Here is a 72089-nt window from a genome sequence, read left to right as displayed (position 1 = left end):
GGGAGTCCGGGGAAAAAGTCTGGAGCTGCTGAAGAGGCAAGAGACTTTTTCTTCCCTTTGTTTCCTGGTGCGCGAGGAGAGGGCATTAAGAGCGCTGCTTAAAGAAGCTCCAGAGACGGGCGCGAGCCGCGGTTAAAGGCGCGGACCCCGGAGACGGGCGTGGGACGCTGGGGCTGCTGCTGCCGCCGCCACAAGGCCTGTGTGCGAGCGCAGGTCACTGTCCACCCCGTCTTCCGGGGAGCCTGTGCAGCCCGCCACTGCCGGGGTCCCGGGACCCAGGGACGGCTTCCCTGGGAAAGCACACGGAGCGCCTCGAGCTGGTGCAACGTCACACCGGCCTCTGCCACCGCAGGCCCGCCCCGCACTGCGCGCCCCTCCCTCCCCTCTGCCTGAGTGAGCCAGAGCCCCCGAATCAGCGGCTCCTTTAAACCCGTCCTGTCTAAGCGAAGAACGGACGCCCTCCGGCGACCTACGCGCAGAGGCGGGGCCAGGTCCAAGGCTGAGACCCAGGAGCTGTGAGAGCAGAGAAGAGACAGGGAAATCTCTCTGTGCAGCCTCAGAGGCAGCGGATTAAAGCTCCACGGTCCAGTTGATGGGCCCTGCGTCTGTGGAGTGCATGAATGGACAGCGAATCATCCCAAATTGAGGAGGTGGACTTTGAGGACAAGATTTAAGACTTTTTCCCCTTTTCCTCTTTTTACAACGAATTATCCCAAATTAAGGAGGTGGACTTTGAGAGCAAGATTTCAGACTTTTCCCCCTTTTCCTCTTTTTGCAACGAATTATCCCAAATTGAGGAGGTGGACTTTGAGAGCAAGATTTTCGATTTTTCCCCCTGCTCTCTTTTTGTGAATGTGTATGTGTATGCTTCTGTGTGAGATTTTCTCTGTATAGCTTTGCTTCCACCATAGGGTTCTATCTGTCCGTTTCTGTTTTCAATAATTACTTTTTAATTTTAATAACGCTACTATATTTTATACTTTATTCTATTTTACTTTACCTGCTCTTTCTTTTTTTCCTACCTTCCCTTCCTCCCTCCCTCCCTCCGCCCCTCCTTTCTTTCTCTTTCTTTCCTTCCTCCCTCCCTCTCTCCCTTCTTCCTTTCACTCTTTCTTTTTCTTTCCTTCCTCCCTCCCTCCCTTCCTTTCTTTCCATCCTTCCTCCCTCCCTCCCTCCTTTCTTTTTTCTTCCTTCCTTCCTTCCTTTCCTTCTTCCTTTCTTTCTCTCTCTCATTCTTTCTTCTACTAATTCTTTCTTTCTACTTTTTCTCCCTTTTATTCTGAGCCGGGTAGATGAAAGGCTCTTGGTGCTGCAGCCAGGAGCCAGTGCTGTGCCTCTGAAGTGGGAGAGCCAACTTCAGGACACGGGTCCACAAGAGACCTCCCACCTCCACATAATATCAAGCAGCGAAAATCTCCCAGAGATCTCCATCTCAACACCAGCACCCAGCTTCAGTCAACGACCAGCAAGCTACAGTGCTGGTCAACCTATGCCAAGCAACTAGCAAGGCAGGAACACAGCCCCAACCATTAGCAGAGAGGCTGCCTAAAAACATAATAAGGCCACAGGCACCCCAAAACACACCACCAGACATGGACCTGTCCACCAGAAAGACAAGATCGAGCCTCAACCACCAGAACACAGGCACTAGTCCCCCCCACCAGGAAGCCTACACAACCTACTGAAACAACCTTAGCCACTAGGGACAGACACCAAAAACAATGGGAACTACGAACTTGCAGCCTGCAAAAAGGAGACCCCAAACACAGGAAGATAAGCAAAATGAGAAGACAGAAAAACACACAGCAGGTGAAGGAGCAAGATAAAAACCTACCAGACCTAACAAATGAAGAGGTAATAGGCAGTCTACCTGAAAAAGGATTCAGAATAATGATAGTAAAGATGATCCAAGATTCTATTTCCAAGATCCAAAATCTTGGAAATAGAATAGACAAAATGCAAGAAACAGTTAACAAGGACCTAGAAGAACTAAAGATGAATCAAGCATCGATTAAAAACACAATACATGAAATAAAAAATACTCTAGATGGGATCAATAGCAGAATAACTGAGGCAGAAGAACGGATAAGTGAGGTGGAAGATAAAATAGTGGAAATAACTGATGCAGAGCAAAATAAAGAAAAAAGAATGAAAAGAACAGAGGACAGTCTCAGAGACCTCTGGGACAACATTAAACGCACCAACATTCGAATTATAGGGGTTCCATAAGAAGAAGAGAAAAAGAAAGGGACTGAGAAAATATTTGAAGAGATTATAGTTGAAAACTTCCCTAATATGGGAAAGGAAATAGTTAATCAAGTCCAGGAGGCACAGAGAGTCCCATACAGAATAAATCCAAGGAGAAATACGCCAAGACACATATTAATCAAACTGTCAAAAATTAAACACAAAGAAATCATATTAAAAGCAGCAAGGGAAAAACAACAAATAACACACAAGGGAATCCCCATCAGGTTAACAGCTGATCTCTCAGCAGAAACTCTACAAGCCAGAAGGGAGTGGCAGGACATAATTAAAGTGATGAAGGAGAGAAACCTGCAACCAAGATTACTCTACCCAGCAAGGATCTCATTCAGATTTGATGGAGAAATTAAAACGTTTACAGACAAGCAAAAGCTGAGAGAGTTCAGCACCACCAAACCAGCTTTACAACAAATGCTAAAGGAACTTCTCTAGGCAAGAAGCACAACAGAAGGAATATACCTACAATAACGAACCCAAAGCAATTAAGGAAATGGGAATAGGAACATACATATCAATAATTACCTTAAATGTAAATGGACTAAACGCTCCCACCAAAAGACACAGAGTGGCTGAATGGATACAAAAACAAGACCCATATATATGCTGTCTACAAGAGACCCACTTCAGACCTAGAGACACATACAGATTGAAAGTAAGGGGATGGAAAAAGATATTCCATGCAAATGGAAATCAAAAGAAAGCTGGAGTAGCAATTCTTATATCAGACAAAATAGACTTTAAAATAAAGACTATTAGAAGAGACAAAGAAGGACACTACATAATGATAAAGGGATCGATCCAAGAAGAAGATATAACAATTGTAAATATTTATGCACCCAACATAGGAGCACCTCAATACATAAGGCAAATACTAACAGCCATAAAAGGGGAAATCGACAGTAACACAATCATAGTAGGGGACGTTAACACCCCACTTTCACTAATGGACAGATCATCCAAAATGAAAATAAATAAGGAAACACAAGCTTTAAATGATACATTAAAAAAGATGGGCTTAATTGATATTTATAGGACATTCCATACAAAAACAACAGAATACACATTTTTCTCAAGTGCTCATGGAACATTCTCCAGGACAGATCATATCTTGGGTCACAAATCAAGCCTTGGTAAATTTAAGAAAATTGAAATTGTATCAAGTATCTTTTCCGACCACAATGCTATGAGACTAGACATCAATTACAGGAAAAGATCTGTAAAAAATACAAACACATGGAGGCTAAACTATACACTACTCAATAATGAAGTGATCACTGAAGAAATCAAAGAGGAAATTTAAAAATACCTAGAAACAAATGACAATGGAGACACGACGACCCAAAACCTATGGGACACAGCAATAGCAGTTCTAAGGGGGAAGTTTATAGCAATACAATCCCACCTTAAGAAACAGGAAACATCTCGAGTAAACAACCTGACCCTGCACCTAAAGCAATTAGAGAAAGAAGAACAAAAAACCCCCAAAGTTAGCAGAAGGAAAGAAATCATAAAGATCAGATCAGAAATAAATGAAAAAGAAATGAAGGAAACGATAGCAAAGATCAATAAAACTAAAATCTGGTTCTTTGAGCAGATAAACAAAATTTACAAACCATTAGCCAGACTCATCAAGCAAAAAAGGGAGAAGACTCAAATCAATAGAATTAGAAATGAAAAAGGAGAAGTAACAACTGACACTGCAGAAATACAAAAGATCATGAGAGATTACTACAAGAAACTCTATGCCAATACAATGGACAATCTGGAAGAAATGGACAAATTCTTAGAAATACACAACCTGCCAAGACTGAATCAAGAAGAAATAGAAAATATGAATAGACCAATCACAAGCACTGAAATTGAAACTGTGATTAAAAATCTTCCAACAAACAAAAGCCCAGGACCAGATCGCTTCACAGGCGAATTCTATCAAACATTTAGAGAAGAGCTAACACCTACCATTCTCAAACTCTTCCAAAATATAGCAGAGGGAGGAGCACTCCCAAACTCATTCTACGAGGCCACCATCACCTTGATACCAAAACCAGGCAAGGATGTCACAAAGAAAGAAAACTACAGGCCAATATCACTGATGAACATAGCTGCAAAAATCCTCAACAAAATACTAGCAAACGGAATTCAACAGCACATTAAAAGGATCATACACCATGATCAAGTGGGGTTTATTCCAGCAATGCAAGGATTCTTCAATATACGCAAATCAATCAATGTGATACACCATATTAACAAATTGAAGGAGAAAAACCATATGATCATCTCAATAGATGCAGAGAAAGCTTTCGACAAAATTCAACACCCATTTATGATAAAAACCCTGCAGAAAGTAGGCATAGAGGGAACTTTCCTCAACATAATAAAGGCCATATATGACAAACCCACAGCCAACATTGTCCTCAATGGTGAAAAACTGAAACCATTTCCACTAAGATCAGGAACAAGACAAGGCTGTCCACTCTCACCACTCTTATTCAACATAGTTTTGGAAGTTTTAGCCACAGCAATCAGAGAAGAAAAGGAAATAAAAGGAATCCAAATTGGAAAAGAAGAACTAAAGCTGTCACTGTTTGCAGATGACATGATACTATACATAGAGAATCCTAAAGATGCTACCAGAAAACTACTATAGCTAATCAATGAATTTGGTAAAGTAGCAGGATACAAAATTAATGCACAGAAATCTCTGGCATTCCTGTACACTAATGATGAAAAATCTGAAAGTGAAATCAAGAAAACACTCCCATTTACCATTGCAACAAAATGAATAAAATATCTAGGAATAAACCTACCTAAGGAGACAAAAGACCTGTATGCAGAAAACTATAAGATACTGATGAAAGAAATTAAAGATGATACAAATAGATGGAGAGATATACCATGCTCTTGGATTGGAAGAATCAACATTGTGAAAATGACTCTACTACCCAAAGCAATCTACAGATTCAATGCAATCCCTATCAAACTACCACTGGCATTTTTCACAGAACTAGAACAAAAAATTTCAAAATTTGTTTGGAAAAACAAAAGACCCCGAATAGCCAAAGCAATCTTGAGAACGAAAAACGGAGCTGGAGGAATCAGGCTCCCTGACTTCAGACTATACTACAAAGCTACAGTAATCAAGACAGTGTGGTACTGGCACAAAAACAGAAAGATAGATCAATGGAACAGGATAGAAAGCCCAGAGATAAACCCACGCACATATGGTCAACTTATCTTTGATAAATGAGGCGGGAATGTACAGTGGAGAAAGGACAGCCTCTTCAATAAGTGGTGCTGGGAAAACTGGACAGGGACATGTAAAAGTATGAGATTAGATCATTCCCTAACACCATACACAAAAATAAGCTCAAAATGGATTAAAGACCTAAATGTAAGGCCAGACACTATCAAACTCTTAGAGGAAAACATAGGCAGAACACTCTATGACATAAATCACAGCAAGATCCTTTTGGACCCACCTCCTAGAGAAATGGAAATAAAGACAAAAATAAACACATGGGACCTAATGAAACTTAAAAGCTTTTGCACAGCAAAGGAAACCATAAACAAGACCAAAAGACAACCCTCAGAATGGGAGAAAATATTTGCAAATGAAACAACTGACAAAGGATTAATCTCCAAAATTTATAAGCAGCTCATGCAGCTCAATAACAGAAAAACAAACAACCCAATCCAAAAATGGGCAGAAGACCTAAATAGACATTTCTCCACAGAAGATATACAGACTGCCAACAAACACATGAAAGGATGCTCAACATCTTTACTCATTAGAGAAATGCAAATCAAAACTACAATGAGATATCATCTCACACCAGTGAGAATGGCCAGCATCAAAAAATCTAGAAACGATAAATGCTGGAGAGGGTGTGGAAAAAAGGGAACACTCTTGCACTGCTGGTGGGAATGTGAATTGGTACAGCCACTATGGAGAACAGTATGGAGGTTCCTTAAAAAACTACAAATAGAACTACCATATGACCCAGCAATCCCACTACTGGGCATATACCCTTAGAAAACCATAATTCAAAAAGAGTCATGTACCAAAATGTTAATTGCAGCTCTATTTACAATAGCCCGGAGATGGAAACAACCTAATTGTCCATCATCGGATGAATGGATAAAGAAGATGTGGCACATATATACAATGGAATATTACTCAGCCATAAAAAGAAACGAAATTGAGCTATTTGTAATGACATGGATGGACCTAGAGTCTGTCACACAGAGTGAAGTAAGTCAGAAAGAGAAAGACAAATACTGTATGCTGAAACATATATATGGAATTTAAGAAAAAATGTCATGAAGAACATAGGAGTAAGACAGGAATAAAGACACAGACCTACTAGAGAATGGACTTGAGGATATGGGGAGGGGGAAGGGTAAACTGTGACAAAGCGAAAGAGCGGCATGGACATATATACACTACGAAACGTAAGGTAGATAGCTAGTGGGAAGCAGCCGCATAGCACAGGGAGATCAGCTCGGTGCTCTGTGACCACCTGGAGGGGTGGGATAGGGAGGGTGGGAGGGAGACGCTAAAGGGAGGGGATATGGGAACATATGTATATGTATAACTGATTAAATTTGTAAAAAAAAAAAAAAGAAATCTAGAAACAATAAATGCTGGAGAGGGTGTGGAGAAAAGGGAGCACTCTTGCACTGCTGGTGGGCATGTGAATTGGTACAGCCACTATGGAGAACAGTATGGAGGTTCCTTAAAAAACTACAAATAGAACTACCATATGACCCAGCAATCCCACTACTAGGCATATACCCTGAGAAAACCATAATTCAAAAAGAGTCATGTACCAAAATGTTCATTGCAGCTCTATTCACAATAGTCCAGAGATGGAAACAACCTAAGTGTCCATCATCGGATGAATGGATAAAGAAGATGTGGCACATATATACAATGGAATATTACTCAGCCATAAAAAGAAACGAAACTGAGCTATTTGTAATGAGGTGGATGGACCTAGAGTCTATCATACAGAGTGAAGTAAGTCAGAAAGAGAAAGACAAATACCGTATGCTAACACATATATATGGAATTTAAAAAAAATGTCATGAAGAACCTAGGGGTAAAACAGGAATAAAGACACAGACCTACTTGAGAATGGACTTGAGGATATGGGGAGGGGGAAGGGTAAGCTGTGACAAAGCGAAAGAGAGGCATGTACATATATACACTACCAAACGTAAGGTAGATAGATAGTGGGAAGCAGCCGCAGAGCACAGGGAGATCAGCTCGGTGCTTTGTGACCGCCTGGAGGGGTGGGATGGGGAGGGTGGAAGGGAGGGAGATGCATGAGGGAAGGGATGTGGGAACAGATGTATATGTATGACTGATTCACTTTGTTATAAAGCAGAAACTAATAAAAAAAATAAAAAATAAAAAATAAAAACAAAAGTCTCAGGACTAAAATTATATTTTAATTGGCAAATCCAGAAAGAAGTTATTTCTAAGGATAATCTGGAATCCGATAATAAAGATGTAGTTTAGCAAATCAGTGACACTAAGTACTTCAGGAACTAGTTTCTTGAAAGCTAAATGTGGCAGACATTGTCTTTTCTTATTAACTATACTTTCTCCTGACAAGGTGAGGTTCATTCGGCACTTGTCTGTTTAAATTTTTTTAATATTTTTTCCTTTTGAGGCTATAATCATTCTGTAGAGCTTTGACTAATTGGTTTATAAGGCAATTGACCATGGGCTAGATCAAAGTATTAAGAGTAAATTGTATTAAAAATGTTGTTCATGTAAATAACATAAAACAAAATGGTTTCATCTTACTTCTGAGATGAAACCTGAAATGAAATGTTAAATAGTTACCATCCATTCCATGGATAATTCAGGTTTTTAAAACATTTCTTTCCACAACTGGATATCTTAAAGATGCAGTTGGCTCAAATTAATTAACATTCCTTGCCTTATGTAGCAATTGAAAACAACATTATAGTAACTATTTAGATTTTAACAAAGCTTTCATCTTCTTTACAGTAGACATTTTCTTTTTTAAAAAAAAAATTTTTATTTATTTATTTATTTGGCTGTGCCGGGTAGTAGTTGTGGCACGCGGGATCTTCTTTGCCTCCTGCAGGATCTTTGGTGTGAAATGCAGGATTTTTCTCTTTTTTTAAATTAACATCTTTATTGTAGTATAATTGCTTTACAATGGTGTGTTAGTTTCTGCTGTATAACAAAGTGAATCAGCTATACATATACATATATCCCCGTATGTCCTACCTCTTGCGTCTCCCTCCCACCCTCCCTATCCCACCCCTCTAGGTGGTCACAAAGCACCAAGCTGATCTCCCTGTGCTATGCGGCTGCTTCCCACTCGCTATCTGTTTTACATTTGGTAGTGTATATATGTCCAAGTCACTCTCTCACTTTGTCCCAGCTTACCCTTCCCCCTCCCTGTGTCCTCAATTCCATTCTCTACATCTGTGTCTTTATTCCTGCCCTGCCCCTGGGTTCTTCAGAACATTTTTTTTAATTCCATATATATGTGTTAGCATACGGTATTTGTTTTTCTCTTTCTGACTTACTTCACTCTGTACAACAGACTCTAGGTCCATCCACCTCACTACAAATAACTCAATTTTGTTTCTTTTTATGGCTGAGTAATATTCCATCATACATATGTGCCACATCTTCTTTATCCATTCACCTGTCGATGTACATTTAGGTTATTTCCATGTCCTGGCTATTGTAAATAGAGGCATGCATGATCTTTAGTTGCAGCATGTGGGATCTAGTTCCCTGACCAGAGATCGAACCCGGGCCCCCTGCATTGGAAGCACAGAGTCTTAGCCACTGGACCACCAGGGAAGTCCCTAGAGTAGCCATTTTCATACTGACTTCCCTGGAGTTTTTCTTTAATAAAAATGTCGACTGTAACAGGCTTCTTCTGATAGTGTCTGCTCTGTTCAATTAGATCCCAGTGAACATGACAAGAGGAGTTATAAAGTAAAATTAATGTTATATTCAGTTATTTCCAAAGATTTTAAGAACAGACCTCATAAACATCTCCAAAATCCTAATTCATAACTCAGGAAAACAAACTTGTAGACTTTGTTCCCAGTTCCATATTCTACCTCAGGAATAGCATAAACTCAGGTGGCTCAGTGGCATCTCAGTTCCAACTCTACCACCTCTAGCCCACCTCACAAATATCCACCAATCTCTTTCCCTCCTAATTTTCCTGCAGTGAATTAACTATTCACATATTTATACTGCAATCAGGTCTGATAAACAGCCTGATGGTATGAGGAGATGGTAGATTTTAGAAAGCTAATGCTTTTCATTGTGTACAGTCTTTTACAGTGCTTTTAGTCACAATGGAATAAGAGGGAAAACCAACTGCAATCAACTAGGAAGCATACACCGGGAGACTGACTTGACATATCTTAGCAATTGATAAACTGAATTCAACAGCTCTTGGGTCTGGAATTATAAATATCATCTGAATAAGGATTTTTGCAATATGGAAGCATAATTTTCTGTAAGCCCTTGCCTTGCCCTTGTTCTCCTAGGTCCCCAGAGGTTTCATTCATTTCTAGACACCTGATTGCCACTGCTAAATGCATTCAGTTCTCATCTGCCCCCTGTTCAACTTCTTTGGTTACCTGGATGAAACTCCTAGATTCTAGCCTGTGCCTGTATTTCTATATTTTGATTTATTCTAATTTTTAACCGGATTTCAACCTAAAGATTTTCCTTGTATCTGTGTTTATCTACTTTCATTCAGTGCATTTGTGCTTCTGGCTTCTATTCCCAGAAATATCCCTGCTCTGGTGGCCTCTTGACTAAAATATAACTAGTATTAAAATGTGTTTGCCTTTCTTGAGTACACAACTGATGGCAACAGGAATAATATAGGGAAGAAATCAGCCTTCAATTAAACGTTCTCTGTACAGAGTCTAGAATGATACAAACACAGCTAGACCATCAACAGTTGGTTATATAGAGGGGTTAACTATAAAAAACTATTCAGTTTTTGACTACCTAAGATATTTCCATTTCTCTGCTTTTTGTAATATGTACCTTTTTACTGTTTCACTAAATCAAAATTTTAATTTTTCTTAAACCGTTTAAAATAAGACAGAATTTGTGAATTTCAGTGATTTGCACACCATTGTCAAATCAAGAATCAATATTCTCTGAAGAAAAAATTTAAATGTAGATAGTTTGAAATTATTTAATATCTTGTCATTATAAAACTGAGGTTTTCAGGGGTGGAGGGAGAAGAATATGTATAGTCAACTTTTTCTGAAGAGTACTGGGGGGTCAATTTATTGATGCCAGTAGCTAAAACACTTCTTTAAATTAGTGTGATTTCCTTTTCAGTAATTTGTACATTACATTATCCACTCACCCAAATTTACCTATTACAGTTTCTGGATGTTATTACATGAAATATCTGCTTCAGTGACTACTTAAAATTCAGTGGAATAATAATCAAAAACAATTTCATCCTTCAATATTTTAGCATTTCACTGCACTGACAAGAATATACAGCATTGAAAAAAATGAGAATATCATTTATACTTATGCTTTAATCTTACATCTTAATCTATTCTTTTATCTTAAATCAGTTCTTTCTTATAGTTTAAGCTATCTGAGTATGACTGCTTTGTTAGGCAGGATTTTTTCCAAGCTTCCTCTTTCAGTTGCTTTCCAAAGGTGCAAAAATAATCCTGTCACAACAGAGAAGAAGAGCTTATAAAGATACTTTAAAAACCTTATCACCAGGAAACAGTGCACAGTGTATTGTATAATATAGTGTCTTAAAATACATCTGCTTACCTCCTCATTGATGCTGCTACAATATTTACATAACACTGCTAACTAATTCTTCATTATGTAGGTTATTCATCCTTTCTCTTAGAGACCGTCTTCCCAGCACATTTAATATTATCGAATTGAGGCACTGTTTTTATTTCTACCTAGTGTTTAGCTGCAGTGTATCTCTTCTCAGTTCTGGGGCTGCCCTGGTGGGTCAGGATTCATGTTTACTGCTCCTTGGGGTAAGAAATGAAAGCGTTAGAAGAGATCTGCAGCAGGACAGAGTCTGGGCTAGCCATCAAGGCAAGTTGTTTATGTCTTCAGGATGGGTTATTTCAGCACCAGAAAAAAAAAAAAGGAAAAAATAACATAAAGGAGATGTTTGGTTCAAAGGAATAGTTGTTCTGGGAGCAAAAAGTAAAAGTGGAAACTAATATTTTAGAAAATGCTTCAGCAGAAAGACATTTTAGTACAAGATATCTCAAAGGCTAGGGAAAATTATTTGAAGAATCAAGTATTTTCAAGACTTTCTGTGTTGAATACATTTTTAAACCCTAGGCTAGGTGTTTTTGTTAACATTTCATGTTCAAGTGTTCAAATCAGAAAAAAAAATCCCATTTCCGTGTGACCAAGGAGCACTCTAAGGTAAATAGAATGTAGTGCACTTGGCTCTACCTGCTTTCAACCTGAAGGTCAATCCAGATGGACAAGGTCTTTGAGTTCCCTCTTTAACACTTCACTCTGTTAAGCGTGGTTTCCCATTAATCTTCTTGCACATGTCTACCATTATAGCACAGTGCCTCGGGCTGAGATCACCTAGCTTCCAACACAGTTGCTGGTCCCACTCCACAAATAAGTCACCTCATCAAGCAGCAACCAACAATGTCTTGGCTCATACCCACATCCTAATCTCCTGGAGCTTAAATACGCTGCTTCCCAAATGCATTCCTCTTCCAGCAGCTAGGGGAATGAAACATGGAAGTACCTTCAAGCTAGATTTTTCCATGTGATTGCTACCAATTCCCCAAGCAACCCCAAAGGTAGATATTTACAGTTATAGAGTTGCTGAACTGCCTTAGATTTGCTAAAAAGAAAAAAAAATCCATGTTAACATTTTTTTTCTCAGCTGAAACAATAAACATCTAAAATTTTAGAGCTTCTATAAACCTGTAGGTTTTTTCCTTTATGTACTAAACCTGGCTGTGTATATATAAAGTGGCCATACACATTTTTTCTCACCAAATACAACAATAAAATCAGTATCATTGTGTCAACTAAATGCAGCAGTCTGTCCAAAACTAAACTCATATTGTCATTTAATGAGAAAATTAGACCTCTTAATGTTAAATTGCTAAATATTAAACAGCTAAATAGTAAAGTTATGTGATAATTAAGGCTTTGAATACATCTTATTAGAGAATAAAACCCTCCCTGTTTCTTATAAAAATAAAAAATAAATATTTATTGACTAACTAGAAGAAACTTGACACTGAACTGTGTGCTTCTGCAAAGTTGCCTCGCAGTGATGCTATGAGTTGGATTTTATCATCCCCTAGACTGAGGAGAAAAACAGCTTCATAGACAGCAAGTGACTTCCCAAGGTTACTCAACCCATAAATGAGCTCGGATTCAGTTCTCCTAACTCCAGCTCCAGTGCTATTTCCACTGCTTGATGCTGCAACTCTTCATTTGAAAATTTAATCATCAAGAATACTACATCATTAATCTACAGACATATTTTCGTCTGCCCTGTAAAACTTGCTGAGTACAAAATGCTGGCCTCTGTTAAACTGCATAACCTTGAGCAGGGCTAGGGTAAGTTTTGATCTGTTGAAACAGATCTGATTAAAAACCTAAATCAAAATATAGGACTAAGAATTTGAAAAGCAAAAGTACATTTTCAAACTCATGTTAAGTTCTGTTTTCAGCAAGAATGTTTTTAGATGATTTAAAATGGGGATTTTTCAAATTACAATAAAAATACTTGGTTGTACTTAGTAACTGTACATAAGCATATTTAAAACCATTTTGAGAGGATGAACATGACTTAAAACTCTTTATACTAATTTCTGCGTGATGTAGAGGACTTAACAACAGATGCATTATGGAGATTTAATGAACTTCAGAAGGATAAAACTTACAGCAGAGCACTTTCTTTAATGCTGAATTTTAACTCTCACACAACACTAGTTTAAGAGTACATTAATGAGCTTTTAAAAAACTAAGTAGATTTAATGTATTTGGGGTTTGATTTTTGTCTACCCATAGTGCAGAAGAGTATGTTGTCTCATGAAATTTTGTTGAACTGTAGATAAGATTTCATTTTTATGATCCTGCAAAAAGCAGTACATATTATACTAAGTGTGTTTAGTAAGTGTTAAATAATAATTTTGACTTAGTTCCACAATCTACATCTAATACATTAATTTAACTTCTGGACCAAAGAATGGTATGCCAAAAGTGCTATTTGACAATGGGACATAACTGAATGACTACTATTTTATTAAAAATGAAATTAATGAGAGCTAATATTTCAGGGGTGCAGCCATTTCATGTGCAGTGTATTCACCTCTGGAGCTTTAGATTCTTATGCTATTTAAGTCATAATATAAATAAAATACATTTTATCCTTTCTCAATGATCCCCAGTGGACATTTGTTGGCATTTTCTCTATGCTAAGCAACTTACCACTGTTTACAAAGGAATATCAAGGCAGGATAAAGAAAGAGAGAAAGGGGAAAAAAAGGCAAACTACCGACAGTTGTTTTTTTTTTAAACATTGGGTTAATCATTTTCCATGTCTATCAATTACTCTAATCAGCAGGTAAATTATTTAATCATCCCCCCCTCTTTATTTTTTCATCCTCATAACATGCTTTATCACTACCTCAGCCAATACAAGTTTCAGGCTTTCTGAACACATTGGTTTTCCACTATTATAAGTTTAAAAATACTTTTCAGCATTTCTGTATGCTAGCAACTTGGTTCAGGTAGAGACTATACTCCCTGGATAATCCAATACAAATAGCTTATGTGTGTTTAAAGTGATTTATAAATCACAATAGTCTTACCAATACATTTTATACTCCAAGTCCAGAAAAATATTTGGAAAGTTTATGTGACTTTCATAAGTGCCATTCACTTTACCACAGTCCTGATTCTAGAACTCTTATCTTCCAATGGGAAGAACGCTGGTAAAAGCATATACAGTGATATCTAGAGAAAAATTAATAAGTAGACTAAATCCTTGGGAACTGTGGGAAGACAAAAAGGAACAAATGTGGGCCTCCCTGGTGGCGCAGTGGTTGAGAGTCCACCTGCCGATGCAGGGGACACAGGTTCGTGCCCCGGTCCGGGAATATCCCACATGCCGCGGAGCGGCTGGGCCCGTGAGCCATGGCAGCTGAGCCTGTGTGTCCGGGGCCTGTGCTCTGCAACGGGAGAGGCCACAACAGTGAGAGGCCCGCATACCGCAAAAAAAAAAAAAAAAATGTGGAAATGACTCGGAATTAAGAAATGTTCCCAAGGCTGGCTGGCAATTTCCAGGAAACAAATTCCTGAAGAGTTTAAAGGCTACCCTACTCTCATGGAAAATTAGTGTCTAAACTTTCTCATCCTTGACTTCTTACCCATAAAATGGAAATAGCAGATGTATGTCTCAATCCTCTTCATTGTGCCTCCATTTTTCTCCCTCCAGACCTTCCTGAGCAACATGGAATTCTATGAAGTTTTTCGATTTCATTACTATCATATAAATATTGTCTCCACACCATCTGTAACTTAATAATTTCATTTAATTGGGTAACAAACCATATCCAGTTCAATCTTAGAACTATAATCAAAATCTGCATTATTAAAAAAATACATAAAATATGAAAAAATACAAAAACTTTCTGATCATTTTAATATGGCAAAAGAAATCTAAGGTTATTTCCATAGAGAATACAATTTTTTAATGAAGGAAAATTAGGATGAAGATAGACATTCAGAAATAAATTGAAATTATATATTTTGATGACAAAAATATCTCTCTGTGTCTCTTATTTTTCCATAATAATCCAGAAGCATACAATTGATGATCATAATTCATGGCCACAATAATCACTGGACTGTGAGAGGGACAAAAGGTAGCTGAATTCATCTACAAAAGAGAACATGAACAAAAGAGAGAAGAATAGAGCATAACAAATAAAAAGTATTTAAGAGTGGCTAAAAAGTATAAGAATGATTTTTAAAAGGCCAATAATCAGAATGAAATGAGGCTTGTCAAAAATGCTAAAGATACAAAAAATAGGGTTTTGAAGTTATGTTCAGAAAAAATGAACATGTTGTTGCAAAGTAACATTTTTATAACACATGACAAAGAAAAAGCCATACCACTCAACTTTTATTTTATTTCCATCTTCTCTGTCAAGGATAGCAAAAATAATGTTGGTAAGAGGAAATTGAAGCCCAAGAAATGTGAGATTGTAAGAAAGCAATTCTTTTCCTAAATGACTTTACATCTTTGTCCCAAATAAATTATATCCCAAGTTATAAAAGGAACTTTTAAATAAAATTTCTATACCATTGAACTATTTCTTGAGGCATTGTGAATAATCAGAAAGATTAAACAAAATACTAGATAAGGGAAAAAAATTATAATTCCTTTTTAAATTAAAAGTCAAAGGATTCTATAATATATTGAAGAATTTGAAATTAATTCCATAGAAAGTTTTAGAAATTATTATTAAAATATGGTTTGTGAACAACTGAAAACAAATGATCAGTAGGAATTAACATGGGTTCACTAAGCATAAATAATGCATATCTTATTTCATTTCTCTATTGACAAATTTAGCCCATTTATGTACCAGGTGATTTCTAGACACATATTCTAATTTAGACAAATTATCCACTGGATACAATCTTGGATGATATATTCATGGACAAGAAAAAGAAATTATTCAATTCCACTATAATTTGCTAATGGTTTGAATGGTGGCACTAAAAATATATTGTTCACAACAATCTGGAAGGACATTTTTAATGGAACAGGATTTTGTCCTAGGCTCTGTTCTCATCAAATGTATCTAAGAAAAATATTGCATAAGACTTGACTGAGCAGAGAAAAGCAGTGGTAGCTGCAGGCCATGAGAATGTACCTCAAAGACCAACTACAGGGAGCATAACTGACCAAAGGCTCCAGCTTCTGTACTGAAATTCATCTGTGCTTGTGCTGAGTCTATTTCTCCCAAGGGCTGCTCCCAATCAACCACTGAGTCTGGCAGGGATACTAAAGCAAGCCTGTTCCTGGAAGATGTGGGATTCCTCTGATAGGCGACTTTAGCTCAAGGGATCCCTGATGGCTTTGCTGAACCTTCCTTCTAATCCAGAATTAGATTGCCAATCAGATCTGAGGGAAAACCTACTCAGTTTGGCACCTAGGGCATTCACGTGGATCACTGGACTTCATCTTGGCTGCAAGAAAAGTCAGGTTTAGAACTCTAGATTATGAGTATGACAGTTTGATGCAATTCCAAGCTCTGTTCAATGGAAATAAAAATAACAACGTAACTGTAACTTCCACAGAATTGAAGGGCATCAGTAAATCTAAATGGGAAAGACCAAAGTGAAGCAAATGAGGGAGATTTTAATATCTTTGAAACTGTGTCCATCTAAAAGTAGTTCATGTTTCTCCAAAGGACACAAATTTGTAAGTAAAACAGGGTCACAGAAACAAAGTAAAAATACAGGTACTGCTTAAAGAAAAACACTTGCCTCCACACCTACACACACCACTGAATTAAGAAAACAAATCTTCCTTTCTTCTATCAGAAAATCTCAAGATTCCCTTCCCTTCCTCTCCTGTGCTGGGTGTAGTGGATGGCTCCATTTTTTGCAGGCTGCCCTTCTGATCTGTATTAGTGTGGCTTACTACCTAGGCTGTAGAGGTCTTTATCTTCTTGTTTTTTTAACCAACCTGGTGGAGTTTGACTTTCTGTTATCTGTGTCTTTAGGAAAGACCAAAAGTTGCTTTATTTTATCATTCACAGATATCCCTAGTGGGCGTGACCTGCCAGTTCTCCAAATATATATGGATAGCTGTGAATGCAGTTTAAGCTCTCAGACTGGGATCAAGAAAACATAGAGAGATACTGAAAGAAGAACTGCTCAGCAGGTATTTGAAAATACTAGATTTGAATTCAGGAGAAACTATGTGTACAGATAAAGACTTAAGAATCATCTGCTTTAAAGTACTAACTGGGGAATGAGAATAGATCTAATGTGGAAAGGAGTATAAACAGAACAATCAAAGGGCCAAGAATGAATCTTCTAAAATGCCAGTACAGCCTGGGTTTGGGGACCTATTTGAGTATCTCTAAAGCTCAGCTCTTAGACCTTTCCATAGATCTCTACTAGCTCCCCATGTTCTTTATTTCCTACTTTCTTTGCAGAAGCTCCCATGGACTCAGCCTTCTCCACTTGGTAGTTTCCACCACCATTCCAGCCCTTGGAATTCCGTTCACATCAGCTGTAGAATAGCACAATCTCCCTAGCTTTCTTGACTTATTTAGAAAATAAGAATATAGGCTCGTCACCTTTTCCCTTCAGGGTCTTCCTGGTTACCACTATAGTAAACCACAAACAAACACATAAATACAAGTGTACATGTGCATATATGCACACATGAGGGATATCAAAAATAAAAAGAACAGTAGATCAATCAAGATGGTGGAGTAAGAGGACATAGGGTTCATCTACCCCCCCCCCCAAATGAACACATCAAAAATACATCCACATGTGGAACAATTCTCACTGAAAACTAACTGGAAACTGGCAGAAAGACTCCAGTTCAACCAAGGCTGTAAGAAAGACACACACGTAATCAGTCAAGAGGGGAAAAAAAGCACTCGGTTGGAACCTGTGCCCCTGGGATGAGACTCAAGAAAAGGAAGAATAAACAGGTGGACCCCAGCCCTGAGGAATGAGCCGTGAGAGCCACAGACTAGATGCCATATTCCTGGGGTCCTTCACAGAAGAGACAAGTCCCCTTGGCTGGTTGGAGGACACCTGGGAATAACAGGAGGGTGGTGGGAATCCTGGACTACACTCATGAGCAGCACACTCTCTGGCTTGCCCCCAAGGAAGGGAGGAGAGAGGTCTGCTCTAGCAGCTGCCAGGTTTCCTGCAACCTTGCTGCATGCCCCAGCACAAGCCAAGCAAATACTCTAGCCCTGCTCACTTCACGTCAGCACAGCACTGCTTCTGGGGCAGCCATGATCCAAAAGAAGACTCCACCATGGGACACAAAGGCAACCCAGTCCTAAGGCAGAGCCTGAGTGCAGTGGCAGCAGCCATTGTTGACACTTATTCAAGCAGCACATCAAAGGCAGCCCAGATCTCTGGCAGCGGCTGCTCCACCACACCTCACCTCTGAATGCATTCTAAGAGTCCATGTGGGCCCTGCCAGCTCTTTGGTGTGGCTCCACAACAGGACAGGGTCAGAGGAGGCTGTGGGCAGTGACAAAGAGAACTTGTAACCAAGGCTGCATCTGAGTGGAACAAGAGTAATAAATGTGGGCATCTGCACAGGCACGGCACTGGAGATAGTTCAGACCTCCATTTTCAGCTAATGAGAGCAGACAGTCCACATGGGCCCCACTTATTTCAGCACTCCCCCTTCCGGGGCAAGGGTTTCCTGGTATAGGAAGCGGGGAAAAGACACACTTAAAGGGAACAGTGCCAACTCAAGCCTGATCCTCAGGACTTCTACGCTAGAAACTTAGGATCAGACCCCACCCCCAATAGGGCAATGACAGCCACTGAGTGGAGAAGTCGCACCTCACAACCAGCTCCAGCTCTAGACACTCCATCTCCAGACCCATCAACTACCAGGAGGATAGCCGCCAGCAAACGCTGAGGAAAGAAGTGATTTGCATGCATGTCAAATCCAGCTATCTCACCAATGGTACTGGGTACACACAGTCTGCATAGGGATGCTCCTACATAAGAACACCAGTTCAGTACAACAATAAGTCACTGTATCACCTAAACACATAAAGGCAGAGAAAACTAAGCAAATGAAAAGGCAGAGGAACTGCTCTCAATTGAAAGAGCAAGAGAAAACCTCTGAAAAATAAATAATGAAACAGAAATAAACAATTTAACAGATAGAGAATTCAAGGCATTGGCAATAAAAATGTTAACTGAATTAGGGAAAAGAATAGACCTACGGGCTTCCCTGGTGGCGCAGTGGTTGAGAGTCCGCCTGCTGATGCAGGGGACGCGGGTTCGTGCCCCGGTCTGGGAAGATCCCACGTGCCGTGGAGCGGTTGGGCCCGTGAGCCATGGCCGTTGAGCCTGTGCGTCCGGAGCCTGTGCTCCACAACGGGAGAGGCCACAACAGTGAGAGGCCCACATACCACAAAAAAAAAAAAAAAAAAAGAATAGACCTACACAGTGATAATTTTAACAAGGATCTAGAAAATATAAAAAAGACCCAATTGGAAATGAAGAATTTAATAGCTGAAATAAAAAACATAATAGAAGGAATAAATAGCAGACTAAGTGATACAGAAGAAGGCTTAACTGATCTGAAAGAGAGAATAATGGAAATTACCAAACCAGGACAGCAAAAGAAAAACAAATTTTAAAAAATGAAAAACAGTCTAGATCCCTGTGACACCATTAAGTGTGCCAATATTCACATTATAGAAGGTCCAGAAGAAGAAGGGAGAAGAAAAGAGGTCATTGAAATAAATTTGAGGAAATTATGGCTGAAAACTTTCCAAATGTGAGGAAGGAAACAGATCTCCAGGTACAAGAAGCACAGAGGGTACCATACACAAAGTGGAGAAGGTACCAAACAAGACAAACAAAAAGAGAACCAGGGCTTCCCTGGTGAAGCAGTGGTCGAGAGTCCGCCTGTCGATGCAGGGGACACGGGTTTGTGCCCCGGTCCAGGAAGATCCCACATGCCGCAGAGTGGCTGGGCCCGTGAGCCATGGCCGCTGAGCCTGCGCATCCGGAGCCTGTGTTCCACAATGGGAGAGGCCACAAAAGTGAGAGGCCCGCATACCGCAAAAAACAAACAAACAAACAAACAGAGAACCACATCAGACATATCATAGGAGACTGGTTCAAGATGACAGAGTAGAAGGACATGCACTCACTCCCTCTTGCGAGAGCACCAGAATCACGACAAACTGCTGAAAAATCATCAACAGTAAGACATTGGAACTCACTAAAAAACATGTCCCACAGCCAAATACAAAGGAGAAGCCACAATGAGATGGTAGGAGGGGCACAATCACAATAAAATCAAATCCCATAACCACTGGGTGGGTGACTCAAAAACTGGAGAACAATTGTACAACAGAAGTCCATCCAGTGGAGTGAAGCTTCTGAGCCCCAGATCAGGCTTCCCAACCTGGGGGTCTAGCAATGGGAGGGGGAATTCCCAGAGAATCAGACTTTGAAGCCTAGCGGGATTTGATGGCAGGACATTGGCAGGACTGGAGAAAACAGAGACTCCACTATTGGAGGACACACACAAAGTAGTGTGCATATCAGGACCCAGAGGGAGGGAGCAGTGACGCCCTAGGAGACTGAACCAGATACACCGGCTGGTGTTGGAGGATTGCCTGCAGAGGCGGGGGTGTCTGTGGCTCACCGTGGGGACAAGAACACTGGAAGCAGAAGTTCTGGAAAGTACTCCTTGGCATGAGCTCTCCTGGAGTCCTCCATTAGTCCCACCAAAGAGCCTGTAGCCACCAGTGCTGGGTCGCATCTGGCCAAACAACCAACAGGGAGGGAACTCAACCCACCCATCAGCAGACAAGCAGATCAAAGTTTTACTGAGCTCTGCCCACCAGAGCAAAACCCAGCTCTACCCACCACCAGCCCCTCCCATCAGGAAGCTTGCACAAGTCTCTCAGATATCTTCATCCACCAGAGGGCAGAAAGAAGAAGCAAGAAGAACTACAATCCTGCAGCCTGTGGAACAAAAACCACATTCACAGAAAGACAGACAAGATGAGAAAGCAGAGGGCTATGTACCAGATGAAGAAACAAGATAAAACCCCAGAAAAACAACTAAATGAAGTGGAGATAGGAAACCTTCCAGAAAAAGAATTCAGGATAATTATAGTGAAGATGATCCAGGACCTCGGAAAAAGAATGGAGGCAAAGATCGAGAAGATGCAAGAAATGTTCAACGAAGACTTAGAAGAATTAAAGAACAAACACCTAGAAGAATTAAAGAACAAACATCTAGAAGAACTAAAGAACAAACAAAGATGAACAATACAATAACTGAAATGAAAAATACACTAGAAGGAATCAGTAGGAGAATAACTGTGGCAGAAAAACAGATAAGAGACCTGGAAGACAGAATGGTGGAATTCACTGCCACAGAACAGAATAAAGAAAAAAGAATGAAAAGAAATGAAGACAGCCTAAGAACTATCTGAGACCCATTAAATGCACCAACATTCACATCATAGGGGTCCCAGAAGGAGAAGAGAGACAGAAAGGACGCAAGAAAATATTTGAACAGACTATGGTCGAAAACTTTCCTAATATGGTAAAGAAAATAGCCACCCAAGTCCAGAAAGCTCAGAGAGTTCCAGGCAGGATAAACACAACAAGAAACACATTGAGACACATAGTAATCAAATTGACAACAATTAAAGAAAAAGAAAAATTGTTAAAAGCAACAAGGGAAAAACGAAAAATAACATAGAAGGGAACTCCCATAAGGTTAACAGCTGATTTCTCAGCAGAAACTCTACAACCCAGAAGGGAGTGGCGCGGTATATTTAAAATGATGAAAGGGAAGAACCTACAACGAAGATTACTCTACCCATCAAGGATCTCATTCATATTCAATAGAGAAACCAAAAGCTTTACAGACAAGCAAAAGCTAAGAGAATTCAGCACCACCAAACCAGCTCTACAACAAATTCTAAAGGAACTTCTGTAAGTGGGAAACACAACAGAAGAAAAGGACCTACAAAAATAATCCCCAAACAATTAAGAAAATGGTAATAGGAACATGCATATGGAAAATTACCTTATGTGTGAATTGATTAAATGCTCCAACCAAAAGACACAGGCTCGCTGAATGTATACAAAAACAAAACCCATACATATGCTGTCTACAAGAGACCCACTTCAGACGTAAGGAAACATACAGACTGAAAGTGAGGAAATGGAAAAAGATATTCCATGTAAATGTAAATCAAAAGAAAGCTGGAGAGGCAATACTCATATCAGATAAAAGAGACTTTAAAATAAAGAATGTTACAAGAGACAAGGAAGGACACTACATAATGATCAAGGGATCAATCCAAGAAGAAGATATAACAATTGTAAATATTTATGCACCCAACATAGGAGCACCTCAATAAATAAAGCAAATGCTAACAGCCATAAAAGGGGAAATCAACAGTAACACAATAATAATAGGGGACTTTAACAACCCACTTTCATCAATGGACAGATCATACAAAATGAAAATAAATAAGGAGACACAAACTTTAAATGACACAATAGACCAGATAGATTTAATTGATATTTATAAGACATTCCATCTGAAAACAGCAGATTACACTTTCTTCTCAAGTGCACATGAAATATTCTCCAGGATAGATCACATCTTGGGTCACAAATCAAGCCTCGGTAAATTTAAGGAAATTGAAATCATATCAAGCATCTTTTCTGACCACAATGCTATGAGATTAGAAATCAATTACAGGGAAAAAAAGTAAAAGACACAAACACATGGAAGTTAAACACTACGGTACTAAATAACCAAGAATTCACTGAAGAAATCAAAGAGGAAATCAAAAAATACCTATAGACAATGACAATGAAAACACGACGACCCAAAACGTATGGGATGCAGCAAAAGCAGTCTAAGAGGGAAGTTTATAGCAGTACAATCCTACCTCAAGAAACAAGAAAAATCTCAAAAAAACAATCTACCTTACACTTGAAGGAACTAGAGAAAGAAGAACTAACAAAACCCAAACTTAGTAGAAGGAAAGAAATCATAAAGATCAGAGCAGAAATAAATGAAATACAAAGAAAACAATACCAAAGAGCAATAAAACCAAAAGCTGGTTCTTTGAGAAGATAAACAAAATTGATAAACCTTTAGCCAGTCTCATCAAGAAAAAGAGAGGACTAAAATCAATAAAATAAGAAATGAAAAATGAGAAGTTACAACAGACACCGCAGAAATACAAAGAATCATAAGAGACTACTGCAAACAACTCTATGCCAATAAAATGGACAACCTGGAAGAAATGGACAAATTCTTAGAAAGGTATAACCTTCCATGACTGAACCAGGAGGAAATAGAAAGTATGAAGAGACCAATCACAAGTAATGAAATTGAAACTGTAATTTAAAATCTTCCAACAAACAAAAGTCCAGGACCAGATGGCTTCACAGGTGTATTCTATCAAACATTTAGAGAACAGCTAACACCCCTCCTTCTCAAACTCTTCCAAAAAACTGCAGAGGAAGGAATGCTCATTCTACAAAGCCACCATCACCCTGATACCAAAACCAGACAAAGATACTACAAAAAAAGAAAATTACAGACCCATATCACTGATGAATATAGATGCAAAAATCCTCAACAAAATACTAGCAAACAGAATCCAACAACACATTAAAAGGATCATACACCATGATCAAGTGGGATTTATCCCAGGGATGCAAGGATTCTTCAGTATACACAAATCAATCAATATGAAACACCATATTAACAAATTTAAGAAGAAAAACCATATGATCATCTCAATAGATGCAGAAAAAGCTTTTGACAAAATTCAACACTCATTTATGATAAAAAGTCTCCAGAAAGTGGGCCTAGAGGCAGCCTACCTCAACATAATAAAGGTCATGTGTGACAAACCCACAGCAAACATGATTCTCAATGTTGAAAAACTGAAAGCATTTCCTCTAAGATCAGGAACAAGACAAGGATGTCCACTCTCACCACTACTACTCAACACAGTTTTGGAAGTCCTAGCCATGACAATCAGAGAAGAAAAAGAAATAAAAGGAGTCCAAATTGGAAAAGAAGAAGTAAAGCTGTCACTGTTTGCAAATGACATGATACTATACATAGAAAATCCTAAAGATGCCACCAGAAAACTACTAGAGCTAATCAATGAATCTGGTAAAGTTGCAGGATACAAAATTAATGCACAGAAATCTCTTGCATTCCTGTACACTAACAGCAAAAGATCAGAAAGAGAAATTAAGGAAACTCCCATTTACCATTGCAACAAAGAGAATAAAATACCTAGGAATAAACCTTCCTATGGAGACAAAAGACCTGTGTGCAGAAAACTATAAGACAGTGTTGAAAGAAATTAAAGATGATACAAATAGAATGGAAAGATAACCCCATACTCTTGGATTGGAAGAATTAATATTGTTAAAATGGCCATACTACCCAAAGCAATCTACAGATTTAATGCAGTCCCTATCAAAATACCCAAGACAGTTTCCACAGAACTAGAACAAATTATCCTAAAATTCATATGGAGCCACAAAGATACCGAATTGTCAAAGGAATCTTGAGAAAACAAAACAAAGCTGGAGGTGTCATCCTCCCAGAATTCAGAGTGTACTACAAAGCTACAGTAATCAAAACAGTAAGGTACTGGCACACAGATCAACAGAACAGAACAGACAGCCCAGAAATAAATCCACACACTGATGTTCAATTAATCATCAACAAAGAAGGCAAGAATATAAAATGGAGAAAAGACAGTCTTTTTGATAAGTGGTGCTGGGAAAACTGGCCAGCTACATGTAAAGGATTGAGACTAAAACATTCTCTAACAACATATACAAAAATATACTCAAAGTGGATTAAAAACACAAATATAAGGCCTAAAACCATAAAACTCCTAGAAGAGAACTTAAGCAGAACTCTTTGACATAAATAATAGCATTATTTTTTGGTCCATCTCCTAAGGGAAAAGAAATAAAAGCAAAAATAAAAAAAACTGGGACCTAATTAAACTTAAAAACTTTTGCACAGCAAAGGAAACCAATGACAAGACAAAAAGACAACCTAAAAATTGGGAGAGGGCCTCCCTGGTGGCGCAGTGGTTGAGAGTCCGCCTGCCGATGCAGGGGATACGGGTTCGTGCCCCGGTCTGGGAGGATCCCATATGCCGCGGAGTGGCTGGGCCCGTGGGCCATGGCCGCTGAGCCTGCGCGTCCGGAGCCTGTGCTCCGCAACGGGAGAGGCCACAACAGTGAGAGGCCCGCATACCGCAAAAAAAAAAGAAAAAAAAAAAAAAAAAAATTGGGAGAAAATATTTGCAAACAATATGACTGCCAAGGGTTAATATCCAGAATATATAAACAGCTTATACAACTTAACATCAAAAAAACAAACAACCCGGGCTTCTCTGGTGGCACAGCAGTTGAGAGTCCGCCTGCCGATGCAGAGGACACAGGTTCGTGCCCTGGTCTGGGAAAATCCCACATGCCGCGGAGCGGCTGGGCCCGTGAGCCATGGCCACTGGGCCTGTGTGTCTGGAGCCTGTGCTCCGCAAAGTGAGAGGCCACAACAGTGAGAGGCCCATGTACCGCCAAAAAAAAAAACCAATCAAAAACTGAGCAAAAGACCTGAATAGACGTTTTTCCAGAGAAGACATGCAGATGGCTAACAGGCACATGAAAATATGCTTGATATCACTAATTATTAGAGAAACGCAAATCAAAACTACAAATGAGCTATCACCTCACACCTGTTAGAATGGCTACCCTCAAAAAGTCTACAATAATAAATGTTGGTGAGGACGTGGAGAAAGGGGTACCCTTGCACACTGTTGGTGGGAATGTAAATTGTTGCAGCCACTATGGAAAACATTACAGAGTTTCCTCAAAAACTGAAAATAGAACTACCATATGATCCAGCAATTCCACTCTTGGTTATGTATCTGAAAAAAACTGAAAACACTAATTTGAAAAAATACATTCACCCCAATATTCTTAGCAGCACTATTTACAATAGCCAAGATATGGAAGCAACCTACTGTACATCAACAGATGAATGGATAAAGAAGATGTGGTATGTATGTGTACACACATACACACCCACGCACACACAATGGAATATTACTCTGCCATAAAAAAGAATGAAATTCTGCCATTTGCAGCAATGTGGATGGATCTAGAAAACATTATGCTTAGTGAAATAAGTCAGACAGAGAAAGATACATACTGTATGACATCACTTTCATGTGGAATCTAAAAAATAAAATAAATGAAAGTATATAGCAACACAGAAACAGACTTGCATCATATCTTTTCTCACATGTCACTTCCACCATGAGGCCTTCTATGGCCATCCCATTTATATACAAACCTCCATAATGCATACATCCTTTTCAATATTCATTTTTCCTTAGCAGTTGATACTAATATTCTATATATTTAAAATATTTATTATCTGGCTCTCCACCATAATATTAACTCTAGAAGGACAGATGCAAAGAATAAGAGTATTTTGGGGAAAACAAAATACTTGCAAGCAGAGGAATAGCAAAGCAAACATTTTTCCCAAGCTCTGTTATCCCAGAAGAAATGTGCCTAGGCCGGGTGTGGCTAGACTGCATGTCCTATAGCAGACAGGCAGCAGAGTAGAACACTTACCCCTGTAGTACTCTACACATTTATAGTGACAGGGAGAGAAAACAGCTTTGTATGCAGCAGTGGAAACTTCTGGTCAAGAAAGTAGACTTCTGGGGCTTCCCTGGTGGCACAGTGGTTGAGAGTCTGCCTGCCGATGCAGGGGACACGGGTTCGTGCCCCGATCTAGGAGGATCCCACATGCCACGGAGCGGCTGGGCCCATGAGCCATGGCCGCTGAGCCTGTGCATCCGGAGCCTGTGCTCCAGACGGGAGAGGCCACAACAGTGAGAGGCCTGCGTACAGCAAAAAAAAAAAAAAAAAGAAAAGAAAGTAGACTTCTAACTTTCTCTTAAAACCTACATGGAGTTATTGAAGATTTTAAGGGAAAAGACATGATCAGACTTGCCTTTTAGATAGTATGCTTTATTACAGTGTGGTGAAGTTGGTCAGAGTAGCTAATGTTAGCAGTTCTTCTTGCCACTCTCTCAACGTTCTGAGAAATTGGCTAAGACCCTCGCTAGGTTAAGGAATTTGGCTGGTGAAGACGTCTGTAAACCTTAGGTAGTTCAGGAAGACACTTGGCTCCATTAGCTGTAAGGAATATGCTTGAGTGTTGCCCAATGCAGTCATTATGTGCAAGGCAGAAAGAACAGGAATTACAATATAATTTCTTTTACTTTATTCCAATTTTTAAAATTATAGTAGACAAATCAGGAAAAACTTTTCACATTGTAAATCTAAGGAGACTAATCAAAAATGTTTGCTAGCCATTATAATTTGCTTTTTACAAGATTGTAATAAAATATAATTCCTCTCTACAAGGGCTCTAAAAGTATGAAAACATGGTAAAACCTTTTATGGAGTAAGAATTTTAAAAGAATCTTGGCTTTCTTGAATCTTTTCATTTCTAGATCAGCACTATTCATTAGAGATATAATGTGAGACACAAGTACACACATAATTTAAATTTTTGTGCATAAAAAATTAAAAAGCAGATGAAATTAGGTTAATAATATATTTATGTACCCTAATATATCTAAAATAATACCATGTCAACATGTAATCAGTATAAATAATTATTAAATATGGTATCTTGCACTTTTTTTCATGATAGACTTCAAAACCTGGTGTGTATTTTACACTTATATCACACCTCAGTTCAGAGCAGTCACACTTCAAGTGCTCAACAGCATCATTGGGCTGGTGCTTGCCATATTGGACAATGCAGTTCTATATCATTTTTGAGAGAAAATATTGATAAAATGAGGACAGAGGAGAAATGTTTACTGAGTACCTTACTGTCAAGCAGACTGTACCAGTTAATTTTACATTGATTTAAAATGTAATCCCCACAAAACATGTGAGGTAGCTCTTAATATCCTCATATTTCAGATGAAAAAGACTGCCACTCAAGGTTTAACAAACTTCTCAAAAAGTTATCTAGCTAATAAGCCTATCTGACCCCAAGATACTCTCTTTCCACACTTTTTTGCTTGCTCAAAGCAGGTATCTTTACTGAATTTTCATTATTAATAAATGCTTAAGCTATAGTAAATATTACCAAATGCCTGAATTGTTAACCATTAAGGTAGGGAAAGAGGAAACTGTATTCATTTTCTTTATTATTTCAAAGGACATGCATACAATACCATTACATCACTAAAAAATGTAATTTGGGATCCACTAATTTGCATATTTCAAGACATGTTTTTCACATAGGTAATAAATTTGGAATCTCTAAAATGATATCTAAACCTGGTGCTTGTCAGCTTCTGTCATTTATCAAGTCTTTTTTTTTTTTTTCACAGACTTTGAATTTCTTGGTCTTGGTTATGAAGGACATGTGAATATGACAGTGTCAAGGTCTGACATGACTGAAGAAAATGTTTGTTCTGATTTGCTATGCATGAAAAATATTAATCCCACAACATGTAGGCCTACATTTACAAGCCATTGCAAATTGATGCTCTGCATATTTTGGTCACAGCTAATTCTGACAGATGAATGTGAAATTGGCCATGCAGCATTAGCAAGATAAAAAAAAGTAATTGTTGTACTTATGTTGGTGTTTGAATTTGATACCTACTACTAGTTGAGAACTGTTTTATTTTGATAGCCTGCTAATGATTAAAAAATTTTAAGAATTTATAAAATGTTTTATGCTCTATGTGATTGAAAGACAAGAAAATAATTTCTTTCAAAAGTATAAAATTCCAAATACTATTGTTGTGAAAGAATAGATTATAAAAATGAAGCTATTTTTGAAGTAGAAATTGATTTAGTCCTACAGAAAAAATGGCACATGCATCATAATATAGGTAAAGATAATTTCATAAAAATAGCCTAACATGGAAAAATTTTTATAGTTTTGTCTAGCTATATGATTTCAGCAAAACTGAAATACAGTATATATATGTGTGTGTGTGTGTGTGTATATGTGTGTGTGTATATATATATATTTGATAGGAAGTTAAAATAAATAAAAACCAATATGAAAAATCTTATTTTTGTTAACTCAGTAAATTACTAACTAATGAATAATTCATATACTCTTACTGGAAGTTCACTTTTTCTTGAAAACACTACTGATTTTCTTTACTTTGGTTTCTTTTTTAAATTTTGATTATTTAAATTTTTTGATGTACTGAGATGATGTTATCTGTAAACAGCATGGCTCACTGATAAGAATCCAGGATTCAATTTGAAGACCTGGACTTGAGATGGTTTTTGGTTGTATACCAGTTTTGTCATGAAAATAAGATAATACAGAATTTGACATAACTATAAATGTTTGAGTTGTATAAAATCTGTGATTTTTATAAATCAAATATTAGCTGAATCTAAGTAAAGAAAAGAATAAGAAATGAAAACATTAACTTCAGTATAACCATACTTTGTTAAGTCTAAACTTAAACTAGTTAATATAAAGCAATTAAATAAGAACAATGATAATGTTTCTGGAAATTTTAAAATTACAGTTATGGATGATTCATAGTAGCTTCAATCTCAATATTCAATTAATTTCTAAATTTTATTTTCGTTAACAATTATAAGAAAATCCTGATTCACATAGAAGATTAGTTTCTAAATGTAACAGCTTTGAATGGCCTGCCTTGCAATCTCATGACACACTTGATCATGAGTAATCCATAAATATGAAAGAGGATTCATAGGAAATTATTTCAAAGTTGAATTATTACAAGGTATAATATAATAGTACTTAAGAGCATGAGTTGAATTATTACAAGGTATAATATAATAATACTTAAGAGTATAATGTTTGAAGTCTGAAAGGCCAGGGACTAGAGTTCTGCCTCCCTTATTTAATTACTGTTTTCACCTTGACCTCTTTAAACCTTTTTCTTGAGATGTAAATTAGAAATAGTAATCATGTCTACCTGATAGGATGTTAAGTAAGATGATATTTACAAATCAATTAGCTTAAAGCATGGCATATAATTAAAGCTGTGTTAATTTTTAAAGAGTGTGGATATATGGGCTGAAACATTTAAATCTTTATAATGAAATACTCAGTTGTCATTTTTTAAAGTTCAGATAATGTGCTAATTTTTGTTAAATTTTCCCGCAAAATTTCAAAACAAATTTCTTCTATGTCAAGTGACTTACAAAGTAATAAATGCTCTATATTCACATACAGCACAAAAACAAGCAAATGGGGAGCTCTAAAACATTTTTTCTCTTGTCCAGTTGAATTGTAAAGATTTCATGTTACGTCAGCCTATAAGCTAATTAGTCAGGTAACTTGTATGCACATTCTTGTATTCTCTCAGCTTTATTTTCAGACAATGTACTAATTGTATTTTCCTAGCTCCCTACTAATCTAATTGTTGCAATATAATAGAACGTCATTTAATAAGTACATTTTCAGCATAAGATTCAAATTGTGTTTGCATACATTTTTGATAGCGTTAAGCTGTTTCATTTATTCTGAAAGAATCTGAAAGCCTTATTTTTATGTTCATTTTGTTTTGTTTCAAATGATGTTGTAACTTGGCAGAGATTGTGGAACTCTTTTCAGAATTCACTGCATAAACACACTGAGGATTTGAGTAATTTTAACTGCCACAAAAATGATCCCAAACAAAAATAACTTCTCTTTAACTTTCTTGTCATATTTTCTATGACAAGAAGTTTCTATGTCTTTAAATTTGTAGTGATTTTATAGAAGAATTTCTGGCATCATGTTTTCTTCTTCTGTTTTTGTTAAGGTGGATGACATCAGTTGAATAATTTTAATATAACACATGTTATTTCATCTTAAACCAGATCAATCTCATCACTAGATTCCTTCCAAATTTTTCATTCTTTACCAATAATTTTAGTTTCAAGAGTAATTTTAATACATTTGAAAATAGTTATAAATGTAAAAGTTATACAAGAATGCAAAGCTTATAATAACACTATTATGAACAGTTATAGAAGAATCAAAATTTTAAAATAAGTGCTAAAACTATTTGAATACTATTTGTATTAGAAATCTCCAGAAACCTGGAATCAGTAGGATAATTTATAGGTACAAATAGAGATAGATTATAAGGAACTAGTTCCTGTGATTATGGAGACTGACAAGTCCAAATATCTGCAGGGTGAGTTGGCAAGCTTGAGACCCAGGAGAGCTAATAGTGTAGGTTCCGTTCTGAAGACAGGCTGGCTAAACACCCTGGAAGAGCTGATGTTTCAGTTTGAGTCAGGCTTTCAGCTGATTGAATGAGACCCACTCACATTATAGAGGGTATTCTGCTTTACTCAGTCTGCCCATTTAAGTGTAATCTCATCTAAAAACACCCTCACAGAAACACCCAGGAGAATGCCTGACTAAATATCTGTGCACCCTGTGGCCCAGTCAAGTTAATCATAAAATTAATCATCACACCATGTTATACACATAATTTGTTATACCATTATTTGCCACTGCACCAAAAAATACTACCCTATGATTCGAGTCTGCACCAGCAGGTATGCCTGAGCCTTGCCTGGCATTTAACTGAGTGCAAAAACATGCAAACATGCTATAACAGTATTCTCCCTTTCACAGTTTACAATTCTTGGCATTCAGGGGTCTGAATCTTTTTGGTACCATTGTAACATTAAATTATATTGCAATGATTCAGTGAAAAGTTTTAAATATACGCATAGAGATAACAAGCTTTTTCTAATATGTAAAAAATGAGTTAACCTGGCAAAACAAGTTAACTGATGGTCTCTGATGTTTTAAATTCAACATATAATACCCTTGATATTTTGTGCTGCTTTATTTTGTAAAGTTATATTCTATTTAATTTTCACTAACTTATGCAGAATTTGAGACTTCTTTGTACTAGTCCCTAGCAGCCACTTTTTGCTCATATTTATGGGTCACAGATCGTTGCTTGAGAAAGTAGCACTTTGAACATCAACTCTCTAAAATTCATTGTAAAATATCCATGAAACTTTCTGGAAATAAGAATTTTTCATATAATAATAAGTAACAAACATATTCTAGATTCTGGTAGGAATTTAAATAATCCTCCATTGATAGTTTGTGATTAAAAATCAGTGCCTGTCTGGAATCCTGTCCTTTCTACTTATTTTCTGTTTTCCCTCCAGTAGTTGGGTTTCTGAGTATATTTGATAAAATCATTGTGCCAATTCAACAGTCATACACAGGAGCCCTCTCTGCCCATTAACTTTTTGGCTTCAGACCCTATATTGGTAAAGCAAACTACCTCAGGGCATATGTACATTCTGCAGTTTTAGTGTCCTTCAAAAGCACATCAAACAGAAGCATTTTTTTGGTCTCAGGCTCTTTCAGAAAATTTAGAACACAAATCATATCTCTTGTCTGCCCACCATATTTTTGGCCTTTGATTCCTTCCTGCAACCTGAGTAAACCTAGAAGGTCTCATTGTATTTTACTTAGAAGGAAATCAGTTTGACATCTAAACCCAGACAAGGGTTCTTAATCCCTGGGTACCTTTCATATGTATGCAAAATTTTATACGTATGTGCATGTAAACATATTTTCCTGGGTACAGAGTCTGTAGCATTCATTGAGTCTTAACTATGTTCTTCATTCCAAATAGGTAAAGCCATTGAACCATTAGCAAGAACCTAAGTTTCACCAATTTTCTTCTGTATTAGTGTTCTCCAGACTTCCTCAGAGAAACAGAACACACACATACAGAGAATGAATGAGAGATTTTAAGCAATTGGCTCATGTGATTATGGGGGCTAGCAAGTCTGAGATTCACAGGTTAGGCAGTCAGGCTGGAAATTCTGGCAATAAAAGACCTTGCAGGGCTTCCCTGGTGGCGCAGTGGTTGAGAGTCCGCCTGCGGATGCAGGGGACACGGGTTCGTGCCCCGGTCTGGGAAGATCCCACATGCCGCAGAGCGGCTGGGCCCGTGAGCCATGGCCGCTGAGCCTGCGCGTCCGGAGCCTGTGCCCCGCAACGGGAGAGGCCACAACAGCGAGAGGCCCGCATACCGCAAAAAAAAAAAAAAAAAAAAAAAAAAGACCTTGCAATCTTGAGTTCAAAGGTAGTCTAGAAGCAAAATTTCTTTTTCTTCAGGGGACCTCAGTCTTTTCTCTTAAGGCCTTCAACTGATTGGATAAGGTCCAGCCACATAATGAAGAGTGGTCTGCTTTACTCAAAGTCTACTGATATAAATATTAATCACATCTTTAAAAATGCCCTCACAGCAACATCTAGACAGATATTTGATCAAAAATTGGGTACCATGACCCAGCTACGTTGACATTATAAAATTAACATTCTATGTCCAAGGGCACCTTCCTGGACACTCTCTTTCGATAGTAGTACCCTGACTCACAATAAACATTCAATAAATATTAGCTTTATATTTGTACATTTTAGCCTACTTTTTGGCTTCAGATCTGAGAGGGAACTCTTACCATAGCTAAGCTAAAAGTAGAATGCGTTACAATCTCTTTAGCCTTACTGTCCTCCAAAATCTTGCCTGAATCTCTTCATCTCTGTGCAAGAAGGAATATCATGTATGCTGTAAAACTAGTTTCCCAAGATTCACAGGTAATTTCAATAAGACCAACTAGTCTAGTTAAAGGATAACTTGACAGGAAAAAGAATATCTATAATGAAAATGCAACAGTATAAGGAGAAAACAAATGGTAGTATTTAGAAGTAAATCTTTGACTCTGGCTTCCAAATTACTAATGGATTTTCTTCTTGAAATAGGAAAATGTCATAGACTCTTGAAGACCCAGTTTTCCAAAAATTTATACTGCTTAAATTTAAACAGAGAATCACTGCTGTTTATCAATTTCATCTTTGATTTATTGTTCATTCCCTATGAAAACAACTCCTGGAATCAGGAGGGAGGTTAGGGAGGAGACAGATTGTAGTCAAAAGCATTTTTCCTTAAGATGAAAATACACTGTCTTTGGAGGATCTGCCCCCCACTATGGAAAACACCTGCTATAATAACTGTTATAGATGGGGGTACATCATATTCCTCAGAGATAATATGCAGACAAAAGTCTGAGATTACTTCTGCAGAAGAATCATAGAATTGTTTATAGCTGAAAAGGGTCTCAAAATTCATGATGCTCAATATCATTTAATAAAGAAATCATGGCAGCCCAAACAGCTTCAGAGCCTTGTCACAGTCACTCAGCTCTAAGAGCTATTTCAAACCTTTTCCATGCTTCCCAAACTTCTTCCGGCCTCTCTCCTCTCCCCTTCCTTTCCTCCTGAAAGATCATCTTATAGCCTTCAAATTAAACTACTATCTTTATTCCACCTCAATTTAGTTCTTTCTTGATACTCAAATATTTATCTTCCTTTACCCCTCAGGAAAAAATACACCTCTTTCCTTCTCAAAGCTAACCTCAATCTTTGTCTTTCCTTCTCCTCTCCCCTTCTAGGACCTGAGTACTTCAACACGTGATCTGAAGACAGCAACATCCGAAACATCTTTTACTTATTTAAAGTTCTCTTTTCCTGTCTCCACCTTGATATTATTGAATCAGAATTCAATAATATCAAGGTCTGGAATGAGATCTGGAATCTGCATTTTTAGAAAAATTCTCCAGGTACTTTTTACACATACCAAAGTTTTAGAAACACTGCTCTTGACAATATCCATCAATAATTGCCTCTTTTTCTAACAAATTCAGAAGCTTCCTTTTAAGTGGCTCTGAAATTCAACTCCCATTCATCAATATCACCTATAAATTTCACTCAGAGGTCAGTTATAATACCCTTAATGGGCACTAAAATGGCCTTTTCCCAGTCCCTATTCTTCCTGACCTCTCTTCAGCATGAAAGACTGTCATATCATAAAACACTGAACTTCTAAAATTACGGTAAGGCACACCTGACGAAAGGAAAGAAAATGATAACATAAGCAGGAGATTTATGTGCTATTCCAGTCAGTGAACCTCTGCTCCAAAACAGGCATGGGATGGGATACTTGAACCTGCTATCATCTCAATAGGTCTCTCGTAGTGTGAGCTACTGAAAACTTTTACATTCAACATGGTCCCTACATGAAATTCAACTATGTCTTATGGCACTGGAAAGGAAAGAAGGAAGAAAGGATTTATTCCAATTTGGGGGGAAAAACTTGTGTTAAAGTTTTATAGAAAAATTGTGTGTCAATATCTAATATGGTGCCTTTATAATAGCTTTTATAAACTAGTTTTTTTTATGCCATTTTCAACTTATGTCATGAATTGAGAATCCAAATCTTGAGTAAAATGAAAATTCACTGTATAATTAACTATACCCTTTATTAAACTGCTTAATTCCTTAGCCTCAACAATGTATTCTCATCTGAGTTTTCTCTTATTCTTACTGTTCCTTCTTGGATCTCCCTAACTGGTTCCTTTCTCTAAAAATGAAGGCACTTTTTAGCCCCTTCCTTCCTCCTCCTGCTTTTACTTTCTCTGGCTTCTTCCACTAAGGAGTCCCACTGTTAGAAGAAGACTATGGTTTAGTCTCTGAATTAAGTCCAGCCAAGGGCAAAAATCTTCTAGTAACAACAACTCCATCATTTAAGCAGATCTGAAATTGAGTACTACTTCCTAATGATGGAACCTAGTGGTCCAGTCAAAAATGTCAAGATACTGTCTTGCTCCCCCAAGCTTCCTTGTTACCTTTCAGATCCATTATTTTGGTACCTGGGGACAAAACGCTAATGCCTATGTCACTTGTAAGTCACAGGAAGTCTCTGTCCCCTCCTATGCTGACTCTGTTGACAGGTTTAAGTTTCTGCCTTGACTCTCACTCAGAGGGCTGACTTGTTGGCCTATGCTCTCTATTAGACATTGTCAGCTACTCTACTTTTAAGTTCTACCAAATTGAGGAACTGATAAAGTGGCTGATGAGATAGACCAAAGCCTGGAGAAAAAGTTCCAGTGGATCCCAGTGTAGTGACAATGGGAGCTGAGAGTAAAAGAAATTGGAGGGACGGGGAAACTTAAGGGACCCTTATTTTGCAAGATTTTAGCCTTTCATAACTATCATCCAATATTAGATTGAATCTTAATAGTAACTTTTAGAATTTATGATATGTTCTAACTTTTATTCAGAAAAGCACACACGTTTCTGTTTGAAAATGTCAAAGAATCACTATAAAATTAGTTCTGATCAGATCCTTGCCATTAGTGAAGTGTGAATTCAGCAGCATTCAGAGGAAATGGCTTTGGGAACATAAAAGTTAATCTATCATGCTAAAAGATCATTGAAAACACTATTTCATAAGCCAAACTGATGGCAGCTTATTAACCAAAATATATTTGCAAAGGAAATTTTTAAGAAGTATATCTTTATTTCCATTAGATGAAAGTATGTGCATGTCTCCACTCATACACAAGCAGATAAAATTATAGAATATTTTATAGTTGGAAAGAACTTAATTATGAAGTCCAGCACTTTCGTTTTAATAGACAAAGGTACTAAGGCCTAGTAAAGGCAGACTAAATAACATGCCTAACGTCTAGTTACTGTCATAACCAACTCTAGAGATCTTCTCCAATGCTATTTAATTTATGCAACAACTATCTATGGAGTACCTTCTCTGAGTACTGAAGCAATGATAAAATGGAAGGATCTTGTTCCCAAAAAGTCCACAGTACAAAGAAAAAAATCATACATGCAAATAACATAACTCAAATATCAACTGTTCCAGCTTTGGGTTACCACACTTCCTTAATATTTAAAATGAACGCACTTAAGCTCCTATCATGTATATGTTGAAAATCATTGCCTTCTTTCTCATCTACTGACTTCTCTGAAGGTTCATGCTTCTCCTACTGAACTTCTGCTCCAATTTCCTGCTTTTACGATGTTGGGTGGATCATCAGAGGATGTAACTAACGGCTGACCTGTGATCTAGACCTGGACAATTAGAGGTCCCCTTACTCCCTCCCCTGTGCCTGGAATGTGTGTTCTGCTTGCCTTCTCCAGGCTAGAAGCTGCCCAAGGACACACACTTGAGATAGTTATGTAGTGTTAAGACCATCTGGATGGTTTATGTGACTGAACCCAGTTAAGGCCTGTATATAAACTTTTAAGATTCTTGTGGGAGAGTATGGAAATACATTCATCTTGTGGCCACCCAAGACAAGCCTTGAAAGTAAGTTCCATTACTTATTAAACCTGCCCCCTACCAGTCTGAAGTGGTCTGCCTCTTTCTTTGGTCTCTCCCTTCCCTCTGAGTAAGGGGACCAGTATCAGATATACCTGGGAAGCTCCTAAGGAGTTTGCAAAGCAACAGATAAATTTTCATACTTACGTTTCATCTTCTGTGACCAAATCACTCTAATAGGGGAATACAGATCATTTATCTCAGATTTCCCAAAGCACCCATAAATGCAAGACCTTAATATTTAACTTAGTTTCCTAAAGAGATGGGTATAGTGAATGGGTATTAAATCAGAACTGTAGCTCTTAAGATTTTTGGTAGTAATCAATAAAAGAAAAAAATATTAAACAGTCTTAAACTATTCATTCATTCAATAAACAGTTCAGTTATGGGTCCAGGCATTGGGGAATTAGAAATTTAAAAATAGTCAAATATCCCTGCTCTCAGGGAGATGAATTTTTCTTGGGGGACACAGATAATAGGTAAGTAAATAAATAAATATGTATGTGCAGTGATCATACTAGAGAGAAGATTACGGAAAGAAAGGGCACAAGATACAGTTCATCTTTTAGTTAGGGGAGTCAATGAAGAACTCACTGAAAAGGTGGAATTTAATGAGAAACCTGAAAGAACTGAGGAAGTGAGCCATGTGGAATGTGAAAGACAGGGGTTCTAGGCAGAAGTGACAGCAAGTGCAGAGATGCCAAACTTGGCAGGTTTGAAGTAAAGCAAGGAGGCCAGTGTGTCTTGGACAGAGTGACAGACGAAAAAAGTAGTATATAATGTCTGAAAGATAACTCTCTCCATATGAACAGAGCTTCTTAGGCAAATATAAGGACTTGGGGTCTTATTAATAGTGGAAGTTTATGCCAGGAGATTGGCATGGTCTGACCGTTAATTGAACAGAGAATAGGATGGCAAGAGTGGAAGCAGACAGGCATTTGGGAAGCTATGGCTATAATCCAGGAGAGAGATGATGTGGGTTTAGATCAAGGCAGTAGTGATGGAAGTAATAAGAAGTGGTGAAATTCTGGATATATTTTGATGGAAAAGCTGACAAAATTTGCTAATGGATTAGACGTGGGTAAGAGAAAGAGGAGAACTGGGAGGATAGAGGTGCATTTAATAAAATTAGCAAGATCACAGGAGAAGTATATTTGGAAGAGGGAGAATCAAGAGTTTGGTTTAATTTAACAGTTGAGATTCTTTGGGTCATCTTACTAGAAAGACCAGATGTTTGGCAGCCTTCACGACCAATGTACAGGTCATTTGATCTTAATGACTCAGTCAAGTCATCAAAGACTTACCTTTTCCCTTCCATTTTTCCATCTCTATTATTCTCAGTCAGAGTCTTCCCACGGATGGCACCCCATGTGGTCAAAGGATAACTACCATCAGAAATTGATGCTATATGTCTTCACATGCAGTAGGACAGCCAGGGAAATTCTCACAACCATGACAAAAAGTCTTGGGACTGTACTGCATGGATCTTTCCTAAACTAACCCATGTACCTCAGAAAGTGCCAGGAAAACTGTTGACTAGATTACTTTCAAATTAATCACTGTGTAAATGGTATTATGGGATAACCTTATTATTTAGACCAATTTGCTATAACTTTTGGAAGAGGACGAAAGGTTAATCCCATCTAAACCAAATGATTGCTACATAATCAGTGAAGAGTGGGCACAATGCCCACTATAAATGCATAGAAGAGCAAATGACTTAAATACTGGATGCAACTATTCTTACAAGCCCTTTGGCAATTCCCATCCTTGGGAAATCTCAACGGTTGTTTTTGTTTGTTTGTTTGTTTTGTTTTTTAATTGAGGCTCCCCGACAGGAAAGGAGTTCCATGGTACACAGCTTCCTTTCCCTGGAAATCTTTCCCATATTTCCTCTTCATACTGTTTCTCGGGCTCCCTAAATCTCTCTCCCCAAGTGCTGCCACCAGAATATTCAAAATCCCTATCACTTGTCACTTTATTGTGCAGAGAAATTAGCTTCAAGCCAGTTTTGCATATATATTCAAATTCATTTAAGTGGCCTGTTAAATGAAAGACTGTTCACTCCAGGAGAACCTAAAGAGATTTTGAAATTTTGGTATTTTTCCTTTAAACACATATAGTGAGAGGGAACTACATAGATCTTTTCTAACAGATATGAATTGCCTTTAGAAAACAGAAGTATCAAGACAGCCAGGATTACATGTGTTCACCAGAGAATTTATTTTGTTTATTGTTTCACATAGATGTTTTCCCCTCTTTTACAATAATTATTCAGTGAATCAAGAACTCAAAATAAGCTATGTACAAAGTGCTATAATAGCTAAGTAGTACAGGCATCTAACTCTGCCCAGCATGGTGATAAGAACAGGTATTAAGTATCTGATAGACAATATTGAAGCTACTGACAGTTTCCAAGTAACACAATTATATTCTAGAAAGATAACTCTAACAGTTATGGAGGAGAAGTTAGGAGGATGATATGTAAAACCAGATGCCATGCAGTCACTTAGGAAGCTACAATAGGCTAGTAAAGATAGTGATGAACTGGCCCAAAGCAGAGAAAGAAGGGTTGGAAAGAGGCTCCAGTTTTAAAAATAATTATGAAGTTGAATTATTATGTTGCCTCTCTAACATATCATACAAAATTCACTATAGCAATTTGGGCTGATATCTTTGGAAGCATAAAGACTGAGTGAACAATTTGTTGATTTTTCCACAGCCTTTTGGATTTTGTTATTTTGCCATCTTTTTTCTTTTTTTTTTTTGTTCTTCCATTAACAACACCTGAATTTTGCTTCTAGGGAAATGGTCTTTTCTCATTAAATACAATCTGTTAGATCAATCAAGAGAATCTGTTTCCCTCCATTTTCTTCAATTTAGACCAATAAGCTAGATCCTCTCTGGAATCTGTGGTAGTGGGGGTAGGGAAGAAGAAATGAAGATGATCAGCAGTAGCACCTGATGAGACTGTATATCTGTTGTTACTACCAGGGTTCCAAAAGTTGCCCTAATTCTCATCGTTTAGATTTCTCCAGTTTCCTTTAAAGTAAGCTAACCTTATATCTCCCTATACCGTCCTAAGAAATTATTTTATGCCAACATTAGCTAGGAGGGGTTTCTATTCCTTACAACAAAAAAACCTAAATAATACATGATAAAAAGTATGATAAAAATAAATGAGTCAAGATAAAACAATGCTCACAGAAGAAACTAGGTTTTCTAATACTCGGCATAGTGGTTTTGAACCATGCCACACTGCCTCTAAATACTGAATAAGATAAAAAGTTCTTCAGACATAAGAAGCATAGTATCTAATGGAAATGTGTTCTTCAATGCTAGAATAAATTATAAAGAAGGATATAGTAACTGGTTTAGATGCCATGAGACCAATGGCAAAGAACAAACTGGATATTACACATGCTAGGACTTTATCATTGTATAACCTACCTTAGCCATGTCTGAGGATTATACAAAAATACTGAGCAAATCTAATGCAGTCCTGGAGGTCTAGTAGTGATGGACTATATGCCAGGTTGTTGACTTCATCATCAAAACAATATGAGAGTTTCTGAGCTCTCGTTGTTTCTGCTACTGCTACTACAAAATTCCATTTTGTGGTTTGTGGGTGAATTAAAGAAACTTCTATCAAGACTTTAACTAGAGCTTTTGCAAATAATAAAAAGCCTAGTTGGGTAAATGTTAAAGCATCTTCTTGGTTCTTTGAGGATGCAAGAATAAAACTTCATGGAACCAGCAAGCTCCTTTCTGCTCAGGTTTTTTGCCCACAAGTTTAGGTGATGATCAGACTCCTGTGACTGTTCCTTGATCTTTCTGCTTCTGGGGATGAAGGAATTCTCTAATTTATCTACTAAGTAGGGAATGGCTCCCTCCACAGTAAAAAAAAAAAAAAAAAAAAAAAAATCAAGCTGAAATTTGCAGTGCAGGAACTACTGGAAGGGGGAGGGAAGATGAATTCAAAGAGAAACAAGCCAACAAACTGAAAACTCCTGAAAGCTGACACATATCAGTGCTGAAAACATTGGCAGATTACCAGAAAGTATTTTGCCATAAGAAGTTCAAGTTTAGAAGAGCTAACTTTAGAATGTGGCAAGGCAGTTAACTGGAGAAAAAACAAAAACAGAAATGGATAAAGGGGGAAAAAATATAAAGGGATAATCAGAGTTGAATTCGAGAGGAGACATTGACAGCCCCCCTCTCTGTTTTATTAAGAAAAATACCGCACGAAAAGTAAAAGTTTCCTTTTCTACCTGCTGAAGAATTACTGAGAATGAAAATTCATTGTAACTAAGCAACAACATTGACGATTCTCTGATTTAGTATACTGTGGTTTAATCAACAAGATAAAATAAGTATACTGGTAAATAAAGTGTAATTTCCTTTACCCTGGCCAAAAAGATCTGAATAACATGGGTCATATCCTCCCATATCCTCTCCTTCCAAAGCCCCATTGGTAGAGGTGACTTTTTTTTCCTCATAAAGTCGCTTTATTTATATTCCAAACAAACCAAAGCAGACCAGAAGAGGTGACCACAAGTTAATCCTTCCACGCACGAGATGGGAACCCCGAGTCTCTGGTTCCAACCAAAGGGACAGGACCAGGGTCTGGGTCCGTCAGGCCTCTGCTGACCCCAGTCCCGCTCCGCCTGGGAGGCCCCGAGCCGGGTACCCAGCACAAGTGGGGCCCTGAGGGCGGCCCCTCCACCACCAAGCAGAGAAAAACCCAGAACAAATACGAGAAAAGCGAGGGCTAAAACAAAACAACCCAAGGAGAGGAGCAGCACAAACCTTTTGTGAGGTAGTCTCGGAGTGGTGTCAGGAGGTTCCCGAGGAGCCCACACAGCCTGGGCCTGGTGACATAAAACTGTACGTTTATTCAGCGGTGACGCGGTGTCAGGACGCCTTGCGGCCAGAGTTGTATGCCTGGACCTCCTAAGTCGTCGTAGCCATAGTCCTGGAAGAGGTCCGAGCCCTGCCAAGCTCCGCGGCCTTAATCTTCACTCAGTTCTCCGCCAGCGTGTGGGAAGCTCCACGCCGGCGGTCAGGCCTCACTTCCGGAAGACTTGCTACGCTGCGTCAGCTCCACGCCTTTGCGCTCTTTCTGAGACAGACTGGGACCTGGGGCGTTCGGCTGCAATGCTGCAATGCTCGCACCTGGACACACGTCTCCTCCAGCAACAAAGTAAAAAGAAACTGTATGGGACTAAAAATAACTGCGTGCATGTGCAATGGACAAATTCTGGACCCAAGAGATAGAAAGAGACCAAAAAAAAAAAAAAAAAACCCCACTGCCGCTTTTGAAGAGGCTGGAGCAAAAATAGGGTGTCGGGAGCAAATGCAAGGTCCTGAGCATGCTCCCTGCACACACAACACCACTAGAGGGGTGGGCAAAACACCTAAGTCACCCCTCCAGCCCTACCCCTGGACACACCCCTACCCTCATCCCATATAAGGAACAAGCTTGCCCCGCCTCCGGGAGCGAGCAAGCAAGAGAACATGTTGTTTGTTTTCTCTGTCCCCTGCTGCAGTGGAGGCCCCAATAAAGCCTTGCCTGGATTTCTCGTCCGGCCCTCTGATCAATTGCTGTTGATTGGGGAAGGCTGAGAACCCTGGTAGGTAACATTAACACTTCCTCATCTGAGATGAGGATAGACCTGACATTCTGGGTGGGATTCCACCGCTCTGAGGGCAGCTCCCCGCTGGGGGTTCCACAACCCGGGTAGGGGCACGGCTCGGAGGATGGAGATGCACACATTCCCCTTCTCGTACATGTTGGGGAGCACGTTGTAGATTTGGGGGAACCAAAAGGCCAGTTGGGAGTAAGGGCAGTCAATGGGGAATTTGCGTGCCTTGAAGTAGCTGCCCTTCTAGGAGGTATCAGGGAACCCGAACATGGCCACCCCCAGCTGCACAGGTTACCTTAGTCCACCAGGGTCACCCGGAACCCTCCGCCCCCCGCCCCTCCTGCAGCCCCTCGGCTGAAGCAAACTCGTCTTTGTCTTCTGCGAGCTGGGCACTAGCAGTCTTAGCAGAAAATTTCTTATCTTCACAATGCAAGATAGGAGAATGGCAGTTCAGTATTTCTAGATGTGTTCTTTCAGTATACAATTAATTTATTTGAAACATTTTTTATTAATTGAGTTATAGAATAAATAATTTTACAAGGAATTTTGAATTAGTTGTGAAAAGTATTCAACAGAAGATAACATTTAAATACAATGGAGTAACCTAACAGTTTGAAACCTAATAGTTTAAAGGCAAAGCAAAAGACAAAGTTGATGAGCAACTGGAAAACAATTTGAATTCCTATATATTGAGTTATTTCCATTTTATAAAAGATTATTTTGTTTATTGCTTATCTGGATGACAATCTGTGTGGCAGAGTTGTAATGGCATGTTATAAATATGGCTTCACAGTCTTCTGGCTTTCATTCTTTAATAGCATTATTACTTTTATGAGCTGTGGAGTTAATTACTCTAATAATTAACTGTAAAATGTCATACATATCTAGCTTGTATTATAGGTGCATTGAGTACAAGTTAAAAGTTCGAATGATCAAAATTGTAGAATAAAAGTAAATTCTACAACAAAGAAGTTTAAAAAATTGTTAGTTTACAAATCTGATTGGCATGTTTCTTTCTTAGACATTTAGACTTTTTATGACCTATTTAAAAGTTTATTGAAGCTGTGCTTCAACAGCAAATGTTTTGAATTGTTGATGTTTCTTTTCTTATCTGTCTTATATCCTCTTCCCTTCTTAACCTTTTTTAGCCTTGCATTACCAGCCTACTATGTGTCAGCCTCTATGATAGACACTTAGTTTATTTTTTAGAACAGTTTTAGATTTAGAGAAAAAATTGAGATGATAATACAGAGTTCATTTATACCCTGAACACAGTTTCCCCATTATTAACATCTGATATTAGTTGGACAGATATTGTATGCTTGTTACAAGTGACGAACCAAAGTTAAACCACTATAGTTAACTAAACTCCATACATTATTCAAGTCTTCAAGTCTACCTTATATTCTTTTTTTGTTCCAGGATCCCATCAGGATATTCAGGTGTTATATCTCCTTAGGCTCTTCTTGGCTGTGATAGTTTTCCAGATTTTCCCTGGTTTTTGATGACCTTGACAGTTTTGAGGAATACATGTCAGGCATTTTGTTGAATGTTCCTTAGTTGGAATTTATGGGTTTTGGGGACTTTTTTCCCCCTCAAAGATAGACTGAGGTTATGGATTTTAGGGAGGAAAACCATGGAATTAAAGTAAACAGCTCATGCTATTAACTTAATTAGTAGTATTAACATTGATGTTGATGCTGACCTTGATCACACCTGGCTGAGGTAGTGTTTGTCAGATTTTCTCATTGCTTTTTTCCCTCCCTTTACATATTGTCTTCTTAGAAGACAGTCACTAAACATACTTCACACTTAAGGAGTGGGAGTTTATGGTCCCCTTCCATGAAGACAGTGTACTACAGAAATTATTTGTAATTCTTCTACAAGGAAGATTTCTCTCTTTGCTTCCATTTATTTATCTATTCAATCATTTTTTTACATCAGCATAGAATCATGGACATTTATTTTATACTTTGAATTATAATCCTGTAATAGGGGCTGTGCAGGCTCACAGTCATTAGCATGCTGCCATTAGCACGCAACCATTAGCCTGACGGTTAGAGGCCCACCCCGCCAACAGGTTCACAGTGGTTCTCCCAGCCGTTCTCCCAGCAGAGAGTGCCTTGAGAGGTGGATCAGGGAAATCGCGGCCTTCTACCCAGGGCCCTCCAGGCCCTCCGGCCTCGGGCCTATGGGTGAGCTGGGGGGCCTGGGGACAGGCTGGGGGCTGTGTCCTGCATGGCTCCAGAGCCCTCACCATGGCAGCCCACTGGCTAGGCCCAGGCCTTGAAGCAGCAGTGAACCTCTTGCCCATCACCCCCTCGGCAACCTAATGGCAGTGGCAGTCTCCATAGTTGCAGTCAGTGGGACCCGGCTCCCATTTGGGTGGCCTAAGGAGCCTGAGGGCCGGCTGGGTCCTGGGCACCTTGCTCCCTCAGTGATGACGGCCGTGTCTAGGGACTTGGCCCTGAGGGTGCTGCCAGCTGAGATCTGCCTTCTCAACTGGGCCTGAGCACTACCGGGAGGACCCAGACTGGGTGCTGGATGAATGCTCCCGGGCAGGGTAAGCAGCCCACACTGGGACCCCCTCCACTTAGCCAGGGCCTGGACCTTGGAGGGTGAAAGTTGAGCCTTGGGACCTTGCCGTTTCTTGTCAGAACAGAAAATAACATTTGTTTTGGTGGAGGTTTACAGGAACATCTTGACCTGATCTTGATCAGACCTCAAGAACAAAGGATTTGGCACCAAGAAGTTTGCAACAACTAACCAGGCCCCTCCCTCACCTTTCCTTTAAAAGGGCTTTGCTGAAAGCTTTCCAGGAGTTCAGGAGTTTTTAAGGCATGAGCCACCCATCTCCCTGCATGGCCCTGCAATAAACCTTTCATTGCTCCAGACTCTGACGTTTTGGTATTGTTTGGCTTCACTGTGCATCAGGCACACTGTCTTGCATTGAATAACAATCCAATCCTTTTTTATTTATCTTCTTACTCAAATTTTTCCAGCTTAGACCATTTGCAATTCTTTCAGTTGGCTCTGTTACCCCTTCAATACACCCATCAATGTGGGGTTTTATTTTGCTTGTTTTAAATACTTCCCATCTTAGTCAGTTCAGGCTGCTATAATAAAGTACCATAGATTAGATGGCTTATAAAAACCAGAAATTTATTTCTCACAGTTCTTTTTTTTTCAATTTTTGAATTTATTTTATTTATTTTTTTATACAGCAGGTTCTTAGTCATCAATTTTATACACATCAGTGTATACATGTCAATCCCAATCTCCCAATTCATCCCACCCCCACCCCCACACCACTGCCGCTTTCCCCCCTTGGTGTCCATACGTTTGTCCTCTACATCTGTGTCTCATTTTCTGCCCTGCAAACTGGTTCATTGGTACCATTTTTCTGGGTTCCATATATATGCGTTAATATACAATATTTGTTTTTCTCTTTCTGACTTACTTCGCTCTGTATGACAGTCTCTAGATTGATCCACATATCTACAAATGACCCAATTTCGTTCCTTTTTATGGCTGACTAATATTCCATTGTATATATGTACCACATCTTCTTTATCCATTCGTCTGTCGATGGGCATTTAGGTTGCTTCCATGACCTGGCTATTGTAAATAGTTCTGCAATGAACATTGGGGTGCATGTGTCTTTTTGAATTATGGTTTGCTAAGGGTATATGCCCAGTACTCAGATTGCTGGGTCATATGGTAATTCTATTTTTAGTTTTTTAAGGAACCTCCATACTGTTCTCCATAGTGGTTGTATCAATTTACATTCCCACCAACAGTGCAAGAGGGTTCCCTTTTCTCCACACCCTCTCCAGCATTTGTTGTTCATAGATTTTCTAATAATGCCCATTCTAACTGGTGTGAGGTGATACCTCGTTGTAGTTTTGATTTGCATTTCTCTAATAATAAGTGATGTTGAGCAGCTTTTCATCTGCTTCTTGGCCATCTGTATGTCTTCTTTGGAGATATGTCTATTTAGGTCTTCTGCCCATTTTCGGATTGGGTTGTTTGATTTTTTAATATTGATCTGCATTAGCTGTTTATATATTTTGGAGATTAATCCTTTGTCCGTTGATTCATCTGCAAATATTTTCTCCCATTCTGATGATTGTCTTTTCGTCTTGTTTGTAGTTTCCTTTGCTGTGCTAAAGCTTTGAAGCTTAATTAGGTCCCACTGGTTTATTTTTGTTTTTATTTCCATTACTCTAGGAGGTGGATCAAAAAAGACCTTGCTGTGATTTATATCAAAGAGTGTTCTTCCTGTGTTTTCCTCTAAGAGTTTTATAGTGTCCGGTCTTACATTTAGGTCTGTAATCCATTTTGAGTTTCTTTTGTGTATGGTGTTAGGGAGTGTTCTAATTTCATTCTTTTACATGTAGCTGTCCAGTTTTCACAGCACCACTTATTGAAGAGACTGTCTTTTCTCCATTGTATATCTTTGCCTCCTTTGTCATAGATTAGTTGACCATAGGTACGTGGGTTTATCTCTGGGCTTTCTATCCTGTTCCATTGATCTATATTTCTGTTTTTGTTCAGTATTGTGTTGTCTTGATTATTATAGCTTTGTAGTATAGTCTGCAGTCAGGGAGTCTGATTCATCCAGCTCTGTTTTTTTCCCTCAAGACTGCTTTGGCTATTCGGGGTTTTTTGTGTCTCCATACAAATTTAAAGATTTTTTGTTCTAGCTCATTAAAAAATGCTGTTGGTAATTTGATAGGGATTGCATTGAATCTGTAGATTGCTTTGGGTAGTTATAGTCATTTTCACAATATTGATTCTTTCAATCCAAGAACATGGTATATCTCTTGATCTATTTGTATCATCTTCAATTTCTTTCAACATTGTCTTATAGTTTTCTGCATACAGGTCTTTTGTCTTCATAGGAAGGTTTATTCCTAGGTATTTTATTCTTTTTGTTGCAATGGTAAATGGGAGTTTCCTTAATTTCTCTTTCTGATCTTTGGCTGTTAGTGTACAGGAATGCAAGAGATTTCTGTGCATTAATTTTGTATCCTGCAACTTTACCAGATTCATTGATTAGCTCTAGTAGTTTTCTGGTGGCATCTTTAAGATTTTCTATGTATAGTATCATGTCATTTGCAAACAGTGACAGCTTTACTTTTTCTTTTCCAATTTGGACTCCTTTTATTTCTTTTTCTTCTCTGATTGTCATGGCTAGGACTTCCAAAACTATGTTGAGTAGTAGTGGTGAGAGTGGGCATCCTTGTCTTGTTCCTGATCTTAGAGGAAATGCTTTCAGTTTTTTAACATTGAGAATCATGTTTGCTGTGGGTTTGTCACACATGACCTTTATTATGTTGAGGTAGGCTGCCTCTAGGCCCACTTTCTGGAGACTTTTTATCATAAATGAGTGTTGAATTTTGTCAAAAGCTTTTTCTGCATCTATTGAGATGATCATATGGTTTTTCTTCTTAAATTTGTTAATATGATGTTTCATATTGATTGATTTGTGTATACTGAAGAATACTTGCATCCCTGGGATAAATCCTACTTGATCATGGTATATGATCCTTTTAAGGCGTTGTTGGATTCTGTTTGCTAGTATTTTGTTGAGGATTTTTGCATCTATATTCATCAGTGATATGGGCCTGTAATTTTCTTTTTTTGTAGTATCTTTGTCTGGTTTTGGTATCAGGGTGATGGTGGCCTCATAGAATGAGTTTGGGAGTGTCCCTTCCTCTGCAAGTTTTTGGAAGAGTTTGAGAAGGATGGGTGTTAGCTGTTCTCTAAATGTTTGATAGAATACACCTGTGAAGCCATCTGGTCCAGGACTTTTGTTTGTTGGAAGATTTGTAATCACAGTTTCAATTTCATTACTTGTGATTGGTCTGTTCATATTTTCTATTTCTTCCTGGTTCAGTCTTGGAAGGTTATACCTTTCTAAGAATTTGTCTATTTCTCCCAGGTTGTCCATTTTATTGGCATAGAGTTGCTTGTAGTAGTCTCTTAGGATGCTTTGTATTTCTGTGGTGTCTGTTGTCACTTCTCCTTCTTCATTTCTAATTTTATTGATTTGAGTCCTCTCCCTCTTTTTCTTGAAGAGTCTGGCTAATGGTTTACCAATTTTGTTTACCTTCTCAGAGAACCAGCTTTTCGTTTTATCGATCTTTGCTATTGTTTTGTTTGTTTCTATTTCATTTATTTCTGCTCTGATCTTTATGATTTCTTTCCTTCTGCTAACTTTGGGTTTTGTTTGTTCTTCTTTCTCTAGTTCCTTTAGGTGTAAGCGTAGATTGTTTATTTGAGATTTTTCCTGTTTCTTGAGGTAGGCTTGTATAGCTCTAAACTTCCTTTTTAGAACCGCTTTTGCTGCATCCCATAGGTTTTGGATTGTCGTGTTTCCATTGTCCTTTGTCTCTAGGTATTTTCTGATTTCCTCTTTGATTTCTTCAGTGATCTCTTGGTTATTTAGTAATGTATTTTTTAGCCTCCATGTGTTTGTGTTTTTTACGTTTTTTCCCCTGTATTTGATTTCTAATCTCATAGCATTGTGGTCAGAAAAGATGCTTGATATGATTTCAATTTTCTTAAATTTACTGAGGCTTGATTTGTGACCCAAGATGTGATCTATCCTGGAGAATGTTCCATGCGCACTTGAGAAGAAACTGTAATCTGCTGTTTTTGGATGGAATGTCCTATAAATATCAATTAAATCTATCTGGTCTGTTGTGTCATTTAAAGCTTGTGTTTCCTTATTAATTTTCTGTTTGGATGATCTGTCCACTGGTGCAAGTGAGGTGTTAAAGTCCCTCACTATTATTGTGTTACTATCGATTTCCTCTTTTATAGCAGTTAGCAGTTGCCTTATATATTGAGGTGGTCCTATGTTGGGTGCATATATATTTATAATTGTTATATCTTCTTCTTGGATTGATCCCTTGATCATTATGTAGTGTCCTTCCTTGTCTTTTGTAACATTCTTTATTTTAAAGTCCATTTTATCTGTTATGAGTATTGCTACTCCACCTTCCTTTTGATTTACATTTGCATGGAATGTCTTTTTCCATCCTCTCACTTTCAGTCTGAATGTGTCCCTAGGTCTGAAGTGGGTCTCTTGTAGACAGCATATGTATGGGTCTTGTTTTTGTATCCATTCAGTACGCCTGTGTCTTTTGGTTGGAGCATTTAATCCATAAACGTTTAAGGTAATTATCAATGTGTATGTTCCCATTACCATTTTCTTAATTGTTTTGGGTTTGTTTTTGTAGGTCCTTTTCTTCTCTTGTGTTTCCCACTTACAGAAGTTCCTTTAGCGTTTGTCATAGAGCTGGTTTGGTGGTGCTGAATTCTCTTAACTTTTGCTTGTCTGTAAAGCTTTTGATTTCTCCATCGAATCCGAATGAGATCCTTGCTGGGTAGAGTAATCTTGGTTGTAGGTTCTCCCCTTTCATCAGTTTAAGTATATCATGCCACTCCCTTCTGGCTTATAGAGTGTCTGCTGAGAAATCAGCTGTTAACCATATGGGAGTTCCCTTGTATATTATTTGTTGTTTTCCCTTGCTGCTTTCAGTATTTTTCTTTTTCTTTAATTTGACAATTTGATTACTACGTGTCTTGGCATGTTTTTCCTTGGGTTTATCTTGTATGGAATTCTTTGTGCTTCCTGGACTTGGGTGGCTATTTCCTTTCCCATGTTAGTGAAGTTTGCAACTATAAGCTCTTCAAACACTATCTCTGGTCCTTTCTCTCTCTCTTCTCCTTCTGGGACCCCTATAATGTGAATGTTGTTGCTTTTTATGTTGTCCCCGATGTCTCCTAGGCTGTCTTCATTTCTTTTTGTTCTTTTTCCTTTGTTCTGTTCCGCAGCAGTGAATTCCACCATTCTGTCTTCCAGGTCACTTATCTGTTCTTTTGCCTCTGTTATTCTGCTATTGATTCCTTCTAGTGTATTTTTCATTTCAGATATTGTATTGTTCATCTTTGTTTGTTTGTTCTTTAATTCTTCTAGGTGTTTTTTCTTTAATTCTTCTAAGTCTTTGTTAAACATTTCTTGCTTCTTCTCGATCTTTGCCTCCATTCTTTTTCCAAGGTCCTGGATCATCTTCACTATCATTATTCTGAATTCTTTTTCTGGAAGGTTGCCTATCTCCGCTTCATTTAGTTGTCTTTCTGGGGTTTTATCTTGTTCCTTCATCTGGTACATAGCCCTCTGCCTTTTCATCTTGTCTATCTTTCTGTGAATGTGGTTTTTGTTCCACAGGCTGCAGGAATGTAGTTCTTCTTCCTTCTTCTGTCTGCCTTCTGGTGGATGAGGCTATCTAAGAGGCTTGTGCAAGTTTCCTGATGGGAGGGACTGGTGGTGGTTAGAGCTGGCTGTTGCTTTGGTGGGCAGAGCTCAGTAAAACTTTAATCCACTTGTCTCCTGATGGTTGGAGCTGGGTTCCCTCCCTGTTGGTTGTTTGGCCTGAGATGACCCAACACTGGAGACTACCCTAGCTCTTTGGTGGGGCTAATGGCAGAGTCTGGGAAGGCTCACACCAAGGAGTACTTCCCAGAACTTCTGCTGCCAATGTCCTTGTCCTCATGGTGAGCCACAGCCACCTCCCAGCTCTGCAGGAGACCCTCCAACACTAGCAGGTAGGTGTAGTTCAGTCTCCTATGAGGTCACTGCTCTTTCCCCTGGGTCCCAATGCACACACTACTTTGTGTGTGCCCTCCAAGAGTGGAGTCTCTGTTTCCCCCAGTCTTGTCGAAGTCCTGCAATCAAATCCCAGTAGCCTTCAAAGTCTGATTCTCTAGGAATTCCTCCTCCTGTTTACTGACCCCCAGGTTGAGAAGCCTGACATGGGGCTCAGAACCTTCACTCCAGTGGGTGGACTTCTGTGGTATAAGTGTTCTCCAGTCTGTGAGTCACCCAGCAGTTATGGGGTTTGATTTTATTGTGATTGCACCCTTCCTACCATCTCATTGTGGCTTCTCCTTTGTCTTTGGATGTAGGGTATCTTTTTTGGTGAGTTCCAGTGTCTTCCTGTTGATGATTGTTCAGCAGTTAGTTGTGATTCCGGTGTTCTTGCAAGAGGGACTGAGAGCACATCCTTCTACTCTGCCATTTTGAACCAATCTCTCTCTCACAGTTCTTGAGGTTGAAAGTCCAAGATCAGGGTACCAACATGGTCGGGTTCTAGGACCCTCTTCTGAGTTTTAAACCGCCAACTTATCACTATATCTTCACATGGCAGAAAGAGAGAGGGTTACCTCTCTTACCTCTTCTTATAAGTGCACTAAACCCATGCAAGAGGGCTCCCCTCTCATGATGTAATAACCTCCCAAAGCCCCCACCTCCAATTACCATCACACTGAAGATTAGATTTCAGTACATGAATTTGGAGAGGGGGACACAAACATTCAGTCCACAACACTTCTTTACTTCCTTCCAGCACTACACAGTGCTCCAGACTCATATATATTTCCTGGTCCAGTCCTAGAATCAACAATTTATCTAAGAAGCTATGGCTCCTCATATTGGAAAATGGTATTAAAAACAAAAATCTGGATGTTATATGTGCTTATTGCTCTTAGGGTGTTATTGCTTCTAAGACCTCTCAATAGACTGAGTAAGAAAATATAATAGTGTATACTAACCTATGTATATACACATATCTACAAATATTTCTATATATAACCGTCTACATTTATATTAAACTAAACATGAGTTCATACTGATGTCTTCAGCTCCAGTTCTTTACTACATGGAAATTCTAGCTCTTGCCTTTCCTTGCTTATCTCTCGCCTCCACTGTAACAATGAGAAACCTAGCTTCCACCTCTTCTGTTCATTTAATGTTAAATTCAAGTATATATGTATAGCAGTTTCAGCATTTTAACTCATACCCTATTGTTAACTCATAAAGCTGTAAAACAGCTTTATCAACTGAAGTACAGTGTTTATGTGCAGTTCCTTTTGCCTTAAGCATTATAGGTTCCACTCATTTCCTAAGTTATTTACATTAGCACCTTTCCTCCCTAACTCCTTCATTGAGTTTTTTTTTCATATGCTTGTAATATAGTCTGATTCTTTCTTCACAGTATGCATTCCATTCTGAGATCCTCCAACCTTCTATACAACTTTTAAAATATTTGCATACATTAAGGTTTACTCTTTGTGCTATAAATTTCTATAGGTTTTTGACAAATGCATAATATGCACAAATTATGTCTCAATTATAGTATCTCATGGGGTAGTTTTACACCCTCAAATAAAAAACTATTTTCACCTTCCTCCTTCCAAAATCCTGACAACCACTAAACTTAAGAATGTTTCATGGCTTTTCCTGGGTTGATAGCTCATTTATTTTCTCTTGGAATAATATTCCATAGTATGGATACATCACAATTTGGTTTAAAAAAATTTTTTTAACTGAAGTATAGTAGATTTACAATATTGTGTTATTTTCAAGTGTACAGCACAGTGATTCCTGAAAAGGAATATGCATGTATGTATGTATATACATATATATATGTATATATATATTCAGATTCTTTTCCCTTATGCGTTATTACAAAATATTGACTATAGTTCCCTGTGCTATACAGTTTTTCCTTTTGATTATCTATTTCATATATAAAAGTGTGTATATGTTAATCCCAACCTCCTAATTTATCCCTTCTCCCACTTCCCTTTCCCCTTTTGTTACCATGTTTGTTTTCTATGTCTGTGAGTCTATTTCTGTTTTGTAAATAAGTTGATTTGTATCATTTTCTTAGATTCCACATATAAGCGATGTTATATTTCTCTTTCTCTGTCTGACTTAATTCACTTAGTATGATAATCTTTAGGTCCGTCCATGTTGTTGCAAGTGGCATTATTTCATTCTTTTTATGGCTGAATAATATTCCACTATATCTATCTATGTATCTCACATCTTCTTTGTCCATTCATCTGTCAATGGATACTTAGGTTGCTTCCATGTCTTGGCTATTGTAAATAGTGTTGCAATGAACATTGGGGTGCATGTACCTTTTTGAATTATGGTTTTCTCCAGATATATGCCCAGGAGTGGGATTGCAGGATCATATGGTAGCTCCAATTTTAGTTTTTTAAGGAACCTCCGTACTGTTCTCCATAGTGGCTGTACCAATTTACATTCCCACAACAGTGTAAGAGGGTTCCTTTTCCTCCACATTCTCTCCAGAATTTATTATTTGTAGACTTTTTGGTGATGGCCATTCTGACCAGTATGAGGTGATACCTCATGGTTTTGATTTGCATTTCTCTAATGATTAGCAATGTTGAGCATCTTTTCATGTGCCTTTTGGCCATCTGTATGTGTTCTTTGGAGAAGTGTCTATTTAGATCTTCTGCCCAGTTTTTGATTGGGTTGTTTGGTTTTTGAAATTTGTTTACTCATTCATCTATTTAAAGATATCTTTGTTGCTTCCAGTTTGGGATAATTATGAATAAAGTTACTATAAACATTCATGTGAAGTTTTTTTGTGTGACATAAGTATTCAAATCAGTTAAGTAAATACCTAGGAGTGGAACTGCTATGTGTAGCAAGACCATGTTTATCTTTGTTTAAAGAAAAAAAAATACCTGCCAAAATATCTTCCAAAGTGGCTGTACCATTTGTATTCCCATTAGTAATGAGTGAGAGCTACTATTGATCCACATCATCACCAGTATTTGATGTTGTCAGTAGTCTAGATTTTGGCCATTCTAATAGATGTGTAGTGGTCTCTTATTGTTTTAATTTGCATTACCCTGATGACCTATGATATGGAGCCCATGTGTCACAACTACTGAAGCCCACGTGCCTAGAGCCTGTGCTCCATGGCAAGAGAAGCCACCACAGTGAGAAGCCCACACACGGCAAAGAAGAGTAGCCCCCGCTCGCTGCAACTACAGAAAAAAAACCCACGTGCAGCAATGAAGACCCAATGCAGCAAAAAATAAAATAAATTAATTAAAAAAAACTTTAATTTTGAAAAACTTCCTGATCACTAATTCTACTATTTTGCTATTTTGCTATTTTTTCAAACTTATTTAGGGGTTGTCATGTACACACCAAAATTTATGTGGCATACACATATAAACTTAGGGACTGACATAATGTAAACATCATCTAAGTCTATAAACTTTATTTCAAAATCAATTTACATAATATGTAAACAAACAGGCTTTCAATCAAAATTTAATTAACTTATTATTAAATATTAATATAAAACTGACATCCCCTCTAATTTATGTAACTACTGATTAAGAAAACGTTTAATTTACTTTGTGGTTTTAAACGTCATTTGTCTTCTTACAAGTAATAGGAAAATATTCCAAAGACAAAAGTTGTAAAAGTCAATTTATGGGATATAATTTTACTATTAAGCTTATTTCAACTTGAGTAAGTGCATTTTCAACCAATTAGGTCTAAATTTATATAGATTCTTTTAAAAATACATGTTAACCTTTTTAAGATTTAAAATGCACTTAAAGATATTTTGATCTTTTCTGATATAGGTATGCATTATTTTGTCTTAGATATAACCACTACTTGAGACGAGGTAACTGTGCTTCAAAAGAAGCACAGGTTTGTGAATAAGAGAGGGTAATAATATTAGTAATAATTAGACAATGGGCATAACCTGAGTCTGTTCTAGGCAAACCTGGAAAAAGGGTTAAACCTAAAAATTTTTAAATCTGAGTCAAACATTACCAAAAATACTCAAAAGCTTATGAAATATCTAGCATTAACTGGCATAAATATAACAACCTATCATTTACAGTAGATGCTTAATAAATAACTTATTTAATATCAAACTGTCGATATTCACTCATTTTAAAGTAACAATTAGAAGAGCAACTCGATCTTAGCTTGTTAATAAAGGATGAGACACTAAATATAAGACAGTGATTTTTTAAAATTTTATGGAACAATTAAAAAATATATTGAAAATTTTTATAGAGTTTTCCTGCTCCCAACTTATCCACCTAACAAGTTCCCTAAAAAGAATGCTACCACTAAACATTAGTTGCATTTGTTTAAGGCCATATTTTTCAAAGTCTATTCAAAACATATCATATCGTCAAATACTACTGGTTATGACAGACATTAGGACATTAGACATTAGGAAAATGTCTACTTGGGGGCTGAGACCTTCTGACACAGATAGGGGAGGAATTTGGGAAAGCACTCCAGATTCTGCCCTCCAGCCATAACAATTGACATACAAAGTACACTCGCAACCTCCCAAGGCCCCCACAGAATTCCCATTCCTTTAGGGCATCACCTCATATCCAAGGCTCTTATCATCTACAGTATACTAGAGCCAGATGTAGATGGGGTGAACTCCTCAAGCTCCTCAGTAGCATCTGTGAACTAAAAAATAACCCCCCCCCAAAATCATTATCTGCCCTGTACACACCCATCAAACAATAATGAGGAAAGAACATGACAGTCACAATAGAAACCTCTATTCTAAAAGTGTAAAACAGGAAACACATAACAGATACTGGTTCATAGCAATTCTGAAGTCTAGCAGGATATTTCACCATTTCTTCTGTCTCAGGGACAGAGAATGTTCCTTGATTAGGGCCAATTTCTTCTCCCGGAGAATAGTTCTCCTTGGCTCTGCCTCCTATATCATCCTTACTTTTCCATAAGAAGTGGAATATGTTTGCAGCTAAGTGGTTTTCTCAGCCTGTGTCCTGCTCATAGGAGGTTAATAACACAGAGGTCTTTTTTTTCATTTTGAACTATCTCTGTCCCTTTTAGTCCAAGTTTCTGTTAAAATTTTTGGACTTCCTATGTACTTATACCATATTTTAAGACAGACTTTTAAGGCATATTCTTCTCTACTTTGGCATTAGAATCAGGGTGTGTAGGGACAATACCTTTAAGATTATTGAAATCCCTTTTTTTTTTCTAGCCAAAGGGGCCTAAGGAACTCCCTTAAGATTCTTAGAAACTCTACTGTCTACCTGAGAAGGTCAGCAAGGCAAGCCCTTAAGATTCTTAAAAGTTCTGCTGGCTAGCTGAGAGAGTCTAACAGGCAAATTCTTAATCTTCCGGAGGGTTGAACAGTCTTTCAACTGTACTCTTGAATTGATCTTCATGCTGTAGCTGTTTTTCTTGAAACACCCTGGATTTGCCTTTGTCCTCAGGTTTTAATTTACTCTGAAAATCTTTTGTGCTCTGAAAGGGTTAGATAAGAGAATAATTTCTGCCCCAACCCAGCAAACCCTTATTTGAAAGTGTTTCTTTAGATCAGAGGTTGATTGACTATAGCCCATATGTCAAATCCAGACTCTCACCTGCTTTTGTCAATTTTTTTTTTTTTTGGAGCACAGGTAGGTCCATTCACTTACATATTGTCCATGGCTATTTTCATGCTACAACTTCAAAGCTGAGTAGTCACTACAGACACCATACAGCAGTCTGAAAAGGTTAAACTATTTACTATCTGGCCCATTACTAAAAATGTTAGCTGACCTGTACTTTAGATCCTGTTTGAAAATGGAATAGTTTCTTCTTTAGTTCATTTCACCCTATTAATGATTATATACACCTAAAAGAAACCAGTTGACACATCATTCTGTCTAGAAAACTCCTTAGTCAAATATACAAGTTCATTAGATATATTTTCTATCTTTCATAGTGCCACAAGTTACAGCATTGTCAAATATTCTGCCCCTACATGATAGGGCAAAAACTCACCTTTGCTCCAGGCTCAAATAACTATTTCCTCACTGTCTTACCAGCCTCTGTTGACTATCTCCTTGAGGCTCTTCTGGCCTATACCCACGGCCTAGACCCAAAGCCAATGGCACATTTTAGATTTTTGTTATAGCAGCACCTTACTTCTAGGTACCAATTTTTTTTGGGTTATCTATTGCTGCAAAACAAACCATTCCAAAACTTAATGGTTTAAAATAACAATCATTTTATTGTCTTTAATGATTCTATGTGTTAAACTGGGTCAGGTGACCTCTTCTGCTCCTCATTTCAGCCAGTGCTGCAATCATCTGGGCGTTCGACTGAACAGTAAATGCTTAAGATGAATACATTAGTTATTTATCACTGTGTAATATATAACACATATATATGTATATATAACATAAGCTGTGAAGTGTCATATATAACTTAACAGCTTAAGACAACAAAAATGTATTATCTCACAGTTTTTGTGGGTCAGGAATCTGGGAGCAGCTTACTTGGGTGGTTCTGACTCAGGGTCTCTCCTGAGGTTGCAGTCAAGATGTTGGCTGAATTGCACTCATCTGAAATTTGGTAAATCTACTTCATATATTTGTAGGCAGGCCTCAGCTCTTCACCACAAAGGCCTCTCTATAGGCTGCCTGAGTGCCATCATGACATTGGCAGCTGGCTTCCCCAAGTGAGTGATCTGAAAGAGGGCTAGCACATGAAAACCACAGTACAGTTACAATCTAATCTTGGGAATCATATTTTATCACTTCTGTGGTATTCAGTTGGTCATGCAAACCAACACTGATATAATGTAGGACTACACAAGGATGTGAATAATGGGAAGTGGCCTTCATTGGGTGCCATGCTGGAGAATGGCTACCACAATGACTCACTCACATGGCCATCAATTAGTGTTTAATGTAGCTGGAGTGCTTCAGTTCTCATTTTTGTGGTTCCTCCATCTGCATTGAGCTTCTCACAACATGGAGGCTGAGCTCCAGGAGGCAAGTAAAAGCTTCCCATTCTCTTAAGCCTGGGCTGGGAAATACCAGAATGTTCTGCTACATTCTATTTGTAAAAGCTAGTCTTAGGCCAGTTTAGATTCAAGGGAAGCAGAAATAAGCTCCATCTCTTAATATGAAGAGTGTCATGTATGTACAAGGAAGGGAGGAATTGTTAGGGGACACCTTTGAAGATTAGCTAACATTGGAAATGAATACCAAATGTCATTCTTCTCCTGCCCTCTAACCTATTGTAGGAACTTCCGATTTTCCCCTCTTAAAGACAGAGTGGCAATTTTGTCCATTGAACTAATCCCTAGATGTCAGCCTTCTGGGACTCAGAAAGGATTTCGAAGGAGTTAAAATAAAACCAGAAAAGCAAATAGAAAATACCCACTACAGTTCTGAAATATGTTATAAATACTCACAGGGGAATTATATTTTCAGCCAAAAAAAATGATATAATTAAAAGGTTTTCAATTAACTATAAAAGTAGCTAAGTGAACAGGATGATTTTTATAACCAGTCCCTTCCTTTTGGTCTGGCCAATTGCAAGTACAGAAGTTCTTCATTTTGAAAATTTAACTCTATGTGCTACAAAAGTTGGAAATCACGTTAAGTCTGGCTGATCCTATTTGAGAAGGGTTTAGAATAAAAGTAGATGCTCTTACTGTGAACCCCCTGTGTTAATATCTATGTTAACACAGCTAGAGCAAACAGCCACATTTTATATCTTTTCTTTACGATTAGTAGCCTACTTTCGGTTCAGCTCTACATTCTAACTCCTTGCTAGCAAACCCTTCCAGCCTGCCCAGTTAATCTGCAACTTCTCTTTGTAGAGACAGGGCCCTATGACTATACACCTGGCTTTGACTTAGGGCCCGTATGAACATGGATGGTTTTCCTTGATGTTAAATGTAGCCATTTTCTAGATACTACTACTAGAGTGTTTCCATCCATTGATCACACCCCAGAGATAGTGTTGTTAACTCAGATACTGCCTGATATTGTCATGTTGCCTCAGACATTGTATCTGTGGTCACTCACATTGGAGTCAGTCCTCTAACCCCTGTTTCATTCAGGCCTGACTTAATCTCCTCTTTTTAATGACCTGCCTTTGGAGAAAGCACTGTACTAGATGGCATGCACTTTAGAAAAGTGGAAAACTGGTAATTTAGCTGTGTTTTCTTGGAAGTGACAATATTTTTTCATGACCATTTGAAAAACTAATGTTGTATGGATGGTTACCTGTCATCTTCAAAACTTAACACCAAAAGCTAGCAGCATGGCATTTTGACATTTAGTGCTAACATCTTAAGTAAGAAGGTTGCATTTTTGTACTCTGTTCAAAACACTCTTTCCTATGGATTTGTATGCCCCTGACAGATTTTTTCATCTTATAAAAAGCACTATTAAAGTATTTTCATAGTTTGGTATGTGTTTGAACTTTCAGCTTTCAAAAATCTGTCTAATTGCTATCATTTTTTATCTCTTCCATTAAGCTAAATGTTTCATGTCACCACTTATAACCAAGCCAGTGATGATCTGGTTGCCAATATTTCCATTACTCATTCAAGAACCTCCATTAGTCAGAAACTTAGGTGAATTTTCAATATATTATTTTCAAAGGTACTATCATACTTTAATACAGGATATGGTACTATTTCAAGTGCAATGTGTTTTGTAAACATTACTCTTCAAATAAACTTGTATATCACTGCTATTCCATAAACATAAAAATGGAAATAGAGCTAATAAGTGAACTGCCCAAGATCTCACAAAAATCAAAGCAAAATTAGGATATCATCAATTTCATCTCTGTCTGTGTCCTTGGATTATAAAATCAGACTTTTCTTAAGGAGTTTTGTAGGCCACTTATCAAAATATGATTCAAGCTATTTTATGGGCCATTGTGTATCAGGATTATTATTGATGGCTGTAAAATAGTTTTCTCTGCAGAGTATAGAACATATAGAAAGAGTATATAATTGTATAAGGGCAGATTACAGTATAATAATAACATAAACACCCACATATCCATCACCCAGTTTAGGAAATAGAATATTACCAGTTTAAAGCTCTCTATTGTACCTCCTTGAGTACATTCTGCTTTCATTTCCACTACCCAGAGAAAACTACTAACCTGAAGTTCGTATTAAATATTTCCTAGGTTTCTTTATATTTTTATAACCTTTGCATGAATTCTAACACAATATACGACTTCGATGAACTCTTCACACTTCGCATTTAACATAAATGGAATCTTACTGTTATCTATTCTGACTTGCTTCTTACACTGAGCAATATAATTTGTGATTTATCTATATTAATGTATTTGGCTATGTTTCATTAAATTTCTCTGCTCTATAGGATTCAACTGTATAATATATTACAGTTTATTTTTATAGTTGATAGATATTCCATTTTTTCCAGTATTTTGATATTACTGCAGTGCTCTTGTAAAGCATTGTTCTAAATGATTTCTTTGTGCACAGTCAAAAGGGCAAATGCCAACTACTCAAAATCCTGGCTAATAAATACAGGCATGTTCAACTTTATTTAGTAATACTATAGCAGTCATATGTGCTAGAACAACGGCCAAAATTTTAGTGGTTAAAACATCAAAGGTTTATTAGTTGCCCGTGTTATGTGTTCATCTTAGATAGGGGTCGGGTGATGAGAGTCTTCCACATCATCCTCCCTTAGGGAATATTACCAGTCACCATGGAAGAGGGGGAAAACATTGGCCAATCACTTCCAGGTCTTGAAGCCTCTCACTTTGAAATGATATGAGTCACATAGCTTAACTTCAAGGGGGTGTTACAATTTTAGCACATGCCCAGGAGAAGAATAATATCTGTGAATGTCTTCTAATGATGACTCCACACTATTTTCAAAGTGATTGCTCCAATGTGCACACCTACAAGAGATAATGAGAGTTCTGCCAAATTTGATATTGTCAGATATTAAGATTTTTTAATCTTATGGATATGATCAATCTCACTGTGGTTTTAATTCACGTCCTCCTGATTAATAATGAGATTGAGCATCTTTTCATAACTATATGTGTTTTGTACTTACACAAAATTCTTCTTTTATAAAATTACTCATTATTTTGTCCATTTTTCTATTGAGTAATCCAGGGTTTTTTAAATGGCGATTTGGAGGAGAATTTACATAATTTGGATACTAATCGTTTATTTGCTTTGCGTGTTGCAAATATTTTCTTAAACTCTGTGGCTTGTATTTTCACTCTCTTTAAAGTGTGTTTTCAAGAACAGATTTTTTTAAATCATCTTTATTGGAGTATAATTGCTTTACAATGGTGTGTTAGTTTCTGCTTTATAACAAAGTGAATCAGCTATACATATACATATATCCCCATAACTCCTCCCTCTTGTGTCTCACTCCCACCCTCCCTATCCCACCCCTCTAGGTGGTACAAAGCACCAAGCTGATCTCCTTGTGCTATGCAGTTGCTTCCTACTAGCTATCTATTTTACGTTTGGTAGTATATATATGTCCATGCCACTATCTCACTTTGTCCCTGCTTACCCTTTCCCCTCCCCGTGTCCTCATATCCATTCTCTACGTCTGTGTCTTTATTTCTGTCCTGCCGCTAGGTTCTTCAGAACCATTCTTTTTTAGATTCCATATATGTGTTAGCATATGGTATTTATTTTTCTCTTTTTGACTTACTTCACTCTGTATGACAGTCTGTAGGTCCATCCACCTCACTACAAATAACTCAATTTCATTTCTTTTTATGGCTGAGTAATATTCCATTGCATATATTGCCACATCTTCTTTATCCATTCATCTGAACAGATATTTTTAATCCAGTCAAATTTATTAATCTTTTATTTTATTGTTTGTATTTCATGTCTTATTTAGGAAATCTTCTCCTACCTAAAGAAATAAAGATACTCTTCTATATTATCTTCTTAATGATTTATGGTTTTGTCTCTCATCTACAAGCCTTTCATCCACTTGGAATTGATTTTCATGTATACTGTGATGTAGAGCACAATTTTTAGTTTGTTATTTTCGTATGTATAGTTGTATATGAGTCAGGGTAGATTATCGGTGGCTCTCAGCCAGGGGGGATTTTGCTCCCTAGAGGACATTTGACAATATCTGGAAATAATTATGTTTGTCACAAAAGGAAAGAGGGTGCTTCTCACATTGAGTGAATAGACGCCAGGGATGCTGATTAAAAAATCCTACAATTCACAAGACAGCCCCCTACATCAAAGAATTATCCATCTCATATCAACAGTGCTGAGGTTGAGAAACTCTGGATTAGATTATCCCCCGGTAACAGAAAAACCCAAAATCTTTTGACAATAAAGGTTATTTCTCCCTCACAATCATGTCAGTTGAGGGTTGACTGATGCTCTGTTTCCCTATATGGATCATTGCCAATCTCATAGCAGATGGGAAAAGGGAATGCAGTCATAATGTGTATGCAGCTCTACCAGAGCTATCACACATATCTTCTTCTCAAATTTTTTGGTTAAAATCAATGGTCTAGGTTTCTACTTTAAGGAGCTAGGAAACAAAGCAAGTTAAACCCAAACTAAATAAAAGAAAGGAGATAATAAAGATAAGAATGGACTCAATGAAATAAGGAAGGCAAATTGTTACAACCGCTACAGAGAACTGTATGGAGGTTCCTTACAAAAATTAAAAATAAAGCTACCATGTGATCCAGCAATCCCACTCCTGTGCATATATCCAGAGAAAACCATAATCCGAAAAGATATGTGGGTATCTGGTAAATGAGGTCAAAAAGTGGGGGAGGTCAGGCTAGAGAATGAAGAACAAGAAGAAGGAGGTAAAAATGGAACAATGAGGTGAGTATAATAAATAGGGATGAGAAGGGACCGAAAACAGCACAAAGAAGAAAACAATAGACATTTTGTTGACTCCTTGCATTTGCAAAAAGAAGAAATCAATTCACCGTTTCCTCATAGATGAAGTTGTAGCTTTGGGAATATTACTGGGGACAAGGATTGACCCTAAAGTCCTGGGAGTTGTATACTTGTTTTAAGGCAATTTATTCCTTTGAGAATACTAATTAGTAGAGTCTTGCAGTGGTTTTATTGCTCTCTTTAAAGGTTCTGCCACGATACACATAACTTATAGTGACATATAAATATTAATACATGGGTACTGATTAGAAAATCTATAAAGTATATTAGCAATTTATATGAAGATCTCTTGATGTTTCTGAGATTTCACACATATGATATTTTAGTGCTTCTTACTATATATTGAGAGTGTTAAAAATGATTAAAGAAGATGACTTAGGTGATAAAAACAACTTTTGTGTGTTGTATCTGTTTATTTTTTATTTTGTGGTGAAAATTAAATAATTCATTAAATATTTATTGAGTATATACTATGTGCTAAGCTTTGAGTTGGGTACAAAGAAAGGAAATGATCTTTTTTCCTATGGAACATACAGTTTTATTAGGGAAATTAAATTTACATATCATACATGATAGAAATACGTGCAAAGAGAAAAATGTAGGTAAAGAGAGACTTTAAGAGATGCAATGTTTATATATAGCTCTGGGTTCAAAAAAGGCATCCTTGAGGTAGAGGGTTGAGCTGCTTGGAAGGTAAGATTGTAAATGGGATAATAATAGCTGACATTTATTCAGTATTTACTAAGTAATGGGATACCTTTCTAAGTACTAATTTTGAGGGGTGGGATTTCAAGTGATGTTTAAAAATATTTTTATTGAAGTATAGTTGATTTGCAATGTTGTATTACTTTCTAGTACACAGCAAATGATTCAGTTATATATGTATATATTCTTTTTCATACTCTTTTCCATTATGGTTTATTACAGGATATTGAATATAGTCTCCTGTGCTATACAGTAGGGAGAAAACATTTGCAAATGATGTGAACAGGAAGGGCTTAATTTCTAAAATATACAAACAACTCATACAACTCAATGACAACAACAACAAAAAAACCCCAACTCAATCAAAAAGTGGGCAGAAGACCTAAATAGACATTTCTCCAAAGAAGACATCCAGATAGCCAATAGGCACATGAAAAAATGCTGAACTTCACTAATTATTAAAGAAAATGCAAATTAAAATTATAATCAGGTATCACCTCACAACAGTCAGAATGTCCATCAATAAAAAGTCTACAAATAATAAATGCTAGAGAGGGTGTGAAGAAAAGGGAACCATCCTACATTGTTGGTGGGAATGTAAATTGGATCAGCCACTATGGAAAACAGTATGGAGGTTCCTTAAAAAACTAAAAATAGAGTTACCATATGATCCTGCAATCCCACTCCTGGGTGTATATCTGAAGAAAACTCTACTTTGAAAAGATACATGTAAGCCAATGTTCATAGAAACACTATTCACAATAGTCAAAACATGGAAGCAACCTAAGTGTCCACCAACAGATGAATGGATAAAGAAGGTGTGATATATATATATATATATATATATATATATACACACACACACACACACACACATATATATATAATGGAATACTACTCAGCCATTAAAAAGAATGAAATAATGCCACTTGCAGCAACATGAATGGGCTTAGACATTATCATACTAAGTGAAGTAAGTCAGAAAAAGACAAATATCATATGATATCACTCATATGTGGAATCTAAAATATGATCTAAATGAACTTATTTTCAAAACAGAAAGAGACTCACAGACATAGAAAACAAACTTATGGTTACCCAAGGAGAATGGAGGTAGGGAGAAACAAATTAGGAGTTGGGATTAGCAGATACAAACTACTATATATAAAATAGATAAACAAAACAAGCGTTTTTTTAAAACTTCATGGACAATCTGCTTTTAGGGAACTGCAAAATGGGTCATAAGGCAGGAAGCTTTTATAGAATAAAGAATAAAGAACAAGGAACAGAAAATTGGAAAATATCTGCTTGGCTGGGGCTACCTAGTCTTCTTTGGGGTGAGAAGGACCTGGGTTGGATTGGCGTTTAGGGACTGGTTGGCTGGATATACTGTGTTTCTGTTCAAGTGGAGCATTTACATGGAAATAAAAGTTATCTAAGTTTTGGTTTGCCCCCGTAGCACAGTGGGGAGGAACAGGAGCGGCTCTAACTTTTTTTTTTTTTAATATTGACATATGTCGTGAATTTTAAAATTTATTTATTTTGGCTGTGTTGGGTCTTCGTTTCTGTGCGAGGGCTTTCTCTAGTTGCGGCGAGCGGGGGCCACTCTTCATCGCGGTGCACGGGCCTCTCACTATCACGGCCTCTCTTGCTGCGGAGCACAGGCTCCAGACGCGCAGGCTCAGTAATTGTGGCTCACGGGCCCAGTTGCTCCGCAGCACGTAGGATCTTCCCGGACCAGGGCTCGAAACCATGTCCCTTACATCGGCAGGCAGATTCTCAACCACTGCGCCACCAGGGAAGCCCGGCTTTAACTATTGAGCCTAGGATTTATTTCAACAACAGTAAGTGCTATTTTTGAAATTTTAATTGTGTACTAACTACACTATTTTTAAAAAATATTTTACAACTTCATCCTGTTTTAACTATAAGAGTAGCATCTGTGTGAATATAGTTTCTTATTCTACATGGACCATAGAACAACATAGTAAATAGTACTAAATCTATCAGTTTACCAAATGTAGACTTAGCTTTAAGATATTGAGAAGCACACATCTGAAAATAGTAAAATAAGGGCTACACATTGTAACGTGGCTGGCTTAAATGTAGCATAAACCTTGCAAATTTGACTCCTCCTGAGTAGTCTGCATCTGTCTTCATTAGAGTGAATGTATATCCCCCAAACTCTGAGTTCTTACATACAAAGGATAAAATTGATAGCTAATTAAATAGTAGCAGTGATTCATTAAAAAAATATTTATCAGACATATATTCTGGCCATGAATTGTGCTGAGAATTTAAAATGCAATGATGACCTAGCCAGACATAAGCCCTGGGTAACTTGGATTTCATAATCTCGTACTGAATTTGAATTAATCTCACATGAATTTGAATGTCTAACATATTTTCTGTGAAGCACTCTAAAACTACCTGTACTATATCTACTGGCCAGGCCAATGTCACTTTTTGATAGCACTTTTATCAGAGCTAAACTGCATGAAAGCAGCAGCCTTATAAGTTGCTATATGGAAGCGATTTTCACAGATCTTTGGAAACATCTCAAGATGTCTCGTTATCTCTAGCAACACCACCAAATTCTCAAAACAGAATAAAACAGAATTAACAAACAAACAATGAAACCTAGTAACACTAATTATCTATGCCAAGTGGCTTGTTCGAAGGCTGGGAAATACATGTTGTAATATAAAACAAAAAACATTTTTGTAACTTTTGGGTAATGCAACTCCAAAAAGCTTGGAATATCTACCTTAATGACTCTATCTTTATTTTCTTCTTCTATATAAACTTCCATGGACACAGCACATTATTTCCTATTCTATCATTCATCTGAGACTTCCTAGTGGAAAGAGCACAAATATGGCTGAGGTGTCAAGATAATTTCCTGCTTCAATTGGTTCAAGATTTCTCTTTCAGAATTAAATACTTTTTAAGAAGAGAGGGAAAAAAAGGAAAAGTAATCACTAGCTTTTAAGTAAAATGTTTACTAATCCTGTAAGTATTTTGCTTGTGTTAATTGGTTATTGAACAATATTTTGCAAACTATGTGCCTTCCAGTATTTTGCCTAAGAGGAAGGATTCTGCATCCATTTGATTAGAATTTTTGAGCTTTTAAATATTTTCATCACTACAAAGCCATGTTAAGAAAAATGTATCAGACGCCAAATCTTAATACATTGGTGACTGGCAATACTTGTCTTTGTGTCATCACATTAATTTTTTTGGTGTTGCTTTAGCAAAAAGCTTTTTCTGGGATCTTTGAAATATAAATGTATAAAGCTATAAAGTTATAAAATTAAAAATTTCTATTATAAAAAGAATTATAAAATTGGCAGAGATTTATTTTTTAAAAAATACATTAACAGTTGCAACTTGTCTTTGTAAATCAAAATTTTCTTGATAGTTTGCTACCAAAAAAATAAATAAATCACATGCTAAGGCTGTTATTTACAACAACTAATTTCAAATCTATATATCATCAAATTAATTTTATCCATAATTAATTTTTAAATACATGTAAATTTAATTCATATATTAGTCAGTTTATATTAATATAAGGCCTTTTTTCTTCCATTTTATAAAAAGATTTTTATTTTTATTGGGAAAAGTAGTCCACTTAAAACCACAACCTATATTATATGTGTGTGTTTGGCTTAGCTTTTATTTTCAGTGTTGGGTTATCTGAGTATCTTTATTTGTCAGAGTGGAATATTTAAGAACTATTTATAACTATTATTTAATGGTACTTATGAGGTTGTAATGAAGATATTATGTTCATTTAATTGATATTTAAATTCAACTGGAAAAATTATATTAATAATTTTTTTCTGTATTTTCTCTGAAGAATATATAACTCAATGCCTGTCTATATTTGGACATTATGCCAATCAAATGTTGGTGTGTACTCACTTCAGAAGGCTTGAGGAAAAGCATGTTAAATTGGATGACAAGAAATCCAAATCCTTTGTTATAAATCCAGAGGAAAAGTTTATCTGAAAATAAAATACAGTATTGAATGAATTCGATGTTAACAATCCTATCAAATGGGGGTAAACATATTGGCTGAAATCCCAGGCAGATAACATAATGAGTGAAGTGGTCCAGTATAAGTGTGAATGAGGGAATCAGGGCAATGCCTTGAGCCCATGTCCTACCTAAAAAGGACAATTGTTATTTAGCTTTGGCCAGTAATTACTACATGTGAGTGTGGGACTAGAGATTACCAGATTATGTAATTTTTCAAAAAGACACTGAAAAACATATTTTTTAAAAACATGGAAACGATTTTTAAGTGTTGGCCCCCCAAATAAAAGCACAGTGCTGGCAAAATAAAACAAGGTAGTTAGTCTATAACCTCCCAACTATGTAAATCAAGCTCAATTATTTAAAATAATTTTCATTTTGTATGAATCACAGGGACATATATGAGTCTGCATTATGAAAGAATAATTCATTATTTAAAACTATGTAAAGAATTCAGGCTCACACATAATATGTAAAGTCACTTAAGCATTTACATATTTTTTGAAAAGATATACTTCAGTGCATTTTATTCTTCTTCCTTTGACTACTAACAATATATTAAAAAGCTATAAGTAAATATTCCCTCCAAAAGTTATAGCTTTAAACTTAATTTAACTGTTTAACTCCTTAGAAAAGGATTGAAGAAGACATTTCCTTGAGTCCTTAACCATATTTCATAGTGTTTTCAAATTAACCTTACAGAAAGTCAAAACTACAAGGATTCTTGAAAATTATTTAATAAAATCCTTTATGTTATGTATGAGTAAGGTCCAGAAAGGAGAAGTGCTTGTCCAATATCACAGAAATAGCTAACCACAGAACTGATCATTCAAATAGCATAAAGTTAAGAAGTAACATTTAATATTCCAAATTAAGTTTATGAAAAGAATTACAAGATAGCATGTGAAAAAATATATCATATGTAGTAAGCTAGAATATAAAATGTACAACTGGTATAGATACTGACATGAGTAAATTTTACTAGGAGGTCTAACTAAATAGCCTTACTGTTACTTTTAATGTACATTCATTAATATTTTTATGGTTGGTAAAGCAGTTTTCAAGCTGTTAACTAAGAGTGAAAGAATTCTGGATGGGTATCATTTGTGAGCATCTGGGGGATTTTCAAAGAGGCTTGTGCCAGTGGACAGAGCTGGTGTCCTGAGCCTTAACAGTAATTAAACTTACTATCTGTCATTCATCTCGGCTTTGCAAATAAGCTGAGAAATCAGAGATTTCTCACTGACAAAAAAATAGGAATTTAGTGGGCAGTTCAATAGAAAAAGGGTTTTAGAAAGTGTAAAAGATGAAAACTCTGCTTCTGTCAGAAGAGCTGACAGGATTCAGACAGGTTCCAGCAGGGAATGATGGCATTTTCTATCAGAACCACAGGGCTGCTTGAGAGACCAGGACTGGATACTAATGTAGCCAGTGTGAATTTGCTCCACATACTAAGTAGCATGCTTTATTTGTTCTAAAAACAAATGACACCATATTCCAAATCTCCACCATCTAGAGTGGTAAAAAATTATATTTGTTGTATTTAATAAATGGGGTTATTTTCTTCCCTAGAAATATCCAAAGACCTGGAAGAGGTATAGTTGGCCCAGAAATGGAATGGTGGCAGGGAGGTGGTCGTTATGGCAGTTATTATCTCCTTATGCTCCATGATGCCTTTATTGCAGTTCATCTTCTGCTCTATGTAGGGCACTGATTCACTGACAGGCTCAATAATCCTCCCCTGGTGATGCCACTCACTGAGTTCAAGCTTGGCCTCAAAGACCTATAACACTGCCTTCTAGGCTGCAATGCTAAGTGGTTTGTTTTTCACATCACTCAGCCATTCCCCATTAATGTTAGCTGCATGCAAGTGGACTCTGACATTTTATAATTCTGTCTCTCAGGTAGAATCACTTCCCCCTTCTCAATTCTCAGTACTGACATCTCTCTCCTTCTGGATGATCCACTCATGCGTCAGAAACTCTTGGGTGGGGTTTTTCCTCCAGATAATAGCTCAATAACTCCTAACACACAAATTCAGGTAAAGGAACTAAGTTTCACTTAAAGTAGAACTAACTTCATAGCCAGTCAGTAAAAATGATTCAGCAAAGGATAAGCCAAATAGGTGAAAGATAAAGACACGTGATGATTGGGTCAGGGGTGGAGTGGAAGGTTGTATTAATAAAATAAGCAACTGAAATCCTTGGGATTAGTTAGGGGATTATGGGTCCATGTCTTAGTTCACATGACTGGTTGAAGTTAAAAGTTCTAGCTTGGGACTGGAGTTGGGGATGAAGACCTGAAAATAAACCTGTAAAAGAAATTGAGAAACATATTACCTAGCTGTGGGGGTATTCCAAATCTATCTCCAGCTAACAATACCTGGATAAACATGCCACTTTGGCATATTTGAAGTAAGAAAAAGGGAAGCAAGACTTGGTGTTCCATAAACATATGCTAACTAAACCAATTTATGGCTAAGTTTCCATGAAGTTTCAGTTGTTAGTATACAGGGAATGGATTAAACTTTTATTTTTCTATGCTTCCTGTTTTTTTCTTTTCTTAGTTTCCAAATAAACTTTATTAGAAAAATTCCAATTCTTCCTCAGTTTAACAGGGAAAATGTTTTATTAGACCAATGCCAAGGCATAAAGGAAATCTGAGTGTTTATGAAGCTTAGCATGGTGGGGTTACCATTCATTTTGGCTTAGCATTATAAGAAGAGCTAGTGGAGCAGAGAAGTGAAAATGCATAATGAGAAAATTTGGAACCGTTAAAATATTTACCCTTTAGCACCACAGGTTTTTCTGTCATGGGGGTAGTAGGGCTTCTGGAGAATGGAGGATGTAGAGAGTATATAAAATTATATATCATAATCCTAGTTAGTGTGTGAGTACCCAGGCATTTTGAAGGCTCTGTAACATACTATTGATAGGGATATTGATAACTATATTCAATCTAAAAGAGAATCTTATCATCTCCTTCCTTATGTTTGTCCTCCTTCTTTACCTCCTTCTCAGGTAACAATAAATAGACTTACCTAAATTTTAATTAAGAAATAGAGTATTGTAAATATTTAGGTCATTGGGAAGTTATAACTATAACCCTGTGGCTTCTGATACCTTCCATGATACATGACAGGCATAGTTAACATTGTGCTGGGACACTGGCTTTCCACACAAAAAAGAATGAAGTTGGAACCCTGTCTCACACCATATACAAAATTAACTCAAAATGGATCAGTAGCCTAAATATAAGAGCTAAAACCATAAAACTCCTAGAAGAAAACATAGGAGTAAATCTTCATGACTTTAAATTTGCAATGAATTCTTAGAAATGACACCAAAAGAAGAAACAAGAAAAAATAGATAAGTTGGACTTCATCAAAATTTAAAACTTTTGTGTATCAAAGCACAGTATCAATAAAATGAAGACAAGTTACAAAATGGGAGAAAATATTTGCAAATCATGTATCAGATAAAGGACTAGTATCCAGAATATATAAAGAACATCTACTACTGAACAACAAAAAGATAACCCAATTTAAAACTGGGCAAAGTAGTTGAACATACATTTTTTCAAAGACGATTATAAAGGCTATGACCAGTGTAAAATGCATAATTTCTGAACGGAACTGTGATATACTTTTTATTTTTATTTTTTATTTATTTATTTAAATAGGTAAGATGGAGTTATCATTAAGCAGAAATTTAAAAAAAAA

This window comes from Mesoplodon mirus (assembly GCF_964341445.2).
Source record: "Mesoplodon mirus genome assembly, chromosome: 4".
In the NCBI taxonomy this organism is placed as follows: Eukaryota; Metazoa; Chordata; class Mammalia; order Artiodactyla; family Ziphiidae; genus Mesoplodon; species Mesoplodon mirus.
This window is presented reverse-complemented; position numbering follows the sequence as displayed.